The sequence below is a fragment of the Merops nubicus genome, unplaced genomic scaffold (genome assembly GCF_000691845.1).
Source record: "Merops nubicus isolate BGI_N331 unplaced genomic scaffold, ASM69184v1 scaffold27266, whole genome shotgun sequence".
NCBI lineage: Eukaryota > Metazoa > Chordata > Aves > Coraciiformes > Meropidae > Merops > Merops nubicus.
The window spans coordinates 1-72,089 of record NW_008617365.1 but is presented as its reverse complement, the minus strand read 5'-3'; the positions used below and the strand labels follow the sequence as shown (position 1 = coordinate 72,089).

Genomic DNA, 72,089 nt, shown 5'->3' with positions numbered 1-72,089 from the left:
GTTTGTACCTTCCCTCCCCTTCCATGCACCATTAAGTACTATAGCCTCAGCTTCTGAAGTAGTCTTAAATCTGTAGATACACCAGCATTCTGGTGCCGTGTCATAGTTCTGTTTGAAATTGTACATAATTTGCCACCGGATGCCTGAAGTGAAAGCTGTGTAACTTTGTGTATCTTTCTGGCAGACTCAATTAGTCTGTCTCTTTCGTAAAGGGGAAAAAAAAAAAGCTTGCAGCATGCCTTCTGCACAGACCTCAGGGGGAAGAGGAGCTGGCAGAGACACTCGTGCGTGAGCGAGGGGCAGTCTCTGCATGCAGAATGTCGTGGGAGAAGGTCATCCAGGCCCATTTCTCCAAGAAAAAGCTGTAACCGAATCTCTGCTTCTACTGTTTCTCCCTTGATACTTCTCTCCCTCACCTTTCGAAATTGTTTGGAAGCACTGTAGATATGAGTGCCCTATGGTTATAAGGGGAACAGAGAGAGATGAAGTTGAGTAACTTCTGTGAAGCACAGTTTTGTACGTGCTGATTAATGGTGCTGTGTCAGTAGCTGGAGACACTGCGGTGCCTGCAGGTTTTTCCAGCAGCTTTAGTCTCTTTGTGTCATGGAAGGATTAATGCTGTGAGACACATGACATAATGGTATAAGCTGACCTCATATGCCTCATGATGACTTTTGAAATTGTAGATAAGATTGTTCTCCAACTTCCTTGTTTTTAACGAGCTCTTATCTTCCTGCAGAATCCTGCAAATAATGCGGTGACTTCTCAGTAATGCGTAGGGGCTAAAAAGATGTCCTTTCATGGTAATCTCTTAGATGTGATAAGTTTTCAATGAGGAATTAATGCTGGAAGGTTATTGCTTCTGGTACAGTGGATCACGCGGGCAAGTTTCCTTTTCTGTCTTTGGCTATAAAATCTAGAAGGAGAGCAAAAAACCTTGAAGTTCCTGGTGACATAAACACCTACATGGCCTACTAATGACAGGGCAAATGGAGTATCAGCCTGTTCTTCCAGCCAGAGGGAAGTGAATCTAGCAGCTGTAATGGACTTTTTTACTCATATTTTCAGTAAGCCTGAGCCAGACCAAACCCTTCAGAGCTGGAGCCCTGGAGCTTTGGTTGTTCGCCCTTGACGAGAAGTCAAGGAAGAAGGACTTCTTCATTTGAAGGCCCTCTTGTTATTTTAATAAAATCCTTCTGCAGGTGACACACCATCAGTCATTTTCTCTGTCTCCTTCTGCTTCCATTTGAGGGGGTGTTTTTAGAGATGCGTGAGTGACTTCTTTAAGAGTAAGGACTCTGAAAATTAAGGGATTATTTTCAGGGAGCCTTATCTATTGATCTTCAATGCAAATCCATAACTCTGTTTGTTATCTAAGAGAATAAATGGAAAGGAAAGAGTTCGGAGTGTACTAGTCACAAACCTTACCATGTTTTAAATGGTCCTAGAATGGCTTTCCCCAGCAGAACTATTTACAGTCTGTGGCTTAACAGATGACAGTATAAATTACTTCTTTTTTCCAGAAGGAGAAACTACCAGTTACAGCTCTAGTTGCTATAGTATGCAGCAGGTTCTGCTTATAAAGACCTGTAAAACTAGGGAAAGTTTCAGTATGAGGGGACTGAATGTTGAAAAATAGTTCTCATTTCAGAGCACACTTCTGTCTTGTTTAAACCCATATCTTTTTGGATTATTCATTCTTTTGGCTTGAACAAATTCAGCCTGAAGGGAGCAGACAATGACTTAGCAATGCAGGCTTCGGTTCTCCCTTGCTTTCCAGACTCAGCTGTTGTGTGTCTTTCTAACACTGGGTGGAAAAAAATGAGATGAGATAGATCATAACTGTTTAGTTCCCACTCTCCCATTTTATCTGTTGTGTGTATTTTTTCCTCACCAGTATGAAAGACCACTGTCCTACTGTCATGATGTAAATGGTTCTTATTAGTAGAGTGAACAGGCAGCAAAGCTATGACCTGCCTGGCAGCAAATAAAAGTTTGTTTTAAAGTCACATGTTCTTTCCATAATAATTTTATCTACAGTCCTGCTGGAGGCAACTATTTCTGCACTGGCTGAAATATACCTATTGCTCCAATTGTTGTTAAATAGACTAAACTGGAAGCTTTCCTACTTGATGGAGCTCTTGGCTTGGATGTCAGTGCATGCCTTACTTAAATAAGAGGACCTTACTTTGTCTGAATCAAACCAAATTAAACGTTTCAGCTGATGGTAAAATCGCTCCCTAGTGCTTCTGGCTTTTGCTTCTCACTTGCGTTATTAGAGTGTTTCGGTTTTGTTTGAACAATCTGGATCTAGTCTATTGTCCTGAAGATACCATGTTTCCAGCCTAACAACGTTGTCAGAAATGCTGGGCAGAGGAAGGTTTCTGAATAATCCACCATGAGAAAGACATTGGTAAGATATGAGAATAATCTTGTGTCATGTGATATGTAGGGGGTCAGTGGAGTTGGAAAAGAGAAGGCATAGTGCAGAGTTGGAAGTTAGGAGAAAGCTTGTAGCAGACTCTGTAGGTGTGCATATATTTACAGGTATAAAATTACCTGCAGTGTTGCTAGGGGCATTTAAAATTGGTATGGTATAAAATTCATTTGAGTTCTGACAGTCATATCTTTCTTTTCAGCAAGTCTGACAGTGAAGCTTGTGGGGACATATTCTGATGCCTCTCATTTAGGCCAGGAGAATTGCTGCTACAGTTTAAGTTAGGAGACATTGTTATTGACCCAGTCCTCCTGTTCAGCTCCACACTGGCAGATAAGGTTTATCAGGAGTTGAGGGCCTCAGTGTCATTGAGAGGGCAATTCATCCCTGAGGGAACTCCACAGAAGTCGGTGGGTTACAACAGCCCACAGGAATATTCAGCACCAAATTAATTTGTGTAACTAAAATTTTTTTTTTTTTTTAAAGAGGTAGATTAATGAGGTTTAGTTTTTAAATCTTGTCAATTATCTTCTTGTCTTCTCAGCCTTGTTTACTTCAACAAGAGCTACCCTTTTGGCCAATGGTAAATAGTAGTTCTCTGGCAACTTTCAATAGGAGAATGATTTGTTTCTACACACACTTATTTTTACCTCATTTATAACTTCAGGGATATATCTGAAACACAGCAAATATAAAGATTTATAGTACTATCTTTCAAATAAACCAAACTACCCTATTTCAGGCCCACAAAGGGAAGATACAAAGTGATTGAGACTTATGCACAGAATAGGAACCTGTGATGTGCTGTAGGAATGTTAGATCTGGAGGGGGTGATAGACAGTAATCCTTTACTGAACACCTGTAAGTTCAGAGGCATCAAACTGTGAACTTTCTGTTCCTTTTGAATCTTTGGAATTTGAGGAGCAGTTCTCAAGCTGAACTAACTGCAGGTGGAATTTGTAAGATCAGCTCCACTGGCTTTCAGAAAGTATTAGTTATAATTTCTATTTCTTGTTGCTGTTTAAGTGTGTACAATCATAAGCTTGTTCCATGTCAGAATACATGGTATAAAACTGAATTACTTCAAAGCTTCTCCTGGAGTGCAAAATGCATGTTTCATATCTATATATTTGCATTTTATTCAATTATGGTTATGCTAAACCTGCTTTTTAATGTATTCCATTCCTTCTGAGTGATTCTAATATTTGTATAAGTTCATTGGGCCTAAAACAACTCCTGGTTTTATTTGTGTAATTCTGTAGCTAGCTGCTATTTTCTGTGGTTAAGCTAAAGGTAGAAGGCAGCTCCACAAATTAGACTAGGCTTGCATTGGGGAAAAATTTACCTTAACAAACTTACTGTAAGTTAATATATCTGCCAATGTATGGAAAATGTTAGTGTTTAAGATCTTTGGTTGCATAGTATTACTGAAGTAGAAGGCTGTAACTGAAATGAATCAAGAATAACAGCTGTGTATAGTATATTAACCAGAAAAGCAGGGAAACTATTAAATTCATTTCTTTTTTTTTTTAACTTTGGTGGGTTCATAGAACTTTTATGAATAAGCTTATTTCTGTGAGGGAATTAAATACCATAGCATTCACTTTATAGAGATGAATAATGCATGGCAGGGTTACCTAAACCTATGCCATGAGTCTGAATGTACTGTCACATAACATGATGGACCTTGGTGATGTGCATTTAAAACTTGCAGTAATGCTTAGTCTACATTAAAAACAAAAAAAAAAAGTCTTTGTGCTGTTAGGTACTTCAGTCCTATACCAGATTTTGTTATGGGTGGGATATGCTAGAAAGAAGTGCTTTCTGAGGCTGCCAGTACTTATTATTGCTAAAGAGCTCTCCTCTGCCTATAGATATTGTTGCTAAATAGTTTTTGTAATAAAAATCCCCAGTAGGTCATGTCAGATTTGTTTATTATCATTACTTCTAAAATTTCTTTGGTGTTATTTTTATGAAAGCCAAGCAGTGTCACAAAAAAAGCTGTGTAGTCCTATGATGCTAAGAAACTCTGAAAGCGAGTCAGCCTTCAATAATTTGTAACAGACAACGATTGCTCTGTTTTCCAAATATGTGAAAACTATTAGCAGTTGCTACACAAGTTAATGTGACATTTAATTGCATGGTATTTGTCTGAGCCAGCAAATATATAGAGCAAGCTTTGTTTGTTGTCACGTTATGCACCAAAAGCTTCTGTGTATCGGCTTACCCCTAGGATAAAAAACAACTTCTCCAGCAATGATTTTTCACTTGGAAGCCTTATTTTGTGGTAGAACTGCAACTATTAAGAAATTTTTTATGCTTAGGAAATGACATGTGACCTGTCTTACTTATAGTTGGCAGGACATGAGGAAAAGGACGTACGAGTTGAAGTAAATTTTGCATTGTGTTATTTTTGTCCTGTGGATACATTTCCTAGGCATCTGTGGTGCTGTGTCATTAGGAGAGAGAAGGCACTGTGTTTGTCTGTCTTGCACATCAGCATAAAGCAACAGATACTTTAAGACCTGTTTTAAAAGCAGTTCAAGTTGAAGTTACTGCTTCTTCTCCTGGTCTAGCCATGTCAGTTATACCCTACAAGAGCTTGTGATGGCAACTGATTTCAAGAACAGGATTACTGCTAGTGCTTCTTTTTCTGGGGGCAGTGGAACCACTCTGCTGCTCAATTCAGCCCCCCATAGTTCGATTGTCTTCATGTCTGCATACAAGTCTTATTTATTCAGAAGGGAGTGGTCTTTTCGTTTTACAGGTTATAGTTTTTTTATGTGCTTCAGATTTGCTTGCCAGGTCTGAGGCTTGAAATTCTTTGCCCATGTATAGCAATACAGTTTCTTTCTGTATTTCTAAACCCTTTAAACATTTTAATCTGGTGACTTGGGAACAGTTAACATTTTGGTGATGGTTTGGTTACCATTTTAACACTGGTAAATAAATTTTATAGGTATTTGACAAGAAAAGTGCTATTTATAGGGGTTGTGTTGCATAGCCCATAGTAAACCTTGCTTAAATAGAAGGCTAAGGCTTTTTTCTTAGAGAATGCAGTCTAATATTACTAGGATGGGGAAAGAAAAGCTTTCTTCTAGAATTCTAATTAAAAAAATAGAATAATAAACACCATTTCAGCAACAGCTAATGAATAATTTTCATCTGCTTGTTACCGTGACTATATCCCAATAACCTGTGCTTCTGTAATCTTGGAGACATTTTTCTGGGAGTTTATATATGCTTTTTCTTTAGCTCAAGTAAGATTATGAGAGGAGTCCATTTGTTTTCTCAGAGAAAAGGGCTGTCATTGCTGTCAGAATAAGTAAGATGGGGTGTATGATTCCTTAAAAATATTCAGAAAAGATAGTCGCATTTGTCTGCTAAAGCCTGTACTGTAATTGACAGAAGCATCAAATAAGCTGCAGTTGTTGTTCAACTACCTCAAGTGAAAAGCTAACAGCACAAGTTTGCTATTTTAAGATGATATAGCGTGCGAAATATAGCTGCATTTACCATGAAGCTAGAGTAGCTAAGGTTTCAGTTTAAATGTTCAGAAATGAATTTGCTGTGTTCTTGAATTGATGCCGAATCTATCTGTTGAAAAGATATTTTTAAAATTCATAGTATTTAAGCAAAGCTGATCTAAACAGAACAAAGTCAAATTCTTCAGAGTTAATAAAAAAGCATAACCATCATGAACTGTTGCAAGCTCTGCTCATCTGCTGGGTATATTAGGCTGCAAAACACAGCTGCTAAGCTGTTAGTGGCTCACAGAACAACCCCTCCACCCCTGCTTTCATTCCTGGTATCAAACTTCTGCTGAACAGAAACAATCCTGGAATGCATATATTGTTTGAAGTTCTTTCTCATGTGTTGTTTTTTTTTTTTTTTTTTTTTTTTTTTTTTTTTTCTTTTCTTTTTCTGGTATTTATTCTTATATTCTTTGAAATTATTCATTCAAATGTATAGTTATTTGTCTGTGTTACTTGGGAGTACTTGTTCTCAGAAGATCTGTCTGCAAACAGTGCTTGTCTATGCATCCAGCCTTTCCAAGGGAGCTGATGCTGGGGAAAGTAAAATTTGGTGGATCAGTTTGGATGCAATTTCATATAAAATATGAATCTATCATACCATAATTGAGACTCATAATTAAAGATTCTAACTGATGAAGAGCAGAGGTGAAGATTCCAGAAAGCAGTTGACCCTATTGAAGATCTGAATCTTTAACGCTGGTCTGGTGGTGCCTTTTTCTAACTGCAGGAGAAGTCTGAATCGCAGAATGTTAGGGGTTGGAAGGGACCTTCAGAGATCATCAAGTCCAACCCCCCTGCCAGAGCAGGACCATCTAGTCTAGGGCAGGTCACACAGGAACGCATCCAGACAGGTCTTAAAAGTCTCCAAGGCAGGAGACTCCACAGCCTCCCTGGGGAGCCTGTTCCAGTGCTCTGGAACCCTTACAGTAAAGAAGTTCTTCCTCATGTTGAGGTGGAACTTCCTGTGCTCCAGTTTGTGTCCATTGCCCCGTGTCCTATCGCAGGGCACAAGTGAAAAGAGGTTGCCTCTTGCTTCTTGACACCCAGCCCTCATATATTTATACACATTAATTAGATCCCTGTAAGTCTTCTGTTCTCCAGACTAAACAGCCCCAGGTCTCTCAGCCTCTCCTCATAAGGTCAATGTTCCAGGCCCTTAATCATCCTCATAGCCCTTTGCTGGACTCTCACGAGTAGAGAGAAATGGGGCTCCCTCTTGAAATGGGGAGCCCAGAAGTGGACACAATACTCCAGGTGAGGTCTCACCAGGGCAGAGTAGAGGGGGATGAGGACCTCCCTTGTTCTGCTGCATACACTTTTCTTAATGCACCCCAGGATACCATTCGTCCTCCTGGGCAGCAGGGCACACTGTTGTCCCATGGACAACTTGTTGTCCACCAGGACTCCAAGGTCCCTCTCCACTGGACTACTCTCTAGCAGATCACCTCCTAACTTATACTGGTGCATTTTATTACTCCTCCCCAGGTGCAGGACTCTGTACTTGTTCTTGTTGAACCTCATGAGGTTCCTCTTGGCCCAGTTCTTCAGTCTGTCTAGATCTCACTGAGTGCCTGCACAGCCTTCAGGTCTGTCAGCCAAACCTCCCAGTTTCATGTCATCAGCAAACTTGCTGAGAAGACACTCTATACCATCATCTAGGTCACTAATGAAGATGTTGAAGAGGACTGGACCCAGCACTGATCCCTGGGGGACTCCACTAGTTACAGGTCTCCAGCTGGACTTGGCACCATTGATCACCACTCTTTGGGTTCTGTTGTGTAGCCAATTCTCACCTCACCTCACTGCCTGTTCCTCTATCTCATGTTTTCTGAGCTTGCTCAAGAGGATGTTACAGGGGGCTCCATCATGAGCTGCTCCATCATTTTTCAAGGGATGGAGGTGAGGCTGACTGGTCTGTAGTTTCCTGGATCTTCCTTCTTGCCCTTTTTGAAAGCTGGAGTGATTATATATACATTAGTATCTAAATTTAGATCAGGATGATGCTTTTAACACACATTTCCTATTTGTGTCTCCTCATGTTTTGGCTGACATGGAGCACTATCAGAGCAATCTTCAGTGCACATTACTTTCTGTGGTGGTGTCTACAGAAGGTCATGATTATGCCATTTTCAGTAATGTGTTAGATATTTGCCTTTTCCTATGACTTCAAAGTAATATGTGACAAAAAAATGAAGACAAGGTGGTCATCTAAGCTTGTAACTGCAGTTTTACCAAGATGCATCATTGCATAGCATCCTAAATTGTTAGGTAAGAGTTTAATATTTGCCAGAGGCAGAATGGAAATCAGCCCTTCAGGAGCTTCTGTCAGAGCAAAACCACTTTGAATTGTAGTAGGGACAGGATTGGAATGAAGTGTGTCCCGAGAACACACTCGGGAACAGCGGCTGAAGTGTTTTTTATGAAGTTCTTTTTGTAGAAGTCCTCTTGTAAAGAAGCTTTCTATAAATTGGCATGTTATGTTGCTTGACATCAGGCTATTCTGTTGTATTTTGTATAAACATGTGTAAAATATATTAATGATAAATATATAGAGAAAAAAAAAAAAACAACACAGCAAGACCTTTGGCCTCAGGACTTCTTTTGTTTTCTTGACTATGTAACTACCTTAAATTTGGGATGGTATTTAATGGTCAATATTTAGAAATCATGGAAAGGGCTTTTTTGGACAAGAATTAAAATAGTGTGCTTGCACGTACTTTCTCCTGCTAGATGCTGACAGGCTTTTATACAGCTTGAAAACATTCAGCTAAGATCAGATACAAGTTTTTGAGAAGGGTAGCTTTCAGATCAGCAACCAGACAGTTAATGTTTTGTGAATTAGATTAGAGTTGAAATTGTCTGAATGAGTTTGATAGCAGACAGATAACCAAATTTTTTTTTTCCTCTTGAATTGGATTAAACTGTTGTACTCACTGCAATTATGCTGTGGTTCATGGGCAGTTTACTGACTTGTATTATTTGAATAAATTTTAAGGAATTTTGTAGGTTTGACCTTTTGTAACTTCAGAAAGCAGCAGGAGTTTGGAAGAAAACAAACTAGCTGAAGAACTTTTGAATAGCCAGATTTTTTCAAGCATATAGTAATTATTGAAGGTGGACTATGTTAAAACTGCAGACGATCTTTGAAACCTGTTGAATAATTCTAAGGTATATTTCTTTATTGCTATATTGGAAATGAAGCCTTGGAAATTAAGAAATACTATTCCAAATACTTTGATACCCTCCTCATGCTTTTCTTCTAGCTAGGTAATAACTACTTATCCTGCTTGTATACATAAACTCTTTCACATACTCCAGAAATAAAGAAAATCACTGGGAATGTATGAGAAGCTCTGTGGAACTCTTTATTTCTCCTTCTGACTCGAAATAGAAACAAAACAGGTAGAGATTTAAGTAAGAATGATGCAAAACTGGATTGTGAGTACAGAGTCATTTCACACCCAACACAAGTAGCAGAAAAGTCAGTGAAGTTAACAGCAATAAATTCATAGTGATTTTATGTCGACGGGAGCAAAATCTGGGGCAGTGTTTTGTATGTGCAGTCTAATAAAAATCTTTACAAGTCATTTCATATTTGGCCCAGAAATGGGAATGTGGCATGAGTTAAAGGAACTTGTGATTCAGTCAAAGTAATTTTACTTTATCATCTGTACTTATTCTGTATAACATACTGTGATCTTATTAAATATATGAGCAAAAGTTAACTATCCAATAGATATTAAAGGACTATTTTTGCTGAAATTGTAGCAAAATGTTATGTAGAACAAAACAGTAAATGATCTCTCCCCTGCTTTGGAAAGAAAAACATTCTGAAACTAAATTTTGGGAGAACTACCTTATTTTCTCAACAGAAGCTTTAACTTCTTGCCTAACAAATTATAGTTATTTTACAAAGTATGTGGCTCATAAGCAGTTTTTGTCACAATGAGACCCTCATTTGATCAAGTCAAATTGTAATCTTATGGAGACTGAGGTTGCTAACAAAATAATGTAAATTCTAGTGTAGCTGCAGGATATGTAGCTGGGTTGAAGACAGTCCTGTCAATTGAGCTGATATTGCTGTTAAACAGGTGCTAATGACAGCTAATGAAAACTAGCAGTGCTAACTCATTTGTTACAGACTAGAACTCAAAACCCAGGGAAGAATGAAATAAATCTCTTAAAAATATGAAACTGAAATATCTCAGAAGTCTTTGGGGCAGGCCTGAAAAGATATTTCAAGGGCTGTTACTTAAAGCAAAACATCTAGAAGGGGTGGCAAGGTGTCTTTGAAGTTTTGTCATATGTGGGACTCTTATGTCTGGAGCACCCCTCCTCGCCCCCCCAAACCCATCCACAGAAAGGAGCCTGAAGTGAACTCTTTCTGACCTGAACTTGCTTGCTATCCTCATTTGTATTGTGAGGAATGTCAGAGCTGATAAGTCTCCAACAGGGCTCTGCACGGAAGGGGTGAATGGGAACAGAAAGGGTTGATCATTATTCTTTTTTTCTTTTTAGTTGCTTAATTTTATCTTAGCTTTGTATACAGTGACTTTTCCGTGCTGCCTCTTCTTGATGACAACAGCCTCATGTACTTAAAGGGTAATGTCGTTTGGGCTTCAGAAAGCATTGAAAAGTCAGTGGAAAATGTGAACTAGTGAACTGGCATATTGCAAGGACAAAAACATCAAAGCAAATGAGTAGAAAACAGCTCATTCTGTTCTTGGATAACAAAGAATATTCTGCATGCCTAGGAGGGACATTCATATATCAGGTTTAATTTTTAAATAAAATGGATTTAAAAAGAACAAAATAGTTCAAGGGATTCGGGGTCAGTTCAGTAGGTGCGTTCAATTATTTGCTCTGTGACAAGCTTAACAAAAACCAAAAGAGTAAAATAGTGATTTAAATACAGAGTTTAAAATTGCTGGGCTCCTTAAGTGTTTCTAACTAGAGCAAGGCTGATGTGGCCTTTCTAGGTAGGTTCCCTGGCACTCAATCAGCACCTAAACTTTCCTTGCCTTTCTTTTGGGTGAGACAACTAGAAATTGAAAAAGTTTGATTCCCCAGTTTTGGAAAAGAACAGTCTTATACAGTCGGTGTTCAGCCTTATTTACCATCCCATTAGGAATGGGGCCATTGAAACTCCTTGAAGCAGGAAGCCCAATGGGGTATTTGCATAATAAAATAAAATAGTCTCTTTCTAACATTCAAACTTCATAGTTTTCAAATGCAGATCCTTATCTATGTTTTCTTAGATTATGGAATATTTTACAAAAATTTAGGGCTTCTTTCTGTTTGAAAGGGATGGCAGGTTACCTTTGTCTTCTACCGCTGCTTTATTACTTGTTCTGGAGCAAACAAACTACACATGGTTTGAGTCCTTTGGAGTGAGGAGGGTTAGGAAAGCCATGCACAGGTTGCATGTCTGGCAACCCTGAGATGGCAGGGCAGGCGAGGCAGTGACCTGTGACACGGTGAGGTGCAGCTGGGGCCAGTACTAGTGCCAGCTGGCAGAGCTGACGCTGGTCAGTGTGTGCCACAGTCTTGCTCCTTAGTGCTGGGTGTTTGTTTAGGGGGCTCTCCTTTCACCTCGTGAAACTCCTGGTGATCTGTGCCTTTTGCCATGCGGCTCTTTGATGCCTTTGTTCCCTTCAGAATTTTCGTTACTGATGGTGAGAGCTTAGTGAGAGAAGAAATAAAACCAGCTGATCCTGTCAGGTGGCTTCTCTCTTCCAGTTCATGGGCTCTTCTGCTTATCATCATGGAGCAGCTTGGCCAAAACGGTAGTCTTATGTCCAGGTCTCTTGCCTGCTCTTGGGTTGAAATGCCAGTGTAAGTTTTTTGTTGAGCTTCTTAGTTAACAATTGACTTAGAAGGGATTAATGGTCATAGTGACATGCCTGGACCCTTTGACCTTGGAGAGATGTCTTTGTCTTTGTTTTCTGAACAACTGTATGTACATGTGTATGTGTTGATGTGCACTGGGCAATGGATGCAATTGTCTTGGAAGACGGTTGCTAACTTCCACTTTATCTTACTGACTTGAAACATCCTTTGCAAAAAGCATGTTTTCTTGTCAAATTTTTTCATCCAGCAAAGAAGAAAATCATTATTTGTAGGAAAAAAACCCACTGATTTTCAGGAAAAAAAAAAAAAATATCGTCAAAACTCTACTACATATATACCCAGACAATCCCTGCTAGAACTTCTGTGGCAAAAAATCAGAAGTAACACACCCAGAGTTGTTTTGGTCAAGCTCAGAAGGATGTAGCTGATGGTCTTCCTAGTTGTAATGTTTTATTTGTTTTAAGATAGCTGTGTTCATATTTTAAGGTGGCCTGTTGTTCATAGGCAACAGATGCTCATCTGCAGGTGCTAATGAGAAGGCAGATACTTTGGAATGAAAAAAGTGCTGTTGGTACATAAACTGCAGATTGGGTGCTTCAGGTACTCTAGCAGAGGTTTTATATGCAGACAAACTGAGTAATAAGCAATTGATGCTCAACATGGTAAGCAGCAGTCAGCCTTGCCTGTGGAGGTGAGCTGCTTCAGGCCTTTTAAAAGACTGTGCAAATGTGTGGATTTTTGTTGTTTATTATTAGAACTTCCTTGACATTTCTGTTCTTTTAATAGGCATGCTATGTGTAATCATTGTATGTGGGTTGCTTCTGACTGAGGTTGTATTGATGGCAAGTAACACCATATGGCTTGCAGTATTTCATAAAATTGTCTCTTGTGGCTCTGATGCTAGAAATAGTTTAGTGGGGCATCCAGGATGCTTCCATCAGAGGGGAAAGGAGAATTTTGACAGTACTAGCGCAGGAGTGTGTGGCTCCTGCTCTCTTAAATGCTCATCAATATTGTAAAGAATAATAGTACATGACTTCCTTAGCTATAAAGTTCTTACTGTATGGAATATTACACTTCAGAACTAAAGGTTCTTCCAGCCATAAGATGTCCTAGTAAAGTTTAGGTAGGTGTAGAATTTTTACTTAAGGCTGTATGAGAGAAGAGAAGGAACTAGTGAGACAGGGTTAAATTTAGTCCTGCGTTTTGTCATATACCTTTTGAATCCTTGGGAAATTACCTCCATGCTGAACGATGGTATCTGAACCTTGCTGCAGAAGTTTTCAGATGGGCAGCTCTTGCTATGGGAGTCAGTACTATCAGAGAAATCTGCTATTGCAGAATTAGAGATTACAGCAAACACCTTTTTTTTTTTTTTTTTGGTTTGAAGTTTTTCTTGTTTGTGATTTTTTTTTTTTCACTTTTCCAAATGGAAAAAAAATGGTTGAAAATATGCAGTAGTGATTATGAACCTTTCAATTTTGCAATTGAATAGCTCTGTGATTGTTTCCAGTTGTGTTCAATGTCAAAATGTACAAATCTCTCAAAAGATTCACTTTCATGGGCACCACAGAATGAAGTGCCAAGTATCCGTTCTTTGAAAGGTAGTAGTATCATTCCTCTGCCAGAAATTATAGCTTTTTAAAAAAAAAAAAAAAAATAAAATTTTGGTATCGACATGTGCTTCATTTCTCCTGTAGCTATCTGGCAAAGTTTAGGTAAAAGAGTAATGAAACCCAAAATTCAATGGAAGTATTTTGGTGTAGGTGAAACTTTCAAATGGAATGGGATTTCAAGTCAATGTTAGACAGGTGACAGTAAGTGGTAACAAGAAAACTGAAACTGAATAGTCACTGCCAGATTCAGAACAAGGTTAGGAACAACTCATTGTAATATTTGGGCTGAAAGCCAGCCTGTGGCACTCACTCAGAAGGGATAATGTTATGCGGATAGACTAACCACTTAAGAGTGAGATTAAAAGCAGGTCTGTTTGGATTAGGACAGGATTTGGACCTAGATCTCTTGCATTCTGTACAAGTACCTACCTATTAACTGGCTACAGGGAGCAAAGAATACACTAGCCTCTGCATGTGTTCAGAGTGTGAACATGCATGAAAAACGGAAAACAAGACATTTTTCTAGAATAGTGTTCTTGCTTTTCATTGAATTCTGTTCCATAACGTACAGAAATGTTGACTATATAGGTAATGACTAACACCAATTCAATGTGTTGTCTCAGTGTTTCCTTAAATATGTGATATGTGCTCTTTTCATATCACTTCACCTAATCTTTGGGTTTATGGTATTTGGAAAGGTCAGTGGGAAGCACATTACTAACTTTGCGTAGGCGACAATTCTGTTCCGGCAATTAAACTCCCAGAAACTTAATTGATCATTTGGCAAATAGGATTGTCACTTTTTAGACTGTTGTTTTTTTCGTAAAAGTTCTGCTGCAGCATAATACAAGCAACTTCAGAAGCAATCTGTTGCAGTCAGATTACTACATGTGGTTTATATCTGATGAGATTTCAAAACTGCTTATTATGTCTTCAGAGAATAAGCTTGTTTGAAAGCTACTCATTGCATCTATATGATGAACTATTATGGATAGCTGAGAAAAATATGGGATTTTCTTATTTTAACAGTGGTTATTGTGGCTGGTCACTATAGTGAATATGTAGATGTCACACACATTTTGTAATAAGGGAATGATTTATGTATATCACGAATGTCCAAATAATCATTCTTTGAAAGTAACACAGAACAAGCTGTTAAGAATCCTCCTTTAGACACCTTCCTTTTTTCTTTGGCCAGTTTATACAATAAACAAAGCAGTGACACAAATTGGATTTTTTTCTTTAAAAGACAAGTAGTTAGTCAGGCTTTTGCAAGCTTACTTCTGTATGAAAATCAATCTTTTTAAAATACAAATATTACAAGAACAAACACTTGCACGAACTGGGTTGGAATTACTGCGTTTGAAGCATTTAGGTTGGAAATATTTCTTCCTTCTGACTTATAAATTCAGTCTGTGGTCTTTTTTTCTCTTTACCAAAATAATTACATAGCATTAAAAAGGCAACCTGTTTAAACATGTCATCACTCTATTCTTAATCTTTCAAGTTGCAGAATTGGGAACCAAGAGGTCAAATGGGGCTTTATTTCCACCTGCCTTATGATCACTGAGGCTAGCCAGTCTAAGAGGAAAAGGTGTAAACAAGATCCAGGGACTAGTGAATCTTTGTATGAGCTAGGCTAGTGTAACTGATCCTTCACCATTCACAGTGTCACAAGCCTTGAAAATAAAAGACTGATCACAGACCAGTTAATGCTGGTCACCAAAAGACCCTAGTCCTTGTTTGAATTCACACAATTAAGGCTCCGTAGGGATGCACTCTGAAAGCTTCCATGATCCTTCTGTGTTGCTCAAGAGTCCACAATCAGTGAATTGCAAAAGTGACTTTACAGCAGAACTGGCTGAGTTCCGCGTATTTGTTTTGGCAGGGCACAAAGTCATTTAATATTGAAAGGTATTCTGTATGTGAGAATAGCGGAGCACGTAATGAGACGATTTCAGGAGTGGTTTTTAGGTGCAGATGAATGTCATGTGGCAGTTCCCGAGGGACTAGAACACTCCTCTACAGCACTGGCAATGTGACATCAGCTGTGCAAATTCATGAGGACCAAAAAGCAGCCTCTGAAACTGAGTCATCGAGTGTTGTACTCCAAGCTGTCTGACTTGCAAAGGCTCAGCTGGGCAAATTGTTTTGCCAATGACCAGGCCAAACAGGAACGACACAACCAGCAGGAAGAGAATCCAATACGCAGACTGTATTGTAGACACAAACGTTATGATATGAATGACTGCCGGGAGTACAAACAGATCAACCAGCTCATACATGATCAATGCCACCCCCAACGATCCCACAAAGGATGCAACTTGGCCCACAACAGGTGGTACAAACAGTGAACCAAGGTTTCCCATAGTTGGCATGGGAAACAGCCAGACCAGCAAGTTAAATGCATAAGAGAAAGGTGCCCACATGGGGACTCTTACCCGATCGGCCGGCGTTCACAAAGGCCTAAACAGACTGGGGCCCAGCTCCAGGGAGAGTCAGGAGGTCTGCCCTGAACCAGGAAGCTCTGTGGAGTGCACTCCACAGACAGACACTCCTGACTCCCTGCAAGTGGTCCCAGCTTTTATCCCCAAGCAGGGACACCTGACCTTTGTCAACTCAGTGCGGGACCCCTGGGGCTCATTTCCCTTCTGGCTCTCCCTGCAGGGCCGGCCGCACTCTGGGGGGAAGCTATAAGGCAAACTCACCACCTCTGTATGAAGGGCTGTGGGAATCACCCATATGTCAGCCTTAATTCAGGGCTCGGGGTTCAGACCCCAGTATTTCAGCAAATATTTCCCAAAATTGCCCTTGAATAATGACTTGGACCAAATTGTTCTGTTTGTGAACTGTGATGTTCACATTTGTTAATATTATTGAAAATAATTGCTTGCAGAACTGTATGCAGAATCAATAATTATATTGTTAGTATTTGTGGAAAGGCAGCACTTTTTTTGATAAAACTGAAAACTTAATTCTGAGCCTCAATCTCGTTAATTTATCAGAAGCTATATTGTGTGTCGATTATTTAAGACAACTTGAGCTTCAACCTGTTTTCCATTGACTGGGTTGTAAAGTATGTGATCAGGAATTCAGGGATTTAGAAGAGTAGTATTGACCACTAACGTTCCCTGCTTGATTGTTTTTTGGCTTTTCAGGAAGAAAGGAAATTACAAGAAATGGATTTTAATTTTAAAATGTTTGTGTCATGTAAGTACCTTAAATTATGTTTGGTGTTTTTTTTTTTTTTTTCTCCCCTCAGTGACTATAATGAAACTTCAACATTGATGACTTCTGAAAATGTATGCAGTGTCATACATTTTGGCTAAATTTAATTTCTGTCCATGTAGTTTGGGAACTAAATCTTTACTCTAAAGGAAATCAATGGCTTGAGCATACACTTCTGCCTGAAATGACAGTAAACTGTACAATTTGCTTTTAACAAGACACTGAAGAGAGTTGAATTAATGGGTGGCTGAACTTTTAGTCTGCTTATGCGTATAAAGAGAAATTAAGACCAGTAGATACTGGGGTTTATCTTTCCAGTTTGGTTCAATGATGGTAATTTGCAAAACACAGAACAACTGGTAATTAAAATGTGCACATGTTTACACAGGCACTGCATAGACATCTAAGAAAATTGTAACCTTTTGATTCTTCATTGCAAGCCATCAGAAAGGCAGGATTGAAATTTCTCCCTTATTGAACTGAAGGATCTCCCTTACCTTGCACAAGTGCTACCTAGTCCAAAGTGGTTTATAGGAGCAGAGGCTCATTTTCTTCAACTACTTTTCTGTGTCTACATCAAGTCAAACCATTCAGCCCATATATCTTTCCAGTGACTTGAGTTGTTACCTTAAATATAGTTTTGAGGAAATCCTTATTTAAACACTTCATACTTCTTGGAGGGGATAGTTCTGTGATTAGTGTTACCATACTTGAATTTGGAGTAACCTACTCTAGTTGTCCTTTGGAGGCGATATTGCCATGGAAGCTTGAAGGGAAAGATGACAACTGTAGATGGGTATTAAAGGAGTGAATTGTTCAGCAAATCTTTCAAAGAATTTCCTTTCATGTCACTGCAGAGACAGCAAAAGTGCAACGAGCACCAAATAGCAGTGCTTGTTTGTGTAAGTAACCCAGGCCATCCCAGGAAGTCATAAACTTCATCTGACTGCGATTTGAAGATCAGAAGAACAAGTTTGTTTCCTTTAGGGTAACTCCTGCGTCAGAGGAAGAAAGGAATCGTAGAACGATTTGTGCTGAAAGGGACCTTAAAGATCATGTAGTTCCAACCCCCCTGCCGTGAGCAGGGACACCTCTCACTAGACAGGGTTGCTCAAAGCCCCATCCAACTGGGCCTTGAACACTTGCAAGGAGGGGGCATCCACAACCAATCTGGGCAGCCTGTTCCAGTGTCTTGCTACCCTTGCAGTGAAGAACATCCTCCTTACATCTAATCTAAGTCTACCCTCCTTCAGTTTAAAACTGTTACTCCTTGTCCTGTCACTGCGTGCCCTTGTAAATGCCCTCCTTAGCTTTCTCATGTGTCCCCTTGAAATGCTGGGGTCTGAACCCCGAGCCCTGAATTAAGGTTGACATATGGGTGATTCCCACAGCCCTTCATAAAGAGGTGGTGAGTTTGCCTTATAGCTTCCCCCCAAGGTGCAGCCGGCCCTGCAGGGAGAGCCAGAAGGGAAATGAGCCCCAGGGGTCCTGCATTGAGTTGACAAAGGTCAGGTGTCCCTGCTTGGGGATAAAAGCTGGGACCACTTGCAGGGAGTCAGGAGTGTCTGTCTGTGGAGTGCACTCCACAGAGCTTCCTGGTTCAGGGCAGCCCTCCTGACTCTCCCTGGAGCTGGGCCCCGGTCTGTTTAGGGCTTTGCGAACGCGGGTCGATCGGGTGAGAGTTGCCATGTGGGCACCTTTTTCTCGTGTGTTAAACTGTCTGGTCGGGCTGTTTCCCATGCCAACTGTGGGCAACCTCGGGTCACTGTTTGTACCACCTGTTGTGGGCTGGGTCATGTCGTTTGTGGGATCGTTGGGGGTGGCGTCAATCATGCACGAGCTTGTTGACCTGTTTGTACCCCCGGCGGTCATTCATATAGTAACATTTCTGTCTACAATACAGTCTGCCTATTGGTTCATCTCCCTGCTGGTGTTATCATTTTTGTTGGGCCTGGTCATTGGCAAAACACCCCTTTAGGACCAAGAGGAGGGTAGAGATGCCTGTGTGAGTTAAAATTATTCTGTGCTGCAGTTAGAATAGGTAGGAAATGCAGTTCATACACAAGTCAGTTTACATGGGGAAGTTTGCTAGCTGTTTTAGTACATGGGGTTAGAATTCGACCAATTGTCTGTACTAGGAAAAAAAAGTTGTGAACAATAGATGCCTTTTGTTCCTCTAGGGAAACTGCCAGTTAGGTGATTGAAATTTGAAGTACAAAGCTTTTCTGTAATGTAATGAGCAATACAGTCATGTAACATAAAGTTCATTTAACCTAAAATACATAGAAATAAATTAGTTTTTATTATGTATTCCAACTGAACCATTTTAATATTTTTATTGAAAAACAATAAAAAGGCCAAAGAACAGTTTATCTGCAAAGACTTTCAAAGAATTGATTTTTATCAAGAAAAATAAAGCAGGAATTCTTGAAGACTAAAGGTGTATGTAATTTACCTCTTTTCCTCTGACCAGTGATTCCCTTCCCCCCTCCTGTTATTGGCTAACTTAAGTTTTGAATGTCAAGTGGCTTTGGATCTATTTGGCTGAATTTCTGCCCAAGCCAGTGTGGACTGGCATTGTGTAAGATGTAATGATCTGAAAAAGATCAGACGGTGTTATCAAAATCTAAACAGGTACAGTAAGGATAATAGGATAATATATATCTTTTACAGAGTGCTTTTCATCCGCTGGTTTTGAAGTGCTTTACAAGAGATCAAGTCCCTTACCCTGAGTAGCCATTCTGTTGAAATGTGAATTGGTAGCATATATGCCTGTGAATAATGGTTACTTGTGATTCATGTTATTCTGGTGTCTTACACTTTTATTTTTGAAAACTTATCTGCTCTTAACCTTTGTTTCATTTGCAAGGTGTATCAAGCTTCTTAATTGCTGAAATGTTTGATAAGGAGATACCCTGACATAACCATTCATGTTTTCACATATACAGTTCTTCAGGGTAGGTTATGAGCTCTCAGCTATAGAATCAGTCTGCTCTTTGAAAATTGAAGCTATTTTTAGTGAGTTCAGTTCTGCAAGAACTTCTGTAGAATGTCTCTATATTCTCTAGAATATCTCAGTTGTTACCTGTTGTTTTGGTTTCATAAGAAGCTGTGCTTTTTGGTTATTTCACTCCCATGAATGAGGTGAGGGCAGAGCAGTGCATGTCTTCAGCCTTGTGAAAGCTGGACCGGTGGCTTTCAGAGTGGCTAGTGCCTACAGACTGATCTAGATTTGTTTGATGGTCAGACATAAAACCTGCTTTATTTTTTGTATTTAGTCTATTTTTAATTTGACTAAATAAAAGGAAAACCTATTTAGTTCTTAAATGCTGAATATTTTGGTTGTGTTCTTTTCTGGTTTGTTCTTTCACCTCTGCTTGTGATGCAAGGCAATCGAGCTGGAAATTGGATGTTGTAGATTTAATTTTTGGTTTTGAAACAATATTCATTTTCCCATAGAAATGCATGGGTTTAACTTCAGTTTTCTATAGTTTCTGCTTTGCCTTCAGTGGTATGAGTACACAATTTTGTTCTTCTAGGATGGAGCACTTCCATATTTTATACCTCATCTTTCCTTTGGCTTCATATTTCAAGCCTTTTCAGTGACAATGCCTGAATATGAGACTTTTTATTTTTAAGACGTTTAAAACTTAAACACCAAGTCAGAAGAAAATATTCCCTAGTAAGATTACCCTGCAAAAGTAATTCTGAAAATAATCTAGCATGATGATTTATTTAGTCATGGCCCAGCTGTGTAGAATTCTGTCACATCTCATCACGCTCTGTTTGTACATCTGCCCACAACTGATGTTTTCCAGTTTGAAGTAAAAGCAGCCATGCAGATTATGCTTGGATTGGACATAACAGGGGGTTTAGCTGTCCACTTCTTGCAGCTCTAGAATGTGACAATATATTTTGAATGTGCAAGTGGAAGACATGATGGATGTTCCATTCAGCAACTGAGTTCTGTGTTTATGTAAATGACTCCTCCTTTAACTGTGTCCATACTGCCTCCAGATTTTAATTGTTGGCTGAGGTGGATAATCAAATCTAGTGAGCTTCTTATAAGACCAGAAGATTGATTCCTTGTCCTGTTATCATGAAATTTAAGAGAACTGTGCTGCAGAATGTTCATGTTCAACATAATCTGATATCTAGAATAATTCAGTGGACAATACTCAGTGTTTAGATGTATGTCCTGCCTAGGCCTCTAAACTTGTGATGTGCTGTTATTTCTGTATTCTGATGGAACATTGTGGGCACTGACATCTTAGGCCATGCCAAAGAATTATGTATGTGGTAGCGAGAGTATAAAGATGACATTATAGGAAATGGATAGACAATAAATTTTGATAGCATAGCGAGAGATAATATTGATGTAAGAAGAAAGCTGTAGTAATCGCTCTAAATGTGACTTATTCTCTAAATTCAGTTTCATCTTTTATATTCACAGCACTTCAAATGTGTAAGTGGAGAGCTGTTCCAATTTTGCACGTCTCTTAACTTGCATCTCTTCTAGATGCCTGGTGAGAACCAGCAGAACACAGCTTGACAGCTTCAGCGGTACACTAGCTGAAGGGCGTGACTGGGCATTTTTAGTCTTGTCTCTATTACACAGTGATTTTGCGAGTCTGACACTGGCCTTGAGAGAGAAAAGATGTAACTTAAGATCCTGCTTTTAGAGTAAATTATGGGAATATCAGAAGATGTAGCTTTCCAAAAGCAGACAGAAACTTATTTCTATATTTCCAGGAGGACAAAATTCCTTCATTATTTTAATTAGGCCTGCCTAGTTTTTACTTTCATTATCATATGCTAATGCTACTCTGGAATACTTACCAGTTGACTGAAACTTGGTGAAAACAGTAAATGGGAGAATAAAGAATAGTGAAAAAAGAAAATTCTGTAAAATGCTTTTGCCAAACAGCAAAACAGATTAAAAGAGACTTCTGTGAAATGCTTGAAGTGCTCAGAAAGTAACTGTGAATTATTTTAATACTTATTTGTGGGTTTAGGTGTTTTACGTTATTAAACTGACATATAAAAATTTAGTCAGTTTTTCAGCAATTGTAAATCATTTAAATCCTGTTTTTCTTGCTTGAAGGCAGTAGTAGAGTAATATAAACAATTGAAGGCTGTACCTTAACAATATTGAGATCTGCTTAGAAAAAAGGCACCGAATGAAGTAGATTAGTCTCTGTACATGCCAAGTATGAAATTTATGTGTAGATAATTGAGGTTGCCTAACAAAATATGCCATCTGAAATAGTGCTTCTTACCATTATGTGATGTTCCATGTAGACAGATAAGAATGTGCCTTAAACTTTAGTAAAAAAAAAAAAAGCTATTGTTCTTCATGTCAGATGAGGAGTCTTTTCCTGGCTGATCTGTGTATCAAGAATAATGCTATTACTGCTGTTACTACTTATGGCAAAGTTAATGAAACAAAAGGAATTGCTTGTAAAAAGGAAAATAATTTAGCCTTAGGGAATTACAGCTTTTGTGCTGTTTGTTTTGATTCATGTTCCTAAAAGGTCAAGATTATTTCCTTTTAATGTGGTTGTGAAAGCTTCATTGCATTACTGTAATTACATTCCTGAAAGGAGTTCAAATGTAGAAATGAGTCTGTTCACTGCATCCACTGGACACTGAAAGGTGGTGGGAACTCTCATGCAGCTTGAGAGCTATATAGGGTTCCTGCTCTTTGGAATAGCATTGACACAAAGCAAAACTTTCATTTCAGCTTTTAATTGACTGTCATAAGTAAATTCTTGGTACATAAGACGTTTCTTTCTACTCTTTATGTGCATATTTGTCAGATTTTATTTAAATAATTTTATACACAATATTGGAATAATCTGTTACATTAATGCACAAGTTTAAACAGTTCTTATTTACACTAATCACAGAGAGACAGAGGAATGAGGACAAATACTTCACATTCACCATCTTTATCAGCATTTTAAGTATAGTTAACCAGCACACGTCACACACATCCATATTTATAAGAAATGTAGCTGTTTTTAATCACACATATGGGCATGTAGGTGTCTCCCTTTCAACAACAAAAATCCAACCAAAACAAACAAAAAATTAAAATGCCATTTCCCCCAGATAACCAAAGACTTAGGAAAAAAGGCAAATGGATCTGCAGATTGCACAATTAATGGAATCTGGCATGGAAACGTGGTGACTGTGTTTGAACACTTTTGGTCACTGAGGCACTTTGGAGGCTTTTTTTTTTTTTTAACTAGTGATGAGTTTTGAACTCCTATGAAAACTTATTCCTGAAAACTGCAATGTGATCTCTTGCTTTGGAAGTGGACCTACCTACTGGACAGTAACACGTTTAGTTTAATGCTAATTTGTCTAACAATGCAACATTACAGCCAAAGGATGCTCTGGATTTTTTGGTTTCTTTAGAATAAAATTAAAAACACATTACTTCCTTTTATGAGATTAAGGCAGCAATGGAGAATATTGTGCTACAATGTACATTAGCTATAATATTCTATTCTCCTTTATCACATTTTTACATTTATGATTGAAGGCCAACGTATTATTGAACTAGACTGGCTGTGACTACAAAAATCTTATAATGGAGAAATAGGTCTTGTGTGATAACCTTGTTACATCAAAGTTGAATTTCTCGCCTTACAATATACACTTATATTCTATGAAAATTAAAAAAACTGGTAAAAATATGAAAATATTTCCTATACAGAGGTACCCTTATCTTAGGTAAAGTCTAGTCACTGCTATAAAAAGGCAGTAAAAATTAAGTAAAACACTGGTGTAAACCAAGTAAATGCTCACTATAAAGCTTTTATTTGTAAGGCAAATCTTCATCAGACCTATTAGAAGTTATTTTCAAAATATACTATTTGGAACTGATATTACCCATAGCAAACAAAAGCTAGGTCTTGTAGGTAAGTTCAGAGTGCAACGTAAATTACTACCTGCAAGTTCGAGGCCTCTTGGCAATGACCAAGAAACAACATGATACCTTAAAAAGAGAGACAGCTTAAGGCTTAGGAGTGTTCTTACTTTACTGGTTTATTTTTTTGTTCCCTTGTTAAAGAACTAAGTCAGTCATACAGTGGTAGCAATTTGTCTAAACATACTCTGTGTTTAAATAGTGAAGGAAAACTGATCAAATTCTCTAAGTAAACGCAGCTATGTTGTACTGTTAGGTTTTCCTGCTGGTTAAGATGTCTTTATCAGCCATCTAGTTCCCTCTAGCAGTCTGCACGTAGATGCATCTGAATTCAGTCTCGGGCAGTGAACAGTGCAAATTACTCACTAGCTGAGGTTCTTGGTCCTGTGCTCATCCTGAGCAGGCAAACCCAAGTAACTGTACATCTCATCACAGCTAAGGAACACGTGCATGCCTGCTTGGTCACTCTGCGTGGTCTTGGCTGATTGCCAGCAAAAAATGACAGGGAACATGGATTAGCAGGCGACAAGTGCTTGGTGAAAGGTTCCTAATGGAGTCTGAGTTATAACAGACTGAAATGGCTGAACAAAAAACTGTTTTCCACAGCATGGAAACACTGAAACATCTGTGCTTGAGATACAGCTGTTCCCTGTATACGATCCTCTCTGAAATGATGCAAGGTCACAGATGTAACAGGGCTTAACTGAAGGCCTAACTTAAGTTCTAAATTTTTTTTTTTTCTGGACTGTTTTGCAGTATCCTGTACTAGTGTAATGCTGTCCTAAAGGAAGCTGGAATGTGGCTGGCTTTCTCATACACTAGCTAATATTAGATTAGTAAATGAAGATCTATAATAATTCAGGTGTCCAAGCAGCTCTCAAAAATTTAGTCCTATGTGGTGATTTTTGGCCAGCTTTGCTTAAAATATGCTACTTTCAGCTTGTATATAGAGATGAACCTAGTAAAGTCACTTCAAGGTCATGTTTCTGACTTCTGTGATGTATTATATAAACAGTTAAGTTGCATGTTCTAACAGCTTAACTTTTCCACTGATGAGCTGGATCAGCCTGCAGTCACCAGCAGGAACATGGGTATGAGTCAGAGGAAGGTAGACTGAAAGTGTTTTCCTTTGGAGGAGACTTTCTGGAGGTGTTTCCAGAAGATCCGTCTCCCTGTACTATAGCCAAAAGACTCGAAAGTTGTTCAAGGGTCTAATCTGAAACATCATGTTGGCCTTTAAATTAAGGAGATTGAGTTCTTGGATGTGAGCTGATCTGTGGACCATAAATATTCTTAACCCTGTGAAAATAAAGTGTATTAGAACAACCATATCCTACTTTACTGCTGAGAGTGCCCACATTTTCTGTAGGTACTGTCATTTGTTGAGCTGTAATAACTGTCTTATGTCTGAGTCCTTCAGACCCATTTTAAAATGTTGTAACAGGGCACTGCAAATAAAAAGTTTGTAAATATGATCTCTTTTGAAACTGATGATCTGCAGTTTAAATTTGGTTCTGAGGAAATAAATTCATCAATGTTTACCAGTGCCTCATAAAACTTAGCTTTCCTTCACATCCTGGACTAATTCACTATCTACTTCACTAAAAGCAAGTATCTGCTAATTAATGCTCTGTGATTTGGAAGAGCAAAAGAGACATTAAAAGCAAAAGAACTTTCTACGTGGCCTCCTGCAACCTAACAGTACAAAATGAACTCAATTAATGTCAAAACAATAGCATAAGAAGTAGATGTATATACAAAATGTTTGGGCTTGACCTTTTTAAATAATAACATTTAAATGGTATTTTGCTGAGAAGAAATGACCAATTATAGGAAATTTCCTCTGGGAAAATTACATGCAACATACATTGCACGTGCAGTTAGAGAACATGTATAATAGTGACAGCCAAGTATTTCTCCTACTTTCTATATTTAAAAATATCATGTTTGACTGTGGTTTTCCTGCAAAATCCCTCACTATGGTCAGATGTCTTTCAAGTGTTGCCAAGGTGTGTGCCTCAGGACATGACAGAACACAAGAAGGACTGACAAAAAAGATATGGTTCAAACAGGGGCTGAACACTAAATAGCACTAGTGCTTTTTGGGCTGTTGCCCATGAAAGACCTGCTGTTTCTACTAGAAATCTAAATCTCTGGAGGCTGAGTAAAGTAGCTGTAGAACAGTGGCAGCTTGTCCTGCCATCTTGTCCTGCTGAATGACAGCAGGAGAGATAGCAAGCAAATGAGGGATTTCTTTTCTTGGTGCTCACCGACTTTCTGTGGCTTGATGAAACAATATGGATCACAGGCAGGTCTTTTTCACTGGCAGGAAGGAGGGTCAGAAGAGAGATGCTAATGTCTGACAGCTGCTTCCTTTATCATATTTTTAAAAAGGCTTTCAAGCAAATATTTTCTAGAACTCTCACATGAACTATTTAATTCTTTCACTGAATTCTTCCCACTGGCTTGTTACCAAAACAGCCAACATAATTAGCAAGCAGATGAAACTGCATCTTGAATAAGCTTGTATCAAAAATTTTCTGTGTTTGGAAGTGGGCTGCCTTTTCCATCAGCATCCCAGGGGGCTGTCTGGGAGAGCATGGTTCCCCAGAGCGCTTCTGTTCCCACAATAGATACAGCTGAGGGAAGGAGTGAGCTGCTTGGCTGAGAAGTCAAGACTGACTTAGAGGAAGACTTGCAGTTAAACCAAATGGGTGATGAGGACCTGACTGGGTGGGTTTTAAATATTTTTTTCTTTTAAAACTGCAAGTGGTGGAAATAAAGGGAGACAAGTATCTTAGTGGCATTTTATGTTTTCCATATTATATAAAGCAGGTGCCTAATAGTAGCTGGCTGCCAGAACTGTGGCTTCTTACTGGACTGTCTGCACCATGTCACAGAGAGGAGGAAAAGAATATAACCTGGTCTTGGTCTTTACAAAGGTGTTTGTCATTTGAATGGACACTAGTTTTTGTCTAATGGCATTGCTTGCTGTCCAAGAGGCATGAGGTAGTTGAACATCTTATTCTGTGGAGACATTTTTGTTCATCTCTGGGACAGAAGTTGTATTATTTTGGGGGAGACTTCCTTTGGGCAACATCTTGCACTTAAAACTTGCCTGTGCAGTCATGCAATGTGTATTCTCTTTTTTCTTTAGGGCTATTCCTGGTGATAAGATTCTTGCTTTCTATAATTTGTCTGTTGTCTTCTGTATAGATTGCAAGTTCTTTGTTTATAAAACCTCTGAACAAGATGGCAGTAGTGCAACCAAGTCCTGAGCTAGAAATACTACACAAAGCCTAAGAACTTATACTGTAATAGAAATAATGTGGTAGGTAATTGCCTTGGGAGTTGGTATTAAAATACAGTCAAACCCTCCCATGCTGGGTGAAGCTGATTTCACTCCCATTTTAAGATAGCCTTGCTCCTAGCTCAGAATGGTGATGAAATGTGACTTTACCTGGGTGCTCCTCTACAGACGGTGGTGCTGGGATAGTGGCAGTGGTGGCAATGTCACAAGCGAACAGTGCTGCACGCTGCTAGCCTTTGCAGTTGTGAGCAAACCAAAGTACAAAGTGATGAGCTATTAAAGCTCCATGTTAAAAAGCCCCCAAGAGTTTCAAGACGTGGTAATTATATCTACGCTAAGAAGCTTTTGAGTCATGCCAAGCTAGTGACCGAAGCGGCTGTATTATTGAAAAGTAAGCTTTATAACAATGAAAAGTCTCATGTAGTTTAGCAGACAATAAAAATGGGATTAACTATGAAGTTGGTGGGATGGCTTTTTTGAAGCCCTCAACATATTTTCACTCTTTGGCCTTTTGTGTAATTACAGAACTAGAACTGCAACATTTGAAACTCCTTTATTATTGAAATGTATTTAATAACTGGATTTAAATAGCTATCAGTCATCAGCTGGTCCAAAAAAATACTACTTCCTTTATAGTTAGAAGGAAATATTCTTTGGGTTTACAAGCCTGTTTAAATAAAACTACTATTTATCACAGAAACTTTTTAAGGAATGGACAGTATTTGATACATTCCAAAATATTGAGGATGTTGGAGGAAAAGGATAAATAAGGAGTGAAATTTTCCTTACATTATTTTGACCAGATGGCCATGTTAAATGGAAAAGGCCAAAATCACCTGGGACTTTTAAACTGAGCTGTTTTAAAGGGAAAAGCAAAACAAAACGAACCTCAACAAAAGTTGTTTTAGAAATAAAAAAAGCCCTATCATTTAAATGGTCTTTTTAAAAAGAGAAAGCGCTATGTACAGTTAAAAGACAAGCTGAATTGAATGTGTAGAGGCAGAAAAATTCAGAGGTAAGGTCCGGAGATAAACTCTAAGCTGGATTCAGCTGAGAAGCTACTGCCTCTGAAAATTACTGTGGATCTAGTGGCAAATAAGTACAAGAAATAACTTGAATCTACTGAATTTAGTGATCACTGGGAAGATGATACAGTGCTAAGTGATCACAGAATAGGAACAGCAGCCAAATGCAGAGTTTGTTCTGTATCTTCTACCTTGCATAATATTACCAGAGAGAAGAGCTGGAATTGGCTTAAGAGAGCTGAATATGCCTAAAATATTATTTTAAAATTTTCAACACAATCCTAGTATGTTTTGGTAGATGAATCCAAGTTAAATTACAAAAATATCATGTCCACAGCAGGATAATAAAGCCAGAGTTTGTATTTTGGTGCCTCTGGGTAGATGATGAAATTCTAAAAATTATTCTGTCTTCCTATGTACTTTTCATATGAAGTATGGGTCATACGGTAAAGCCAGGGAATATGTTTTTCCTTAAGTACAGTGCAGTGTTAAACTATATTCTGTACTTAGTAGCTGTAACAGGAATTCTGTTCGTGCCTCTCTTCAGCTTGTATAATTACACTGGACAGAAAATGGCATGGACACACATAGCAAAGACAACCTTCTTCACCAAGAGAAGAAACTAATAACAAACCACTGAAAATGAAGCACTGAGTCTTCACTTCAGAAGGATGCAAACTCATATCCCAAAGGATAGTATGGCAAGAAAGCTAATGACATTAGTACATAGTTAAAATTGCTCTTTCCTCGTAACTGCAATGTATTCTTTCCTTAGATCTAGGAAGGTTCAGGTGTTGTTGGTTTAAAATAGGTCATGGCATGAATATCTGAAGTAATTTTTACTGTCAGAAAAGCTTAAATTGCTTCTTCACAGTAAAAGAGCATTTAACTTATGTTGATTGCTTTTTTTTTTTTTTTCCTGCTCCCCCCTCCTCCACTTCTACCAATAGCAAAACTCACAAGTTTTGGTCATGTAGGGCTCTCATGGCACCAAAGGATGTCAGAAAAATTAAACGGAGTCTTTAAAGATTGTTTGAAGCCAAGTAATAGAAGGGAGGCATTGAGAACAGAGAGCAGATGTTTTCCCTCAAAGAGTCAGTAAATGAGCTCTGAGCCAGCCTGGTCCAAGTATAATCGAGGGAGCTTTGAATTTGACTTTTCTGTATTCTCAGTTTAGCTTATCATTGGCTTCTTCCTCAGCCTGTTGGTTGTCATATTGTTAGCCAGTGTTGAAGCTGCAAGGGAACAGAAGTAGTTAAGAATGTTATTAATTCAAATGATAGTAATGAAAGATGTTTAAAATACGCTGGTTGACAAACCTGGGGTTACAAAGAGGTTTCAAAATAAGGGATAGATTATAACAGTTTTTGTAGATTCCTCTTTGTAGTGAGAAATGTGCTGAATATAAAAGCTATTTAGTCAGCTCTCAGTTCACTTTTAAAAATCAGAACTGCCAAATATATGAGAAGAAAATTACTTGTTTGGTTACAGCAGGCAATGTTTTATTTACAAATTTAAACATCATGAACAAAGTACTAACTATGCTTTGGCAGTAGTGAAACCGTTTGTTGGCGAGAGCAACAAATTAATATGCTTTAGTGTTTGGCGTGATTTGAGGTATCAATAGGAATTTATTTCCAAGTAAAATCTTCTAATTTACATTTAATTTATTTGTTTCCTTTTTGCAGTTATAGATTTGAATTCAGAAGACCAATACTGTGGCTGTTTATAGCCTGTTCGCACGGGAATATCTGCCTCTAGAAAAATCAGGTTATTACTAACAGCTGAAACATTAAATTTTCAGACAACTGAGGACAGGAATAGGGGAAAGAGAAGGCAGGAAGAGGTGCTGTGCTACTGCGTATTCTTGGCCACGTCAAATAAATTATGGTCATGAAACAGGAAGCCTTTTCTTCCTGCTTCTATTCTGTATCCCATAAATTGACACTCAGATTGTTTCCTTTAAAATTCAAAATTACACTTCAAACAGCATCTTTCAGAGTAAGCAAAAGGCAAATTTATTTTTTCAATACCAACATACAAACCACCACTATAAAATCTGGGTCATGTTTTGAGGTGGTGTGCATAATTCTAGTTGCTTTCAACTTTGAAGATAGAAAGTGATCCAGCATGAATGCTGATAAGTGTAACAAGCTTCATATTTGCATTCTTTTTATCTTCCACAAAAAGGACTTTATTTCAATAAGCTCATTTTATTTGCTAAAAGGAAAGCAGTATTTGGAAACCTATAACATATTTTTCATGGGTGCTTAAGAAGTCTCCAGCAGTGTTTTCAATCAACTGGAGGCCTGTGGGGAAAGCCTCTCCCACATAACCTAGCACATTATTTCATCATGGCCATTATGTCTAGGCTCTGACACTGGATTTTGCTGTTTACCCTATGTCGTGGTACGGAATTTGAGTTCAGGAAACAGGACTTCAGATGTCTGTGCAATAGCTGAGAGAGAGGATACCACTTGTTCAAATGCACATGATAGTTAGGAAATATGTTTGTCTCTTGGTAAGATCTTACTGTATTCAAATGGAAGTTAAAATACGGGATTCAGGTGATCTGTAAAACTGCGGCTTCTGCTTAGTCAAAGGAGGAAGGTGCCAAAACCCTTCCACGAGGTGATGCATATAGTACTAAGCCTCCTGAAGATTAAGTCTTTTTGTGCTGGCAAAAATAAAGAACCACAGACCTGCAAAGGTATCCACTGTGAGGAGATTGGTGCAGACCTCTAGCTGTTGCTGGAAACAGGGAAGGGTTTATATCAGGAGAGGAAGCGTGGTGAAAAGAGTACAAACCTTAAACTGCCTGACATTTCCTTGGGCCACGAGTTGGTGCTCGTTTTCAGGTGTGATGCAGTAAGCTAGTCTCTAAACCAGATGGGAAGAAGAGCAAAAAGTCAGCCATAGGAAGTGGCATTATGTCTGTAATCCCCACTCTATAACGGGGAAGTAGCATGAACTTTATTTAAAACAGTAACATAAATCTTTAATATCACTGTATCATGTGCCTTTAACTTAGCCACTGAGAGAACAAGCTTATTATAAGCCCCTTGGTATTAGTCTTTCATATAAGAAGCAACAGTGGAAAGTTTATGCAAATACTAAGTCCAAATATTTAGCAAGTGCATATGGAAAAGAACATCAGGAACGAGTTGGCATCACAGGCCTTACATCCCCTAAATTCACACTGTTCTCCTAGTGCTGTAATGAGGTTGGCCCATCCCAGTGTCAGGAAAGAGGTACTGACTGCTTGGCAGCTCATCTCCCTTGCTGTCCCCTGTGTTGTGATATTTGGGATCACACGTAGATTTTGGTTTATTATGAACTTTAAACCAGTTTACAGAGTTCCCATTAGACTAAGAGCATACCTTCCTCCATGCATTTAAGTGCCACAATTTAGGGGATCCTATCTTATCATAGTCATTCGGCTGTAATACACCAGCCTTTTGCTATATTTCTTGTGAGGAAAGAGGAGAGTTGCTGTCTACAGGAACTGTAAAATGCAAACCAGAACTTGCCAACAATACAAAATGAATGAGAGAATGTGGGTTTGGTCGAAGGCTTCTACAGCCCAATATTGGTAAACTCATGCAAGCTGGCAAAAGTCTGCTGGGCCAGCACGAATTATTCGTTGACACTTAGATGCTACTAGAAAATGGGTGAGAAGAAAACAAAGGGCTTATAAAATTGCTGGAAATGAGAACTAGAAACTGTGTACAACATTGGGATGTTAGAGCTGATGAAAATGGGGCAGGTGAAGAGGAGTTCCTGCTCTGGGGTGCCCTTCTGAGGTGAACATGAAAGGAGGTGACTGTAGTGTTTCGTTTATCCCTCTGGGTCTGCCAGGTCTACACAAGGGGTTGTGCCCTATCTAGGTAATGGGTGAGAGCCTGTTCTCTGCTAAATTCTCTGTGGTGGTGGTGCAGTGATTTGCCGAAGAGGGTTAGTGTCTTGCTACACCACTGTGTAACTGTAGCTGTAGGGAAGGGAAGCAATAGAGCTAGGTGTAGGTCTGAGAGTCTAGATTAGGTTATAAAATTATGACATGCGACGGGACAAAAAGTGATGCTGTATAATGTTGAGGGGTCTTACTTCTGAGCACCATTACAGGTTTTAAGACTGTGGATAATTTACTATGACTGTGGTTGTAAAATAAATGTGATCAGTGAACCATAATTCTGTGCCATTTTGAACTGCTAAATAAAGCAGAGGGGGGAGAACTGTAAGAAAATACGGATGCATTTTTTTCCATAGAAACAGATTATTTTAAATAGAATTTATGCATTAATATTAAACATAAACATATAAATAAAGTTAAAAGATCACCACCAAGATTTCAATGTTAAACTTCTTGCTGTTAGGCAAGTCATTAGAATGGGATAGTCAAATTGTTATGCCCTTGGTTTCTGCTCTGTTCAGTGCACAGTTCAGGCATATTATACATTGAGTTGCTCTATGTAGTGCAAGATGCTTCTGTCTAGTACCCTGCTTCTTTTACTGAAGTAGTTGAAAAGCAAGAGGCTAGATGAGATGATAAGCAGTGCCTGTATCAGAATTTTCTTTGATTTCCAGGTCTGTTTCAGCACCTTGGTCTATCTTGAATATTAAGTTTCTTCAAGCATTCTAATATTAGTGATGAACACGACAGAAAGATCTGCATTAATTCTAGCCATGGCAGAAATAATTCCAAGAAATAGAAGGATAAGAATATGAAGTGGCTGCTGTTAAAGACAGAATACTGGAGAAAATGATCTGCTGCTGTAAGGCAGTAAAACATTCCTTCTGTCCTTACTAGATGTTCATCAAATGAACACAGGGCAACTCTGGGGGCACATCGGGAGAGGTCTGAGTCAGCTCTGTGTGTATGACAGTCTACAACACTCCAGTCCAGAGTGATACAGGATACCTTGGACTGAGCTCTGCTTGGGCAGAACTGTGTGGAGGCCATACCTCAGAGCTGAATAGGAAGATAACATAATTTGTAATTTTTTTTTTTTTTTTGCTAATAAGGAAAAAAATCTCATTCATTAAATTAATTGCATGCACCAAAAATAATTTTTCAGTATTATGGTGCTGCCTGGGAAGCTACTTTCTGTCTAGAAACTTACCAGCTTGCAGTAATCCTACCTCAAAACTCCAGTCCTTCTGATGGTTGGATCCAAAAGGTCACTCATAAGTAATAAGTTTTGGGAGTAAGAGGAACAAACTGCCAACCTATATCCAGCCATTTTGTTTCACAGCAACATTTCACGACTTTTTATTAGCAGTCCACTTACTTCTTTGAAGGTCCCACGCACATTCATAAATTTATAGATAATATAGGCAGGCACAAGTATCATTGAAGATAATGCTATTCCCCAGCCGATGCGGTTCGCCCAGAGAGGGAAGGTGTAGTCATCGTAGGTCAGAGGCTTGAAATTTATTATGCTGACTATCACAACAAACTAGGAAAGAAAGAATAAAATGAACCACCATTTGGAGATGAAGAAACTTGGTGGAAAACTGATTTTATGTGTTTAATTGGGCAGCCACTCTTAAGGTGTATTTCAGCCTAGCTTCACCATTTACTTCTGCCCTCTTTACTTTGTGGCTCTTACTACTTAAACTGTTGAAGTTCTTGATGCATTTACTAGTATTAACAGTTCATTTTAGCTACTCTGGACACAGGTTGCTTGAAATTTTGGTAGGAAGATCAGGTGATTGTCAATAAGTTAAACTGTTTTGATCAATTTAACATAATTTACTTTATTAATGTACTGAATGACAAACCCAAAAGATAGGCTGTAAGAAGGTGAATCATATTTACTTATCCCCTATAAACCAAGATTGTATTGTCCATAGTGCCTTTTAGAAAACTGAGGAAATATACAGGCATAACAAAACTGCACAGTGTCCCCTACTCAGTGAGATATCATTCCCATGGGGTTTAAAATATATTGGTACTCAATAATTAAGTTGATATAGTCCAAGTTTAGCACTTCCACATGGAAAAAATATTTGTGCATTGCGATGGCTGAAGGGTGCAGTTAACTACAGATTCTTTTTGTTCCTTACGCTCCCTCGCAAGCTACCTGACACATAGACTGACAGTCAGCTCAACTTTCTCTGCCTAGCTGGGTAGAACTCTCTCTTTGTAAGATTTACATTTACAATAGTCTCCCAGTGTGCAAAACCTAAAGATGCTTGGTGCAGCATTTTTCCATTTTACCATAGGGTGCAGCAGTTTTCCCTTGGACTCGAGTCAGCCTGTTTGAAGTGCTGCAGGATGTAGTTCCCTACCAGCTTCTTTAGAGAACAGTGTTTAAATGAATACATGCTTGGTAGGCGCTTACTGATTAATGGGGGCCAGAAGCTTTTATATTTAAAAAAAGAGTGGACCTGAATGCTGTCAGAAAAGCCTACCCAGTGTATCTTTGGAATAGCACTACTGCTTTAAGAACGCACAGCTTCAATGCACTTAGGAGACTCCTAAAATCATAGTGAGGGCAAATTTCCCTATTATTCTTCCTGACCTTTTGATTTACAAATATACATAGGAAAAGTTCCCAATATAAAACTGTAGTTTAGTTCTGAATCTGACCTTTACATAAAGCAACCAAATTCACACTGGGATTTTTTTTTTTCCCCCAGTGTAATGAAGCACTTTTTTTTTTTTTTTCACAGAAGACAGCTTACAAGGTATATTTAATACATCACTTCAGTGTTTCATGTAGCTAATTACTGGGTCTAGTTGTGTGTTAGGTTTTTTAGGGTGTCATTCCACAATTCAGGGATCTTGGTATCCTTCAAGGCAAACCAAATTTTTGCTAACATGATCTTTTATCCCTGGTTAGGTTATTTTCCCAACAGAATAATTAGTGTTTAATATGCATAGATAGTGGTGGAACAGGGAGAACACTGCCTAAATGTGCAGTGTTCCCTAAGAAAAGCTGCCTTCTTAAATCTTGCTGAAGTGAAGGGACAGAAGATGACCACAGCCAGAGTTAGCTTCTCTTTCACAACTGAAATGTATTATACAAAGCGTGACCACTGCAATTGAGGAGAAATAAGAATTAAATTGGAAATTCTTTTCATCCTGACATCAGGCATAGTAATGAATATCTTGCTCTTAATACCTACCTATTGTATATTCTAGAAAGCAACATACTAGCATTCTCTCCATGAGGAAATAATTGTCAATACTTACCAATAAAAAAGCAGGGCTAACAAATTTCCAGCACAGTCTCCAGTAGAGGCCTGGCTTGAAGCCCATCATTTGTTGGATATCTTCACTGAATCTGTCCACACCTAGAAGGGATGTGAACATCAGAGTGACATAAATCTTAACTGAAGAGATGTCAGAATACCCCGAACATCTTTTTCAGAAAGCAGATGTGAATGACTTCCAAATCAGAACATATACAACCACATTGAGCTCCATTCAATGACTAGAGGTGTTTCTGACAGCACTTTATCCAAGGCTTAAATGCCTGTAAGCACTTAAGGCCTGTTGCAAATAGCATGACTATTGAAAAGTGTCACTTCACAGATATCCAGAAGTCAGGTTGGAATGCACGTGGGTTTTTTTTAATAGCTGTGGGCTACTGTAAACTATTTACTCAGTACTATTAAGTGTACACTGAAGGAAAATTCAGGCCCTTACTAACACCAGCTGCTTACTGATAATCATGTAGATTCCTATGATCCTGATTTATCAAAGGAGGCTTATTTGATCCACTTAATGGCATACTTAACTTACCATCCAGTGTTTCACTGAATACCACAGAATGTTCATTGTAACTATGACAAATATTTATCTTTTATTGCTTTCCAAGGAATTGGAGGGATGCTTCTTCTGGTCAGTGTAAATGTGTACAAAACTATATCAGCTAGAAACAGGTGGCCTTTTTTACAGTACTGTGCCTGTATGTCAAATAACTTTCAAATATTTTTAAAGCTTGTAATACCAACTAGAATTTTCTAAAATTGTTATCTCTGTATGCATCTGAATATCTAATAAAGTAGCTGTTGTAGATACCTTAGAAGATACATGATCTGTTCATGTGAGTAAAAACTAAGAGTAGTCAGAAATTTTACCTGCTGCAGTAATTCAGATAGCAGAGGATAACAAGAAAATTGTTAAACTCACATAGATTAAAGGTACATCCTCCTAATTGTACCAGGAATATTGAATATGGGTTTAGAAACATGGATGGCTTGTTCACTTAATTATTACCAAAACATTGATAGTAACATACAGTATTTCACTGTAAGACTTGTAATTGCTTCTTGAATTGTAATACAAAGTTTTCTGTTGCCAGAACTAACTAACAGTATCCCATTTGAAATCACTCCATCATTAACTACCTGCAGTGGGAGTTGCTGCAGTGCAGAGAAATGGAGGCACCAGAACAAAGCTCGTGAAATAATGGCCAGACACGTCATCACATCACAGGCACTGACTTAATGGCCAGAGGGGAGAAGAGCTGCAAATACTCAGCTCTCAGTCTTTAATATCCCTTGAGTCCATCTAGTCTGAGATTTTGTATGTGTGTGTCGCTGCATGTGTGTATTTGGTACTTATGTCAGTTGAAGTATTAATAGTTATAAATATAGTGTAAATAGTTGCAATAGAAATCTTTTCCCACAGCCAATGCAGAAAGGGAGACCCTCTGACCTTGTTGACTCCCCTTCGGAAACACTATCTAGACCAGGACTTCAGAACAGATCACGCTGTGCAGGCTGAGGTGAAAACAAAAACTCTGCTGTCCTGGATTCCTCAGGACATACCAAATTCTTTAACAGTGAATAAGAAAGAAATGGCATTTCAGTCACTGTCTTTTAATTTCTTCTGGGTTTTGCACAGTTAAGTGTTATAAATTCTGAGTCTGAATACCTTAGGAAGCACTGCACAAGTATCATGTGCTTTCTCTGAGTGGCTTTACCCTGATTGAGCTAAAGATTTTGAATCATCTACAAGGGTATCAAGCTGTCTGGATGTAAGAAATGTATCTTTTTACTCTAGTAATATTTTAATTCACATCAACTCACATGCTTTGGACTTCCTGAAAATAGTCTTCAGTGGAACATTTTCCATCTTCAGTATTTATTGGAACACTTTTTTGGCATGAAGTAATACTATAATTTATGCAAGCAAGCATGCATTTTATAGCAACTGTAAAATGTCTGTTTAAACAGTAGCTTCTTCCTAGTTTTGGTTTGTTGGCTGGTTGTTTTTTTTTTTTTTTTTTTTTAAATTGCTTCTACTTTGGTTAGACTTGCCAGTATGAGGTATCTTGTAAAAGCTTAATCTAAGCTCATGCTATTTTCCACACTATATTTTAGAAAGGGATGATTATCACTGATATAAAAATGAGGAAAAAAAATGTCCTTCTCAGTTTTCTTTAAAAAAAAATAATCTCTGACTTCATGCCCTAGAGGCATTGGCTCACAGAGAACTAGTTCTTTAGTGCCATCTGTCACGTCAGACTACTTGTTTGTAATTTATTATACGTAGTGTGTTCAGGAAGCTTACTTTTAATGGTGAACCCCTTTAAGTAAACAGCAGAAAGGCAGCTTTTTTGACATGAAGTTTTTTTGTTAGAGAGGATGTATATTGTTTCATAATTGTTTCTTTATATGTGGATCAGTTCAGTAGGATTTATTTAATGTATTTAACGTAAATAACTAGGACAGCTTGAGTTAGTCCTTTACACACAGCGAGTACGTAGTGTATTTACAAGGTCTGGCCATTTTTTGAGTGTAAACTTCTCTTTGATTTCCAAACCCCTCCCCACTCCCCCCAATATTATGTACAAGTAAAGTACCCAAAAGGATCTGTGCTCTTTAAATTTAATCTATTTCTGTTTGCAGTGCCTTCTGTGAACTTTAAAGTGACTGAATTTCAACTGCTGTGAATACTGAGTGAAACTTATCATTGTGCAGAAGGTGAAAGACAAGTACTAGATATCTCCAAAACTTTTATTCCTGGGTTTCCAGACAGACATAACAAGAGCTCAAATAGTGATTGGTTTTCAACTTCTAGTGACTCTCTTGTTAACTTCCTTGCAGGTATTGGATGGCTACTATTGGGTCCTCCGTAAGCCTCCTCCAGGCTAAGCTCAGTTCTCTCAGACTTTCTTTAGTGGGCATGTGCTCCAGCTCCTGAATGACTTGGTGGCCCACCACTGGATTCTTGCCAGTTTAACAACACCTGATTTTACTGAGGGTAAAAACCAGGACACAGTATTCCAGGTACAGTCTAACAAGTGCCAAGTAGAGGGTGATCACTTCCTGTAATCTCCTGGTTTTGCTTCTCTTAGCACTCAGTATGCTGTTGGCCTTCAGTTGCTGGCAAGTTCATAAAGCTGTGACTTGCTTAGCTTTATGCTCACATCCCTGACCACCTCATCTTTGAGTGCAGGTAGCAGATCCGGAAGAGTCAGTTTGGATTTGCCCACCTAGCATCTATGCTGAGAAGTTGCTCTAGATACCTTCATCTGTAAGAACCAGGTTCTTATCTGGACACTCCTCTAAGTTGCCTACAGAAGGCTTCTCCCACTTCCTGACCCTGACCAGGTATTCTGTAACAACACTGGTCGCAATATCATTCTTGCTGGCCTTTACCCTGGCCCACAAGCACTCAGCCATCCTATCATCCGTTCACCACACTGGAGGTGCTCTTCTGCACGTAAAGACAACACCTGGGCCCTGCTTCTGTCCTAACAAGCGTGCGTGTACCAAATGCAGAACCCTAGCTATACCAGCTCTCATCCACGAGAAGCTGAGGAAAGATTTTTCCATACAGTTCAGTGATCATTGTTGTTGGGAACATCAGAGAAGGATAAAAAGACTGTAAAAGTCATTGTCTGGCAGTCATTTGTGGGGTTTTCCCCACTTCATTAGTGTTCTGTGGCAATGTGTGCATTCATCCTTTGTCTCTTATGCTAGGCACGTGGCTGTACAAAAGCATCTGCACTCAGTACTTGGTTCACTTCTTTCCCTTTTGCAAAATCAGCCAACTCAGATTTTTTCTTTATAATAAATGCACTTTTTGGTCTGAAATTTCAGTCCAAGGGATTTTTTTTTTTCAAAATTATTTAAGTAAATAAAAGCAATGAGATTATAGGTGAGGATGAAGATAATTGCTAGCTCATACTGAGGTTATTCTAGTCATTCAGGGGGGTGTTCACAGTGAAGTCTGACTGAGCAGAGGTTTTCCTGCAAGTGAAACGGCAGAGCAGTTTTGTGTCCGTGGGAGAGCTACCTGGCTTTTCTTAGGGTACCCATCAGAGGCATGGCACCAGGGTTGCACAAAAAGGGAAGTGGTAACAAGCTAGCAGTCAGAAGTAAATACATTTGTATAGTAAAACAAACCAGCTCTCCCTTGTCTTACACATACAATTGGTCTTTGCAAGAAGAAACTTCCCAGCAAGTGGTCATAGGTATAATTTGAGCTAAATTTCCATGGTTTTGGTCTGTGCCAAAATGTCAGTGCTTGCCTTTAGGCTGGCTTAATATTCAGCTGGGTCATTAAGGCAACTGGGGTCTATCAGAAAAAAAAAGAGACAGACAAGACCATGTCAGATTTAATCAGTTTAAATAGCCCTCAGGACTGTAATAAGTTCTTCATGAAGCAACAGGTCATGCTGTAAAAATGTCTGTCACCTGCTTAAGACAGGTGAACAGATAATTTCCCAGGACAGAAAGTGCAACAAATAAATAAAATTTGACTAACCCTGGCTTAGTCTGTGAACCACATACAAAGCCTAGCACTTGTAAAGTGCACTAGATCCTATTTTAATAGTAATAAAGAATAACTTACCCTAAGAATATTTTTATCCCTATGCTTCTAAACTAAGCTGTGATTGTTGTTCTGCATGTGGCTGTTTTACAGGGACTAAAGACAGTTGTTAGTGAAATCGGTGGCTGCACTGTTTGGAGAGAGAACAACATATGAGCTACTAACTCCCTACTGATGTTGGGTGACAGAGTTTGTATATTAAAGCTAATAACTATTTCTTTAGTAGGGTGAACATGTTTATGGAGAATGCCATTCTTCCACCTCATTCAGTCATCAACGGTTTTTAACTGTAAGAGAGTTTGGCTAGAAGAATATGGTGGTGCAGAACAGATGGATAAAGTGGTTGAGGGAGGTAAATGACAGTACGAATGATGACGTCTAAGAACGTACTGAATCATACATTAACTCTAAACACTATCTCCAAATAGAAATGAAGATGACTTTCAGACGTAGAACGACCTCACTGGAAATCAGGGCAGCTAGGTCAGTACAGACTTCAGTAGGAAGATCTGCAGGCTGCTAAGACACTGAAACCTGGTAGTAATGAAAAGAGTTTTGATCAGCTAGCAAGTATGATATGAGATCAGGAAGACAAACAAGAGCTCAAGAAACTTGATTAATCTAGCAGCCAGCAAGTTCAGATATAATTGATAGTTTGGACTGTTGCAGTGAGGTGACTTGTGTAAGACCGAAGATGTAGAATCCTATTGCTTTATTTGGAAACAATGAGATACTTATTTTGGGGTCCTTACAATTTTACGTACTCTGTGGCAAGATAAAGAACTGCTAGCATTCTCCCCAAAAGAAAAAAAATAATTTTCACTGTTTCTTTAGCAAGATATGCCTAAATCAGATTAAATTATGTGTGGTAGTTAGGGTCTGGCGGCCGGAAGATATCGCGCTGTACGGAAAGACAGTGTCCCTCTCCTGACAACCAATAGTGTTTAGTTTATGACGTAAGCAGATGGGAGTGATGCTGTAAACCCAAGCTATATAATGCTGTGTTACAGACCAGTAAACTCCATTTTGCCATCCACCGCATTGGTGTCTGTGTGCAGATGGACTGAGCGGCCTGGGGTTGGCCGCCGTGCGGTTCCTGAGCCAGGTCGCCACGCTTTTCGATAGGCAACAATTATGACTTTTTTTTTTTTTTTCCCTCCCTGCTTGATATAGTGATTTAACAGCTCTTTGAAATTTCTGCTCTTCCAGAGAAGGCATCTTCTCCAGTGAATTAAGCTTGAGGCTATGAATTGCCTTACCTTCCTATATGATAGGGGACATTTTGAATTCCGGGTCAGTGCTAGATTGTAAAAAGAATGCCTCTATGTTGGGGGCATAGGGGAAAAAGAGAAATGTTTGAAACACTAACTTCAGCTACTTAAAAAAATCTCATTCGTTAAATGCTGAATTGGGAATGGGCCAGATATTCTCTCATAACTTTATAATCAGAAGTTTAGCATGCCAATATTCAAATATTTCTAGCATAAGCAATATTCTGTTTAGCCTTTTTACTTCTTTGAGAGTAGCAGTAGTAGGGTTTCATTCATCTTTGTCACTTCTAGTAGCAGATTGTTTCTTTTTCCTTGGTGAAATTAGACAACATAGGAGTGCAGGCAGACTGATTGTCCTGCTGTGTTGCCACAGTCAGTGTTGTGGTGGAAAGCACAACTTCAGTTTGTTGGGTTTTTCCCAGTTAAAGTTATCCAAGTGCATTCATATGGTTTAAAGTAGTGAATGTGGCTGTCTGCCATCGTGATCGTTTACACAGGGGAAATAATAAAAAAAAAGCTCTTTTTTTTCCTATGAAACTTGTGTATCAAGTGTCTTGCTTCTCATTTATATTACTTTAGGGAGGAGAAAAGTATTAAAGACCAGATAAGGGCAGGGAAGATATTTCATAAGCAGGGCACGCCATCTGAGACCTGACTTAAGCTGTGAGATGCAGTTTTTCATGGTGCTGTAGCACATGGCTGCGCTCTGGATGGCACACAGCGATTCCAGCCTAGTGCCACAATCTACTCAGTACTCCTAAAGCCTGCTGTATTTGGGATAAAGCAAATTACTGTGCCCTTTTTTTTTTTTTTTTTTTTTTGTGGCATAAATTAGTTTGAAATAGTAAAAATGTATTATTTCTGCTGTCTAGGATGTTTGGTATTCCATACCATGAAACAAGGTAAATTTTAGATGACTAATGTTCTACAATTAAGTAGACTTGTCTCAAACACAAGAGACTAACATAGGAATTATAACTCTCTGAAGACAAACTACTTTTATTTGTATTGCATGGGTGGGGGGCTTGAGATTGGCCCTGGGGAAATCATGGAGAGGAGGAATAGGAGAGTCTGTATTTAGGCTCATCTACTTGCTTTGAAAGTACCAGGTATAAGCCTGCTACTGCAACCCATCAGCTACTGGCAAAAGTAGTAATGTTTCCATGCCACTGCAGTCTCCTTCACAGGGTAGTTTTCTTTGGCTTTGTGTAGGGTTTCAAAGCTTGGCTCACTGAACATCAGCATTCCTGTTACTGTTCATAAATCAGATGAAAGTCATTGTATGAAATATGACTTGCCGTGGTTTCATGTATACAAGGCTGTGCCGTTTTTCCTTCAAACAAAGCATTTAAGCCTGTCATGAGCTCTTAAAATTTTAGACAAGATTTTGCAGGTGCAAGATGAAGTGCTTACCATAAAACCAGGAAACTCCAATTGCCTCCATTAGAACAGCAAACAATATTGAAGTCCCAGCTGCAAACGTGTCCAGAAGTGTAAGCACATAAATTCCACCCTAGCATTGGGGAGTTAAAAGATGCAACAAAACACCAGTTACAAATAGAATCATCTTGGTAGTTTAGTTACTTAGTTAACAGAATGTACTTCACTTGAAACTTTCTCTTAACTCATCTCATGTAACTTTAGATACATAGTAAGTGTCTTACTATGGAGCTGATGCTGCAGAATTGCAACTCTCCTAAAGAGGCTTCCTTGCACTGGTGTCCTCACTTAGCTGGGAAGCAGAGGCCATGGCTGAGGGTGATTCATGAGTGCTCTTGGCACTCTGCAGTCAGGGGAAGCTGAAGGCATTGGCTGCTGGGGGAAATGCTCAGCAGCTTGTAGGACAGGGCCTGTCTACAGTAGTTAATGAAGATCTTCCTAAATTTTTGTCGGGAACAGAGCACTATGAGAGTTTCCACAAGCCATTATCACTCAGTTGGTTCCTAAGGCCAGTCAATCTGCAGCCATGGACTGATGTCTCCTTTTCCCAGACCACCTGCATCTCTTTTCCAATGTTCCTGCAAAGGGGGCAGTTGAATGCTAAGTCTCTGTTACCAGCCCAGTTTTGCTCAGGGGAGGGTGCAAACCAGATCATCTTCCTTCACCACAGCAATTTCTGTTCTTCAGTGGCTCATGAGTAGAAACTGGAAGTGCATTTACTGAAGTCTTGTTTCTGGTATTTCTTAGCTACAATTTGAACTACTTTTTGCTTCATTTTACAACGTGGTATGAATTTGTTTAAATTACTGCTTTTTTTTTTTTGTTGTTTGGGCTACAAGGAATGTAAGGCCATGGTATGTTTACTTGTTTCAAAGTGAACCTGAATGAACTGTTTCGGGACATTCTTTGTCACATGTAAACAGCTGAAATGTTTGCAGTTGCAGTAGATTTTTCATAACTTTTTTTTTTTACAACCAAACTTAATCTGACTATGCCTGTTCAGAAGGGGAGGAACAAAGGGATGATTTTTCATGGTTTTGCCAATGGTTTAAATAGCACTTCTACTACTTAGATCTCTAGGTGATTTTAATCTCTATGATGAATTGGTTTTCTTTTTTCTTACAAAATGTTGTTTTCTGAGACAGAAATGCATATTTAAAAAAAGCCAAAGGGAATAGTACTTAGGCCTCGTCTAGTTTTTGAATTCTGTGGGGACTTGTGCAAAAACTGGATGAACTTTGGTTGTTGTGCTAAAAGACAATGTTGCTCATTGAATGACATTTGAGTTTGACCTCTTGTTTTTGCTTTACACCTGCTCTAAATGAATGCCTTTGCTGTCAGACTTAGCAAGGTGAATGATCAATATGCTTGTGCAAGAAACATGTTTTGAAAATAGATCCTTAAAATTTCAGAGGACAAAATCAAATTGATTTGATTTAATATGATGGATTGGATTTAATATGATGGGATCATAGGAGTTTTTATTTGTATTTTGTACACATTAGAAATGCTCTTCTTCAGGTATGTGAACCAAGACATTTGGGCAAGTCTGGGCAGTTTTGTGGATTCCAGCTGGTGAGGTGAACTGAACTCTAAACAGGTGCCATTAAGCACTGAACAGTTTTCCATTTAATGTGATTGAAAAAACCCAAAACACACAAACCCAAACCAAACCAAGAAGTATCACAGATAATACTTTTTAACAAAGACTTGTAGGTTTGATAGCTAATGAATCCTGTACAGAAGAGCAAAGAGGCTTCATGTAGATAAGACTAAAACTAATGTTCTGACCATAAAGTTATTAAAATAGACAACAAAACCAGTCACCTGAGCCTGTTCACATTTCTGTCTGATGAGTTTAACTGCATTTTTTAAGGTACCTTGTTAATGGAAAGTTCTGTTGCACTTACATTGGTGATGCAAAAAAGAGCAAGTAGGAAAGTGCCAAAAGAAACGCCAAAGGTGAAGAGCTTTCTGTGCTGCTTCAGAATTTGGAAATCATCTGCCAGGCCAGTGATGACAGCCTCCATTCCGCCCATCTGAGGAAGGGAAGAGCTCTGGTTATTACACTGCTGACTATTGTAAGCACAGATCAAAGTGTCAAATGGCTTGTGTAACTAATTCCCTAGCACTCTATGATTTCTGATATTCCAGCTGTAAATCACTGGTGTTCTGAGGTATGATGTAATTTCTCAGGGTGGAGAACTGAGTCAGGGAACTGGACATCGAGTGCCATGGTTGTTGGCTTTGTAGCCTTATCCTCTGCAGAACCTTTGCTGACTCACCAGGGTAGTAAGTAGACAGCACTCTGGGAAAAATAAGATTTTGATATATTTTAGGGAAAAAGCTGGTAGCTTAAGTAACCAAACTCCTCAAGAGATTTCTAATATAAAGACAGACACAACAAGCACCTAGGGGAAAGGTACTAAACAAAGATTCAGTTTAGCCATCGATTAACCAAATCCATTTGACAAATATCTTTACAGACCTGGAAGAATCACTAGGTAGGAATCTTGATGTAGTTATTTTTGTTGACAACATGAGAGAATTTTACTTTGTCTTCTAGAAGCTGATGCTGAACAGTAGCCATTGCTTTGGAATATTGGGAAGGTACTTCCCAAGTTTTCTTGTCATGATAATTAAACTTATTTTCTATTTTGGGGAGGCTGGATTCCATGTTTTTCTGATGCTGAAAGATCATGGCAAGACCAGGAGTGCTTGGTGCAAAATGATAGTTGGTGAGCAGGTGCTGACGTAGCCTGTTCCTTTCCTGTAACAATTTGATGAAACCATCATCTCTGGTTGAAGTCAGTAGCAGAGAATTATCTCTTCAGAATTTGAGTGATTCCTCTCTAGAGAAAAATTGCTAGGGCAGGGCATCTTTTATTTTATTTTTATTTTTTTTTTTTTTAGTTGTGAGTATTTTTTACCTCTGTAATATCCCAATATAGTGTCTGGAGGGGAGAGAAAGGGCATCAATGAGTGCCCTGCAGTTAAGATGGGATAATATTTGATGTTCTCAGAAGTTGCTACCGTGTTGGCACTTAAATGGTCTTGGGGAAGTTGAAAATGGAAAGAGACGTTTTGGGTGGTTTTGGCTAAGGGTAACTTCTTAATGTGTCATGATTTATTCCCCCTGTTAATTCCTTGTGCCAAGTTAGGTACCTATTCAAAAAAATGTTTGCAAACATTAGTTCCTTTTCTGTCCTTTTAATTGTTGCTAGCTTGAACTTGCATGATCAGACTTCTCTTTGCTTAAACATTTTGACAGTTCCATTTTTGTACAGATGTCTGTATTTTTATGGCAGCACAGGCTTATATGCATGAATAAAAGTACTCATATATAATTATTCCTCTTTAGCTTTGGGGTTTATTTGATCTTTAGCTTTAAAATTTTTCATTTTTCCTTCAGGGACTTAATCAGTTGGATATAAGGGGGAGAGTTGAGAAGACCATTAAAAAAAATACTGCATGACCTCAGTTTCCTGAGGTAAATGATGACAATTCTGACCAAAACATGAACAAGCAAATTCCTCCCCTTTCAGAAAGAAAAAGCTAAATTTAGCCACAGTTTATCAGTTCACAGTATTTTAATTAGCTCCCTGAGAATGAGTTTTCTACCCTTGTAGGAAAAGTGTGTTTTGCGATCTAAACCGCTGCGTGACTGTCACTCAATCATTTCTTTGCATTGTCTTAAATTTACTGCTGTTGCAAAGTTGGTAACTGTTTTGGATTGAAACATTTCCAAGCATACGTTTTCTTCTTACTTCTGCCCTGTTCCCACTGGTCTTCGTGCCTTTGTACTGTGCTGCACCCTTGCTTTCCATCCTTCATATTTGCTTACATGAAAAATGACCAAACTACAAACCCGGATATAATCTTGCGTCAGACTTTTGAATAAAGACCCAAATAGTAGTGTATGAAGATTAACTTGATTGAACCTGATCTGGAATCCAAAATACCAAACACTTTGGAAGCACTTAGACCTGAATCTGACCTTTACAGCACAGACCTCAAGCCACATTCAGCTATTTGCCAATACCAATGACTATCAAAGCTTCCTGTTGCAACCTCATTTTTCTTAGTTTTGCTCTCTTCCATGTCAATTGATTCTTTTTCCTTGTCCTTGAAAATTGAATGAGTTTTTCTGATGTTGTAAATAATAGAAACACTGTTTTTTGCCATTTCCAGACAGAAATGCCTAGATCAGCTCTATATGTTCAGGACTACAAAAGAGACTTCTCTGCTTTGGAATAGTAAGAAACCCCTACCTTACTAAAAATGACGAATGTTAGTTCATAGTTCACTATTCCTTAAAGACCCTGTTTGGTTTTCCCAGAAATTAATCAACATTTTTTGGCTAAATATAACAGGATGTCTTGATGCCTCTTTGGCAAGAAGGAAGCAGTACAGAAGTTGTTAGGGGACTTGGGTTATTTTCTGGGCTGAAATTCCTGTTATCCAAAATATCGTAGTACAGCAGAAGTCATCACATTATGAAAAGAGCAAATAGACTTGTTAGACTAGACATTTTGCAGTAAGATAGTAGTAAAAGGAAACCATTATGGAAATATTCTAGTGTGATTTTAAAATTGTGGCTAAATTTACAGGAAATTCTGTATCACTGATTGTAGGAAAAAAAAATCAGACTACCTTCAGACACTGTCTATATTGAGCAGATTAATGAATTTCAGCACACTTCAAAATCTCTTCTAAAAACTACTCTACTCAATATCTTATTGTAGCTTGTGTCTTGCAAATAGGGTTTCAAAACCTTTTTGCACATTCATAGTGGAGACAGTTGATACCAGTGATGCTGGGTCATACCTTTAGACAGTAATAATTGCTGTTGAACAATCCCTCTGTAAGGTCATAAAAAAGCAGCAGCAAGTAATTATTTTCTAGCTTGTCAAAGATTTTATCTCTTCCTAGACCTCTTAGATATCGTGAGTCTTTAAATATGCTGCCAGGAGTCATGGTATTGGTGTGTTGGCTGTGACTATGAAAACAGATGCAGGTAATGTACAGATTGTGTATCTGAAATGCAATAAACGCCCTGTTTATTTCAACCTTAAGGTTGATACCTCCCTGGTAACAGAATATAACAGTAAAGGAAAAAATGTCAAGGCTAGAAGGAAAAAAAAAATACTCACAGAACTGTCAATGCCAAGAGTAAGAAGCATGATGAAGAATACAACAGCCCAAAATGTGGATCCTGAAAGAGTTGAAATTGCCTCTGGATACAGGATGAAAACTAAACCGGCTCCTGAAATAGAAGAAAAAAAAAAAAAACATAGTAGTATTACTAAATGATGTTTCTTAGCTTCAAAAAAGTTCATTTTAATAGGATAAATTATGACTTAAGCTGGTGTTTACATCAGTCCATATCACACTTCTGAGTAGCTGTTAAAACAAAATTTGCATTATACCAAAAATATATCCAAAATATTTTAATAATGAGCCCATGACAGTTTTGTATTTAAAAAAAAGTCTGGCCCATTCCTTTCCACTTCTAATAATCTTCATTGGTATTTGCAGCCTTACTAGCTGTTTTTCAGCTAGTAGTTGAGAGGGAACTGTGTGTGTGTGGACTCCACTGTTTGGCAGGAGAATTCTCAGATGTGGTGAGAGGTACAGGAACTTAAATCATGAAGGACCTGTTACCAGAGGAAGGACTACAGCTTGCCAAAACCATCCAAACCAGTAACCTGAGGCACCTGAACAGCAATACTTCTGCAAGATACTATGCAGTGGTTAATGCCCATTTGTTGTGCAGGCTAAACTTTTAAGGGGCAGGATGTTGGAGAATTCAGTAGAGGTGAGATGAATCAATATCATTTAGAGTTCACATTTCAGCAAGGCATTTACACACAGAGTTTTAGTTCCAAGTGAATTAATTCAGGTCACTTCCACAGGATTTCACATGATTGTTTGAAATAAAGACATTTGCAAAGACATGGTGGACAAAAAGGGGTAAAACTAGTATAAAATTAGCTTCCTACCTTCAGTGGCTACATCCTCAATTTTAACTTTGTGCTCATGAGCCATGTATCCCAAGATGGAGAAAATTGCGAATCCTGAGATGAAGCTTGTGACACAGTTAATGGTGCTAGTCAGCAAAGCATCCCTAGTGGTGGAGAGAACAGCCCAGTGGAAAAAAAAAATAAGAACTAGATAGCGATTGTCTTACAGCCACAAGAAGATTTTTGTGAAAATTCTACTTGTGCAGTTATGATCAATGGCTCAAATGGACATACTATGCTAGGAAATGACCTACTTCTGTTTTACTATTTTGATTTAAAACTGCTTTCTGTTAAAAAAAAAAAAAATCAACAAAGCTGTACTAAATACTAAAATTTTAAAGAGTAATGTCATTATCCTAGCTGGTAGCCCCAACACAGCAGCAGAGTGGCCTGAAGTGATAGAGCTTTACTATTAATCCATCTGTGTGAGCAGATATTCAGTAGCATTTTCAGATAACTCCAGGAGTGCATTTTTAGCAAACTGTGGTGCCATTCAGATGCACTGGGTAACCATCCTTGGTCTGTAATGAGGTCCCTTCATCTCTGAAAAAAATGGAAAAACTACAGCTCCTCTTCAGCTGATAATTATCATAGTAAGTCTGGATTAAAGGTTAAATATTATCTACTGTTCATAATATACTAATGATTGTACAAAGCTGGGCTTTTATTCATTCTGCCATATTATTAAGATAGATATGAGTTTTCCTGGGTATTAATAAGCCCTGTTACCAAAACTGGCTTGCAGAGAAGTAGACCATACATCTTCAGATGTCCACCTAATCTGCACAGTGTCTTCTGTGTAATCTTTCATTGCATATGACCTTCAGAACTGAGAACATGGATCTGTGAACATCAGTAATGCCAAACAGTGCTTCAATAAGTGGAAAGTAAATAAGATTTCCTTTTATCAGTTACGCTACCATAAAACATAGGTGCTATACACCAAACTTTATCCTCTTCCTTATATTGCTTTATTTTAATAATGTTGAATTTATGTCCTGCAATTATTGAAGTGTTTTCCTGCAGGAAAGCTGTAGGATCAAGAGAGACTAGATTGGACCCATCAACTCAAATTCTTTTCAGTTATTAAAGAAGAAAATTGCTAGGTATTTGTCACTGACAAAATGGCAACAGTATTTCTTTTTTTCGCACAATTCAAACACATTCTTATGCAAGTGAGTAATGCTTCTTTCTGTTTAGTCAATAACTGGATTACGTGATGCTTATCTCCCTCTAAATTGAGCTGACGTAGCTCTCAGTGTTTGACATGTAAAACTAGATTATAATTTAACAGATTTTCATATTTTTTTTGGCCCTGATTATCAGTATTGTTAGCCTACCTCCCATTACCCAAAATACTCCTCTCAAGGAGGGTGTGTTGAGGCATAGATAGGACAGTATAGTGCTGACCCATGGCCTTCCTTTGGAAACAATACTTTTTTCAATTGGTTCTCTTTCAAGAAAACATTTTGAATAAAATGTCAGCACATGGAGGTTTTTTTGTTCAAATAGAAGGATATTTGTAAGTGTTGTAAATACTCCGGAATTGAAGCTTGCTTTTATAGTTAGAACAAAACCATGGTATTTAATAAAACTATAGTTTACTCTTACAGGGAAGGCAAGGCTTATGGACCAAATATAATAACCTAAGAACTAGGTAATATGATTTCACCTATAGTATGAAGTGTTCTCTTAGTTTCAAGTGGATTTTTTTCTGTTTCACAGCAAAATTAGAATACAGAAGAAAAACAGTTATGTAGGGAGCTGTTATGAGATTAATGTAGAATTATTTGCAGATGATAAATGTTAGATTGGAAGCCTGCTATGACTAGCACTCTTAACTGATGGATTCTCAAACCTGGTAATATTTCCTACTGCAATAAAATCAGCTGGAAACCTTAAATTGTTCTGGGCTAAGTACAAAGCTCCCTGAAGGTAGTAGAAGTATTCTATGATTTTGGCTTTCGAAGGCAGTTTAAGTCTATATATTTTCTTGTACCTTTTAATTTGCTATCCTTCAATTCACAATACATTTTTAATACATGTACTTTCCATATTTATAATTCATGGGAAAATTTAAAGTGATGCTTGTTTTCATTCCAAAAATGGAATGTTAATAAACCTTGAGCATTCTGGTTGAATTTCCATGGCGGTGATTCAGCAAAACACTTACAAACTTTCTTGATTTAAAGTGCATTCCTAAATTGGAGCTCAACATAAAATATCAGAAATGTAATCCCAAAGCACAGAAACACTTCTGGAAGCTGGAATCCTTCAACTTGTAGTTCCTGAACCAATAACATTTCATTTCGTGTTCACTGTTGCACTTAATAGTACTTTTGAAAGACAAACACAAGCACAGTTTACACAGCTGTCTAAAGTCCAAGCCTAATCCCATTCTGTTTTGCTGTACAGCAGATATCTTGGCAGGTTCCTGTTACTAAAATTTCAGTAAGAAAGACAGTGGTTCAAGATTTGGGTTGGTTGCTATGTCTACACAAGACTGACCATCATTAATAAATGACTGAAGATAAAAAGATAGCTTAGTACTTATTCCAGCTGCAGCTAGAGTAAAATAGTATCATTCTGAAGCAGTAATGGAACACTAAGCTGTCTTACCTGTAACAGTTGTTGTCAAACTTGTTGTAACTGGCAAATGCAATTAAAACGCCAAACCCGGCTCCTAAGGAGTAAAATATCTGAGTAGCTGCATCGATCCATACCTGCATAATGACACCAGCATTGTCAGTGCCAGTTCAGCCCAAAAGAGACATGCAAGAAGCATACAAGACAACTGGCTTTTGAAAAATTGTTGGCTTTCATGCTTATGGGAGTGTAAGTGCTTCTCAGCACCCCCACCCCGAGATGTCACAGGGAGCACAGTCATTACCTGGAATGGCTTAACCTGCAATGGTCAGAGCTGAAGCAGTGGACGTGCTCTCTGTGCTTCCAGTAGTTGTTGTTCTAACTTCGTTTGGAATGTACAACCAGAAAACTAAAAATACTTAATGGGTCAAAAGTTACAGGCCTTTTTTTTTTCCCATAAGAGAGCTTACTTCATGGGACGCTTAGTACACTTCATATGATGCTTTCTTCATTCAGAAGTGAAAGCATGACTGACATGCTGCAGACAGAACCGTGCAGGTTATCTGTCAACTTTCCCACTTAGAGGAGGAGCTATTCTTGTGATAGTCATTACATTTTAGTTTAGAAGTGGCTTGGTCATTTTAAGAATGGTCCACTAGGAACAACATGTTTTTGAAGTAGTAACATTTTCTAAAGTGACCCTCCAAACCAACATCCACTCAAGATGCGCAGACAGCAGTTGGGAACGCTGTGGGCTAATCTCCTGAATCAGAAACCTGAAAATAGCCTACCCTGGTTAATGAGGCTTTCTTTCACTTACTCACTTGTTTCACTGAGATATTTAAACAAGCATCTTCAACAAAGGCGATGAAGTCAACGGAGTGAATAATACTTAACATTTCTCAAAATGTGATCTTCAATGTTCAATTCAATCTGCTAAGTGCTCAAGACTATGAAAAGCACTGGATTTCATTTCAATAGATCTCTACAAAATCAGATCCAATGTGTCTATTCAGCAGTGGCTTTCTAGAAGTTCTAAGGAGCTTATGAGCTCCATCTGCACTGGGATTCTAATGCTAAGGCTTTGCATTGGGCCCAGTGGAGAGAGAGTGGGAACTTTATCCCATCCTAACAAGGTGTATGGAAGCATTTAGACTAGTGATCTACTTTTTTTCTTGACATAGGTGACAGATGCTTTCAACTATTGCCTGCTGAAGACTGAATCATTTATTGAACTTGGGATTTTTAGAGAAACTTAATTTTATGAACTGTTGAGAGTTAATTACTTGAAAGATAATACAAAGAGCAATTTATCATATGTTTATTGCAAACGACTGCAAAGGTCCATATGACTTTTCTCAAACAGCAGTTCATACAGGGCTTTTGGGTATCATGGATTTCTTTTACTAAATAGCAAAAAAAAAAAATACTGTGAAATTTAATTCCTTGCTCATTCTTTTTATATACCCAGTTGCATCATATCTGCACACAAAGGTTGAGATCAAATAAGGTTGTACTCCCTGAAGACCAGGCTGTTGATGTAGATGAGAGTACACAAAGAGGTATTCAAAGCCTCCTGTAATCTTTCTTGTTGTTGTATTTTTTTTTAAAGAATTTCCCATAACTGGTTTTACTAATGAAGTTCCTGAAATTTTCTTAGAATAAATTTTGCTTAAACTATAACTAGATCTACATGCTGCCACTGTAAGACACTTGTTTTTAGTGGTTCTCTAGCTCTTCTGTGTCTTGTCAGTGAAGTTGCACTCATTATACTTCCCTAATTCTCTAAGTACTGTTAAGCATGTGCTTAAATTCTGTTGAGTCAAAATAGAGGTTAGTACCTGCTGATAACAAAGCAGTTAAGCACATGCCTGAGAATCTGTTGAGTAAGAGTCCTGGCTCATAGTAGCTGGTCAGGAAACAAATTGAGACGATCAAGGTGAAGGGAAAAAAAGAACAGAACCAGAAATTCTTGTAGAACTAAGATTAAATGCTAAACATTCAATTTGTCATAACAAAGCAGGATGTGAAAGAGGTAGTGGGGCTGGTTCTTCTGCAGTTTATGCTGGTGTTCTCTGCTCACTTCAGCTGAATGGCTTATGATTGATGCATCATCTAATGTATTTTATGGTTGGATATTGGTTTTAGATATGTTAAAATGAAAAAAAAGAAACATTTTGTAGGAGGCACTCATCAATCTCTCTAGCTTTCTTCATGGTTTTTTATGCCATTTTAACTTCTGTGCATATTCTTGTGTATGCGGATTTAAAGAATTACTGTGCTGGGTGGAGAGGAAACCTTGTGTGCACCCCCAGATGTTGTATGATCTTCAGGAAACTTGTTAAAGTGTATGAAAGAGCGAGTGTTTCCCTCATGTCTGATTTAACTCTGTATTTAATGCTGATTCCTTTTGCAGAACAGAAGTGTAGCTGCTCTTTTAAATAGGTGTTTAATGCATCTGTTTGTGCAGTGAGGATGAGTGTGTGGCTTTGTAGCTCCTGGACAAGTGTTGCTAGGCACTGGTCTAGTTAAGAGGCCGCAGGTGAAAATCTTTAGACATGCTTTGTGGATTCTGTATCCCTGAGAACTGAGGAGTCCGAGGTGTCTGCTTGCTGCTGTGCAGTATGTGGCCCATAAAACGAGACAGACCTTGACATTGATTAGGGTGTTTAAGGTCTTTTAGAAGAGCACTGACAGAGACACTGGCAGGTCATTACTGTTGGTGACTTACAATGGTTATTTTGTTAGATTCTTTGTTTGGGAGGGGAAAAAAAGCATAAATCAGAAAGACTGATGAATGCATTGATGTGGAATTGAAGCTGGAGTCTGTTCTTTGGAGCCTGACGACAGAGATGAAATGCACACACCTACTGCAGCAGCAGGTATCCCAGTCTCTGAGCAGGAGAAAGGCTGACATGACAAAGCAGTTTGTGAAACTTCTTAGAACTGACCTTCAGTCTTTTATTGGTCTAGAGCAACTTTTTTCATTGTCTGAAATATTTAGTCTTAGAAACAAATAACTTCAGGGTGATCCAAACAGCAGCTGCAGAAATACTAAGCCAAGAAAGAGCAGTGCACAGGATATTCTAAAAGCAGAAGGCAGCTGTGAGTATGGAGGCCTAGATTCTGAGCTGATGCAAGCTGGCACAGCTCCATAGACGTCTAGTTGAACTTGTCATGTTTTGTTCCAAACAGCACTTAAAATACGTAAGAAAAATATAAGTATCTTCTTTGTTCATCCTTGCATCTTTGTATTCATGCAATTGCATAAATGGGAACTAGTGGGGTGGCTACTGCCTTGGTGACAAAGGTGGATGAAAGTCCTGTGTTTGAAATTCCGCTTGCCTGTTCCAAAATAGTGAGGTGGGGTCTTACTGGTGGTAATTTCCGGTGCTGAACAAGTGCCGGTTTCCAAGTTTAGTATTACAAAACCAAGGAAGGATTGTTTTGCTAAGAGTAAAAATAGGTCCGTATTCTAACATTCAAGGTATTTTTAATTATTCAGGAAAACTCAAGGCAGGATGCATAGGAGAAGTACAGTGCAACTAAGTACAGACTACAGGCATCTCTGAAAGCTGCAAATTTTTAAGACAGTCCACTTCTAGTAGAGCTAAGTACTCACTTTTCAGTTTTGTGACCATTTGAGGGATCTCACGACCCATCCACAGAGATAGAGCTGTCTTCTAAATTATTTATGTTGGCTTTAGAATCATGCAGTGGTAAGGTCTCTCTGTAGTCACCACATCACTGTTGTTTGTAGGTGTGAAATGCTGGTCATTTCAGGAGTTAGTGACTATACTCATAGATGTTGCTTTCCAATGGATGAAATAATTCTTAGTTCCAAGGTACTTCACAAATTGAGTTGGTGTGGATCTATGAAAATCTCATTTGTATGAAGGACTATGATTAGGTGAGTTAGTCCTGATTTAGTTTGTTTAGCAAGGTTTTCATAGGCCAGGATTTTTGTTTACGAGGTTAATATTTAACCTCGTAAAAAAAAAAAAAAGTGATTCAAAAAGCAGAAGTTTCTTCTTGAGGGAGTTCCTAGCCTTTGATGACTACACTTCATATAGTCATAATTTTCATTTATAAAGGATACTACGATTTACAGGGTGCAGAGTCAAAGCATGGGCTTTTTTAAGGGACTACCACACCTGAAACTGCCCTTGTGCAGGTTCTTTTTTAGAGATCAGAACAGGTTGGGTTGAGCCTGAGATAGTCTAACTTTGCAACACTCTCCATAACAGGACTATCAGGGATAAGTGCAAAAGTGGAAGTGTGGCTATATAATTTCAGAAATCAGCTCTAATATTTTCAGTTTTAATAAGAGTGGCAACAGAATTAATAATAAGGGGATGAGAGCAGAAAAGTACACTTACTGTGGCTTCTTTTAATCTTCTGAAATCTATGTGCAAGTACGCGTTTATTCCATTGTATGCACCAGGCAGGGTCATCCCATGTATTAACAAGACAAATAATACAACATAAGGCAAAGTGGCTGTTATCCAAACAACCTGCAGACAACAGAGATCCCAAAGGTTAATCGCCTGTAACAGAAGATTTAAGAATGTGTGAAAAATACAACATGCACTTTCTTGGTTTTGCCCAGTTTGATGGAAAAGCTTTATGGGCTGTCTTGGGGGAAAATGCTGTTACGTGTCATGAGTCTTTATGTAGGTTTATAGATACCAATAGGAAACAGTTTTGACAAACAGAAGACCTGGGGTGCTTGCACATTACCAGGGTGTGTGAGACTGCTGCTTAACTGTTTAGCTGTATATTCATTTGCTAAAGTACAGTCATTGCCTGATGGTAGGTGGTACTTCTATGAAAATGTGCAAAAAGCTCTGGGATGTCTCCAGCCCTAGAATTTCTGTTGAGGTCTTTTCTGAGGGATGTCAAGGGGTAATTTCAAGTTGTTTTCATCAGATATTTCTCTAGTCATGGCATTTTACATAATAAAACCAAAGTATGTTAAAACATTGAAACATTACATTTGGCAAAGAATAGGAGGCACATGTAAGACAATTTAAAATTAGTATCTTCTGGATGACACCACTAAAATTGAATTGAAAATCATATGGTAGTAAAACTTACAGCTGGAACATCACACAAGCAAAATTTGTAAATAAAATAAAGGCTGAATTGGGATTATATATTTCCACTGTACATCTGTGAAGGCCTCTCATATGGTTTGGTCCCTAAGGATCCCTCAGAAGCAATGATTTAGTCTCTTGCTTTTTAAAATAATGAGGCTTTGTAAAGGAGACAAAGAATGTAGTTGAGATAGAAGGACAATATTAGCTCTACCTTTCCTGAAGTCTTCACGCCTTTCCAGAGACTAAAGAAAAGAATGATTACCACCACCAAGAGGCAGAGGGAAAGTTGCCAGCGAGGCAAGCCAAGGTCGTGGATTCCACGGCTTTCGTGCAGGTGCAGAACTCCTCGCCTACGTACCAGATACACAGAAACAAAGCCAAGTCACTGGGGGAAAAAGGCTTGTACATATATCATCCTGTGGGCAGCAGAATGGTTGCTGTGCTGCAGCAGTAGCTGTCCTTCTGATGGGGGTAGCAGTTGGTGAAATCTGTTTTGTGAAGCCTTAAAATTCTCACAAGTGCCTTTATGGTCTCACTGGCCCATCAGTGTCTGTTTAGCACCATAGTGCCACAGTGAGAGGACTGTCCTTCACTGGAAATGTCTGGGGAATTTGGAGGTGTCAGTCGATTCTTACTTGAACACTGAACAGGTACCTGGAGAGGCTGTAGAATCTCTGACCTTGGAAATTTTAAAACTTGGCCAGTAAAGGCCTTGAGCAGTCTGATTTACTTTTGAAGTTCACCTTGCTTTTGGGTAAGGAGTTATATTAGATGACTCTGAGAGACATATTTAAATCTAAATTATTTTGCGATTCTAGGTAAGTGAACAGTTGGCTTCCTGCAACTCGAGCAATTCCAAAGTTATTTTCAATTTCTTTTTGAATAGCCTATTCTTTTTGAATAGGCTATTGTGAGGCTGAAAAAAAGTGGTTAGATAGGAAAAGCGACAGTTGGCAAATTTAAACTGGATATACGGTGCTTTGTGCGGTACAGTGGAATGATGGCAGAGGAAATTCTGTTGCCTACCAGGACAGCCTAATTCTTTGAGATCTACACAGTGAAATGGACTGAAGTGTAGAAAAGAGTGTTTGTCCTCATGACTGGTGATACCTACAATGAGACTTTTCAAAACACATTGTGTGCAACAGGCACAGGGATACCAGAGAGATGTTAGAGTGGATCTCCTTTCCATTAGCTCAGTTCTATGCTACTGAGGTGTCTCCTGCAGCTTTTACAAATCTAAAGATTGCGGAAATCTTTTGCCTTACTGTAAGCTGTATTTGCAGAGAGGAGTGGCACTGCAGCTGGAGCCCTGCACTAGAGGGAATCGCAGAGCTAACTTCTGGTTCTCATACAGATCTACAGGGATTTGATTCCTTCATGTTTCAGTGCCCATCCAGATAAAATTGTCACAATCTTCCTTGTCTCCTTCCCTTTATCACCTTTTATTTTTTGTGCACTGCTTGGATAAAATAGGAAGTTGACCTCCTTTGGCTTCTCATAGCACCATGATAGTACAAACAAATAAAAAAAGCCCTTTTCACTCAAGGACCTTGACTTGTTTTATGAAGATAAGTACATTTTAGAGAAACTGAGGCACTGAGTGGTTTGCCCTGCATGACTGCAGACAGGTAAAGACTAAAGCCTAAGGAGTCTAATTCCAGCCCCATTGGCTGTCCTCATAAAATCTCTTACTAGAGAAACAGTACTTCAGAATTAAGTTAAGCACTTGTCTTACCAAGTCAGAGTGAGTCAAGATGAGTGAGGTGGTTGACTAAGTTCCAAGATAGGGCAAACTTGTGTCACCTTCAATGGGGAAAGCTGAAAAACAGTTGTCTCTGTACTACTTAAACTGTAGAAACATGCTGGGAAAATTAAGGGCCATTAGAACAATCCATCTAGTAACATGAAAGACTTGCGTACAATTCCCTTTTGAGCCCTAAAGCATCAAGATATGATCAGCTAAGGACTGTAATAGTTGTGCTTCTGTGGTTTCTCATTTTTAGTAAGCAATGCTGGTTTTTTTGAACTGCTTCTATGATTAATCCCAGGTTGGATAAAAGATACATGTAGAAAGCAACCTCAAATTAAGCAGATGATTTGTTTCTGATGCATTGTAAGGCTAATAACAAGTGAGGCGTTAAAGGGTAGTGACCATGTGTTTGTGGCATATAATCAAGAATGTTCCTATTTAGGAAGTATGAAGTGAGTTTAACTCTTATACAACAGTATACCTCTTACCTGTGGAGAAAGTAAAACAGAGGCACGCTTCTTGATATCTCATCTAAAACCCTGTTCTCCTTGATTACATGTAAATAAATAGGTAGGTTTTATTCTACGTTTGCTTAGAGGGTGAATGAAAGCTACTTGTATTTCTGCTTAATGAAGTATAATTTGCCAGAGGATCCATGGCTGTAAGTGAATTCTGGGCAGGGATACCTGACTCTATTCTAAGCCTACCAGCTTGGGCAGTGATACATATAGCTGGGAAAAGCTTCACAAGTTTCTCATTTGAACATTTGTCCAGGATCTTAGGACAGTTTTGGCAACTTGTGCTATCACACTTACACTGCTATCAGATCTGGATGTTGTAAAGAAAGTCTTTTGGATCATGATCTGTAGAGTCTGCTTGGAAAAGCTAAAATCTGAACTTGCATTTTTTGTGCCCATTTAACCTTTTATTCTTCTTGCCCAGATAGATTTCTGGACTTGTAAAGACTTGTGTGTTTGCTTTCCAGAAGCAGCTAGCAATCTGTCTTACTGTTTGTGACACTTGCCAGAACTGCCATTTCAAATGTGGGATTCCCAAGATTTTCAGAATGTTCATTCCAACAGTTCTTTTCCCCTAATCACATAAGGGATCATAAAATTGTAAGAATAAAATACTTCTGTAACCAGTCAAAATAGCTGTGTAACTGGTCACCTAAGCAAGGAGATCTTCATAGACAGCAGCTGTTTCTGAGTTGTAATTCTGGCAGGTTTTGCTTTTCTTTCCTTTTTCTGGTTGCGTTTTTTTTTTTTTATGTGACCTCTGAAGGTAAGTCAGAGCTTCCCAAAAGATGCCAGATGCCATTTTGGAGGGTTGCTGGGAAGTAGTCCATGAATGTTTGCTTACTAGAAGCAGCAGCCAAAGTATTAGACTAAATCTTCTTGGTTTGAAGGATATAGCTCTTTAATGTTCTTTAGAAAACAGGCAGCATTTTTTGGGGGAAGTGCAAATTTGAAAAGACATTTGCATTCACCATGGTCATCCAAGTTAGCATACATCAGTGAAAATCCAGTTAGCTCAGTTAATGCCATAATTATTTATATTTCACATCAAGGAGTACTTCAGGAACAGCTGAGGCTGTTATTAGCCTGTATATATTAAGGTAAGTTGAGTGATAAATCCCTGACTGGCTACTTTAGATTATACTCAGTCACTTCTCTTATTACACTGGACACAAAGAGAAAAATCTGAAGTAAGGGATACTGCAGGATTTCTCACTTGGGAAGCTCCAAGGTCAAAACACCTGAAGTTATAGCCTTTTGATATTACAGCAGAATAAGGCAGTGTGGCACATATCTGTTCCTGAATTGAAGTTGCATTCACGAGCTGCAGGATTGCCCAGTTTCCCAATGCTATATAGACACACACAAGTTGTAGGCAAAATGACAAAAAACAGTCTCTCATAAGTCCCTAAGCTAGGGAACCAGAGGAGATATAGTATCAACTAGTATGAGCCTCTGTTGTCTGCAACTTCTTTGTATTATGTCCAAAGCTACTGAGAATGTCATTAGTAAAAGCTTCTGAAAGTGATTCTTTTTTCCTCAGAATAGAGTTATTTGTCCAGTTCTGCTAAAAAAATAAACTCTTATAATTCAGAACTTCGAGACAAAGAAAAAGGACAAATCAGAGGCAGTAAGAATTAGTCTTTTGCCTGCAGATTGTTGTTATTGGGAAGAGAATTAAATTAAATAAATGAGAATCACTGTGTGAAAGACAGGAGGGGCAGCTGCTCAGTGGGATTCAGTAAACGAAATATCCTGTCTTAGTTCTAATAATAGGTAATGTTGGAACCAGTAAATCCTTCTCTGTCTCTTAGTGTTCCCATCTATAAAATCAGGATTATTATAAACCTTTGCTTTGTTTCCAGTCTGAGCAATTCAGAACATATTCTTTATGGAAGTGGCTGAGTATTTGAGTACAAAGAGGCAACCAAACCAAAGGCAGAAGAAATGCCAAGGGTCATGATCTGAAAATTACTCTTTATCTTGTTCACTCCAAAACATTTAATCCATAGCCAGTAAATAGGATGTAAGAGGTTTAGGTGTAGAATACTCTTACATATTTTTGTCAGACTGGTTCTTTCTAAGGAGCTTTTTGTATTATTCACTCCTAGAAAGATTTACATGATTGTACTTGGGAAATTTAGAAGGTTTTGTACGAACAGGTCAAGTTAAAGGTCTTGGTGTAGGCCTAATTTTTCAAGTCTCAGATCAGTTATGACTTTAGGTTTCAATCTAAATATGATTACAGACTCATTCTTTCTCTTAAAGGCAAAAGTAATTTGCCTAAATTTGATGTGATCAATAGAAGGGTGTTATTCATCTAAGTGATTTCTACGTGCATTGTATGAGATTTGTTCAGATTGCCACACTGTCATCAACTTGTCAGCAAATTAGTAGGTTAAATAACAAATGAATTTGTTAGTTAACGTATTGAGTACTTCTGAAAGCTTAAGTACTTCTAACTCCCAAATATTTCTAAAAGTTAGTAGTCACTTTTATGGGATCAAACCCAAATGGCTTAGATAGGGTAAGTGTCAGCAAATGGATTGAGATATAAATAGATACAGTGCTGGTCTCCTCAGCAATATTCCCTGTTCTGGTAGTTAGACTATTTTTTTTATTTAAAACTTAATGCAAACTCTGGATTGAAGATGCTAAAGGACTGTCAGTGTATACAGTATGCAATCTATAGAAATTAAATTACATACTCAATTTAGAAGGCAATTAGACACAAGATAATTGTGCTCAATTAGAAGACTCTCCTACATGTATCTCTCCTGTTATATATTTGGGCAACTATAGTTCAGTCATGATCGCTGCCAATATCCTTCTGTCTCTGAAGTACAGCTGGTTCTTTTACCTGTGGAAGCTTGGGCTATCTGCAGTAAGCAGGCGTGGGGAGAGTTCTTTTTGCATAGTTTGCCAGGTTCCAGATATTTTTACTTCAGGTACAGCACTGCTTAAATTCAGCTGTGCTGTTTCTGTGGCAGTGTCCACAACATGTATGTCCACAGCTGTGTGGGGCAGAGCTTGTGGTACAGCCCCTGCAGACCTGAGCTGGCTCCATGTAGGTTGAACACCATCATCTCCTCACTGTAATTCTGGGGCTAGGGGTAGCGGAGTGGCTCCAGATGAAGTCAGCAAAGGGCAACAGGGTTAGCCCGGCTCAGACCCAGCTCTGCCATATATGCAGTTGCTGTTTGAGCTACTGGATGTCTCTGGGTGCATTGTAGAGAGCTCTGGGTTTGGCAGCACTGTGGTGAAGAGGGGTAGCCTGGCTCCGGTAGAATGCTGTCCCACAGCCAGGAGCACAGGAGAGTGGTGCCAAGCCATCTGAGGTGCTGTGCTACATCCCCAGCACTGGGTACACTTCAGATGCATGCCAGGGGCTCTGCAGCAGCCAGCTTGAGCTCAGCTGGGCATACTCCATCTCTGTTGGATTTTGCATTGTCTTTTGCCAACACCTTTGTTGTCTGGGTTTTTCTGTTCTCAAGATATTTCAGCTCCCTCTTGTGTTGGAGAATGGAGCTGTGTAACGGACTTCAAGCTAGATTTTGGGAATCACTTACCAAAAGGTAATTTACCAGTGGCATCCTGGCTGTCATGTAATCAGTTATTGTTTGTACTGAATTATATGGTGTTTCTTTGAATCCTGAGAATCCTGAAGTTATATGTGGCCACTAGGACTAAACTATTAATTCACTGAGCATGTTTACCTCAACTCACCGAAGTCTTTACCCAGTTTAATTCTCCCATTAACTTAATTCTGACCTCCCTTGCTAGCTGCACCACACTTCAGCACATTCAAGTCTGCACAGCTCTCTGAAAAAAGAGACTTAAAAATCTCCTTTTAAATCCACTGTGTTGAGATTTGCAGATAGAATGGAAATGCTTGGATTTCACCCCTCTGTAGATCTAAACTGAACTACTGAAGAATTTATGGTTTGAGGATACACAGCAAAGCAGTTGGTGCACATGTGCTCCCAAGTGCCCCAGCCCTTAGTTAGCAAGTTACATAGTGCTTCAGTCAGCATTGTCCACAGGCCGTGCGCTGCCCAAACAGGAGGGTCATGAAAGAGCCCTGGCCTCTCAGAGAAGGAGCTGCTGAGCTTTCATGAAGGTTTACTGATTTCAGAAGAGCAGCGTACAGGGAACAACACATAAAACACTAGTTTTATGATACTGTGCCAGTACTGTGTTGTAGAGAACATTTAATGAGAAACAGGTGAATACAAATAAATGGGTGTTTAGTTGTGTGTGACACCTTTATTGGCTTTGTCTTAAGCAATACATGCAGGAGGAGATGTTCCACAGAGAAAGGCTCTGCTTCTGCTTGCCAGGATTTCAAATGCAAGGTGCTAGAGGGGAGGTGTGGCTGTAATTAGTGCTCAGAGCCTGGTACCACTCCCATACAATTGCACGCAGCATAATGGGCAGCTCCTGACATTTGCAATATTTCCTAACCCCCGCTGCAAACTTAAATTGGCAAAGTGGTCATTCTTCCAGTCCTCTGGACTTGCTGTGCAAGGGCGTGGTGGTGTTTAGGAATCATTTCCATAAAGCCTGAGAACATGTGGACATACTTGTATGGATTAACTTGCACTCCACTCACATTTAATTTCTTTTCTTTTTGTGTAAGTAAACAGTCAGCAATTCTGAAGATGTGAACATATGCGAAAAACAAATTTAAAAGCCGCACATGTAAATATTTGTGGAATAGCTGTTTTTATTATAGGCACAGAAATAATTGTACCAGAAATTTCTTTGTGCTGAGCCAAAAAGAGAGAGATTGAGTTACCTCCTTCAGTTTGAAAAAATAAACACACTCAAAAAGTTAACATGTAATGTGTAGGGATGCAAATATGTTTGTTTCAGAATCTGGATGTGTAAACAATGCACCAAAACACTTCCTAAATTATTGCTTTTTCAGCAACATGGCCATTAACTTTCCACATAAAGTATTTAATAATGTGTCATCTTTTAAGCTCTGTGAAATCAAAAGAGTTCTGTTACATTCAGGGGATTTTCTAGGAGTGAAGGTACAGGACCGGGCTGGAGTTATTGTTAGTCTTTGCTAGTGTCATCTCTATGAAGGTAAACAGATGACTGCTACACGACTTCAAACCTGTCAGAAACGTCTGAGAGCTTTCCTTTCAATTAAGGTGTAAGAGATGACTATGCCTAGATGTCTAGAGAGGTTCTTAATTTCTCATTGCTTTCAAACTCTTCAGTTACTTTACAGGGTAGAATATAGGCCTATCCACTCAGATTAGTTCTTGTTGTCTGATTCAGTTTCTATAAGCATTTATAGGCAGAATTGCTTGTGCTTACTTCTGAAGTGGTGTTTTCCCTCTTTTGGGGGAGGTTGCTTCACAGTTGTTTTATGGGGATAGATTCCTGCAGTCTTCCTTTGAAGCACAGCGTTGTTCACTCCATTTGGTGTGCTACTGAACTATGCAGACCCTTTGGTCTATGGTGGCATTTTTGGTGAGGTCTCTATACCCCAAAGCACAAATTTACTAGTCTATAGAAGTAACTTTTGCTGTATAGGGTAAGGATTTTTCCAGTCTGTTCTTGGTTTGCATGCTTGTCATAAACTTATGTTCACAAATATGATAGATATAAGCTGCTGTGACTAAACATAATTTTCTTAGGTAGCTTTTTGCACTTAATCACAGCTAAGCAGACTTAAAATTCTGTGAATTTCCCTTACTGTACCTGGCACAAAAATTTCTCTGTATAACTATGGTTTGTTTCTTACGCAGAAAAGGAAGGATTACAGCCCTGAGAAAAAAGTACTATCAGAGGAAAATAGCCATAGCTCAGTATGTTTGTTGACAATTTCACTGTTTTGTTTAAAAATTGCTAGGCTTTGTTCCTGCAACAGATCATGATGTTTTACAGGCACAGTACCTCGTGAGAAGAACAGTGCTTTTGTTCCTCCAAACTTGTATTTTTTAATTGTCATTGTAAATGAAAGCAAGATGGTAACAAACTTTTCCCAGACACAAGAATGGAGAGAACAAATATAAAGTTTGCCTGTATTCCAGTAAAATGTTTAAGTAGGAGTGATACGGAGTAGACAGGGGAACGTTTTTTGCAGTGATGCACTTGCGTTCTTTAAAAAAATTATTTTAACATATGTTGAAAGGGTAGAAGGTGCTTGCATTTTTTGTGATTAATTCCAAACCACTGTAGAGGGAAGTAATTAACGTGCATTTCCATAGAAACGTGGAATTGACATTTTATTCCTAACTGGATTTCTTTTATGATTGACCATTACTAGCATAAGGGCACCAGTTATCAGTTTTTGGAGGGCTAGCTTTGCTAAGTTTTCAGTGTAAAAACACACTATAATTGATTTTAACCATCTCTAATGAGGTATTTATTGTAGAGGTCCCATCCTTTTATATCCCTCCCTTCCTGTTATAAGTAACTGTGCCATTGACATCAGTGGCACCTTGGCCTAAATAAGCCTGAACAACTGAAACGAGACTTAGTAAAATGAAACATTCTAGGAAGCTTAAGTGTAGAACCACTTCAACCTGAATTATTGCCCAACTCTTAAGGCTTGAAAACAAGCCACATATGTTGGTCAAAGTCTGACTGTCACTACCTTGGCATTGTAATTGCAATTTCAAGTGGTTTCTTCCATGTCTGAGGCTTAGAGGCTTCTCTCTGCTTTCTCTCCCCACCAAATGAAAGATTTAGCCTAGATTCTTAGCAAGTTTTCCCCTCTCTCACTCAGCATATGCGGTGAGAATCAGTGTATTTCTGTTGCACTTAGGGCTGCCCTTCTTGAAGTGTTAGATTACCTATCACATCGCAGTACTCTCACCTCTTCCTGCAGTTTATTCCTGTTCTGGTAGAGACACAGACAGCTCTGGCAGCTGTCTTAGGAAATAATCTACTCCAAATGCATGGCCACGCCAGCTTTGTCTGAAGGAACCATGTCTCAAAAACAAGGAGTGTGTGTTTCTCTTAAGGGTAAACACAACAGCTTTCTGCTTGTGAGCTGTTTTGGAAGTACCTCGTTTCAGTCATTCTCCAGCTGCAAAACAGATGTTTGGTGTTTCTGGTGTCCCTGCCCACCAGAAGGCAAAACCTTGCATATGTTCTTGATGCAGATGCACAACCTAGAGAACCATGTTCAAGCTTTGCCACTTTACATGTAGTCTTGAGGCTAAAGGCTGAAGTGCTTGGGCACATTTAGCATCCTTAACATGTTTTCCATAATCTGCGCTGCATCCCAGTAACACAGAGCAGCAAGTTCTTTTTGCACTAGCTACTGTGGTTGAAAACATGGCCCCAGATACTCCAAACTGTGTGGTCTCTTGTATGCCTTGGTAGTACTGAAGAGAATAATGGAACTTTTCACCTCTACTGACAAAATCCCTCCCTTTCTATGACATTTTTACAGTGGGCATCAGTCCTAATGCTGTTTACAATCCCTGTTTTAATAATACTAATTATCATACCTTGTTATGTTAGTGCATAAGCTGGGCTTCCATAGTTATCCTGTGGAAGTCTAAGAGGCATAGTTTAATTTCCCTCTGGTATAAAGTAGCTGCTCTATTGCTTGTTTCACTATACAGCTGATCAAAACTCAAAATCTGAAATCAGTCATATGAAATTTATTGCCCAAAAAAGTTTTGTTGCTGTTTTTGCTAATATCCTACACCACTGGATAGCAGTACGGACCTTAGAAAGTAAACATGGTCATAGAATTTGGAAACCAGTGTCTTCATGATGCTGTTACTTAAAAACTTTTATTCATCCACAGTATTACTGAGGAAGGATTGATTACTTATGCAGTCTATAATTAGGGATTTCTGGCTCTTAGGAACAGACTAACCTAAAGTGAACTATTCCATCAGGAACTGTAGTTCTCCTCTGGTAAAGGTTTGTTTATTGAGAGGTGACTAATGGCTGTCTACTAGGAAGAATTAGGTGTGAGTCCTACACAAACACTTGGGCCAAGTTCAGCAGTTGTTCAAGCAGTAGTGCAATATGGCATAAGGACACATGATATTCTTAGAGGAGTATTCAGCCTCTACTTGCAGAGGTTTTCAGAGGACATGTAGCCAATCAAGACCCTTGTCTGAACTGTTACCTAGCAATTCTGCATCCAAAAAAGGTGCATCATTTTGTAAACCCACTATATTGATGCAAATTTAATTTTGTCACTTCTATTTCCTGACCCTGTTGCACATTGCATGAAACTTTATAATCAGAAGATTCAGCTCTCCTTGTTGTAAAAAGACCATGGGAACAAGTGAGGTTATTCAATGTAAGAGAAGAAACACTGTTTCCTGAATTGGGCTGTCTTTATTAGGTTGGATCTGAATACGCTAAAACTTTGCGCAAGTTTGGGTCCACACCTGAGCTGTCCAGATGGACTTGGTGAGCTAATCCAAATACTGGATACATGACCATAATGCCCCTTGTGATTCCCTGTTTTTACAGCTGGGAAAGCAGATTTTACAGACTCTGTTATGTGAGTGGTTATTCTTCTCATTTTTGCAATATAATCTAGTTGTTAATAAGTACAAGGCCTCTGAAGTTAATTATGGCCCCAAAATTCAGGGATCCGAAGTATAATGAAATGTTCAATTCCCTTTTTATTCTTACCTTATGAAAACTGCACCTTGAATCTATTTCATGGTGAGGAAAGAACCAAAATATTTCAAATTTTGGTGTACAGACAATCACAACTTGAGCTTTGGAAATAAATCACAACATTGTGAAACAACTTCACCCCCTACAAAGTCACAATCATACCCCAAGCATGGTGTGATAACAGGAAATGCATAGAACCACTTGAAATCATAAAGAAGCAAAGCAACAATATAGGGGTTCCATTTTGCTTTACAAAGGCTTAAACACAAGGAAGTTGTAAAGAAAACCTTTCTTTTTTTTTTAAATTCTATTCATATGGAAGTTCTCTAACAACAGAGTTCTTTGTTTGAAGATGCTGAACGCAAAACTTCTTACCGTTCACTTCGAAGTCAGGTTCTGTCACTGACTGCATGTGTATCTAGCTTTTTGCTGTAAATGATCTAGCTTTACACTGGAGTTCTGAACACAGCATATATTGTCTTTGTAAGGGCAGCAGGTTTCCTAGCTGTCATCATTTGCCATTGTAATCAGTTCCTTTGAACTCAACTCCCCTTCTTGTTCTCAAAGCACTGAGTTTAGTTTAGCCAAACCCTTGCCAACGGTTTGTGCATCACTACTGATATTTCACTGTGTTGTCTTCAGAGGAGAAATAGCAGCTATGAATGTTTCAGAGCTATAAACACAGACCTCAAGATCCCTACTGTAGCCAGGCATGGTGTTAACACACAAGGGTATTTGTGGTAACAGTGGTGTCCCTTGGTTTCCACAGGGCTGGATTCACTGCTCAGCAGGTGTGTGCCCTGATATCCTTCTATTCCTAACACAGAAATATTGATTATTTGGATTAATTCAATAGCAGATTCAATTAGCCTGATGCCAATTCTCCTTTCTTTATCCTAATCAAATCCCATTTTCCCCTGGAGGTCTGTAATGCAGTTATTTATACACAGATCAATACTTTTGCCTTATAGTTTCGTTGTTACTTTATATACCTTTGGAGTTTTGATTCCAAGTGTCTGACTTGAGTGTGCCCTTGTCTGTTTTGGCACATATAGCAGAATTCTTTTTTGCTTAGGAATGAGAAAAAGCCTGTCTTTCTACAACTGTGGTGCTCTCCTGCTCAGTGCTTCATCTTACTTCATTGAACTGTTGAAGCAGCTGAGCAAACAGGTCTGCTCTGAGGTATTTTATGAGTAGAGAAACAGGCTAAGTCTGCGGAACAAATGATTATTTTAAAGCCTTAAAGTCAGCTCAGTTTGGTGGGCAGTTGTCCGTTAGAATATTGCTGTGTTTATGAAACCTAGTAAAGCTGGTGCAAGCCAGTTTGTGTCTTTTGTCCAATTCCATTTTGCACAGTGGCAAGTGTTGTATTTGCACAGGAGAAATCAAAGCTTGTAGAGGTAAGAGTCTTAACCACACAGGAACAGAGATCAACATTACAACTGCATTTTAACATTAGTCTTGTAATGCATATTCTAGGGGCTGGGTGCTAAGCTATTTTACTTTCCAGAGGAAACACTCTTAAACATAGAATTGTGAATAAATAGCAAAGTCAACACTTACTCATAAAATTCAGCTGCAGGAGTGAGCTTGTACTTTGAGTATTTGGTACCATTGCCAAGCACTGATGCATTGAAGAGTTTGGGATCCGTACAGTTTGGACTGTTCCAACTGTTGTCACAGTTTGTCCATGGAAGCTCAAATGTGAATGATGAAAACAGATAATACAGAGACCAAGCTATGATAACGTTGTAGTAGAAACCCACATAAAGGGCTATGAGTATCACTGCGTAGCCTACACCTAAAGACAAAGGAGAACTAGATTATACATTGCGTTTCACATGCAACAGTACATGCAAACATGGTAGTTAAACTCAGTGCTATATGGCTGCAAATTCATCTTAGAGCTTCAGCCTAGTAAAAGGAACTTTTCACGCTTGCATACACACATGTGGACACAGTGTCACTGACCTGAAAACAAAAAAAATGCATTAGTGATTTTGGAAAATGACTGACTTTTAGCAAATCCAGTTGTTTGCCAGAAAAAGAACTTCAGCAGTGCAATGTCAATATTTGCTCTTGTACAACTCTGTTGCTGATTTGTTTCCAGTGCAGAAGGATGCAAGCCCATGTTAGGAGTGAAATTCACTTCATCTTCAGAATGTCGGAGTCCTTGGCAACTCTTCTTGGAAAAGTAAAGCTCCAGACTTAAGAGAATTTTCCCTATGTTTTACATTCCCACCCTTACTTAGTTTGGGACACCGATCCCTCTCCTGTTTCTTACCCATTGTTGTTCTCCAGATTGGCTTTCATCAGTGTGTAACTAGGTCCAAGACATGCATGAAACAGCCTGTGCTGTTCCACTGAGGGGTTCCCAGTGGTTCTTAGGCATGCCAGTAAATCTTGGTGAATATCAAGCTTAGGGCTAAACTGTGTGTGGACCTTCAAACCTTTTTATTATTTCCCCAGGATTACAAAATCCCCACTGTAAGCATTCTCTTTTGACTTTTAACATTTGGTTTGTGTTTTTGCGTACTGTGAAGTGTGCTCAGATGGTCCCTTTAGCGAGAGATCCCCAGAGTCCATGCTCTGCTTATGAAAACGGACATTTTCCAGTGGTTTGGGAGGAAGCTTTGATACTAATGTCAGAGCAGAACAAAAGTTTGTTGCCAGAATTGGTCAGGAAGCTTGCTGTACCTTGGCTTCTATCATTCTTCCTTTACTCTGTGCTTAGCATTCTTCTCTGAACCCTACCCCAAAGTTGTACATGTTACATATGACAGGTAAAGACTACAGCTGGATTGTGACTGTCATCACTGTACTGTGACAGCACCTAAGTTTAAACCTTTAGTTCCGATTTTCTTCAGTTTTGGTTTTTTGGAGGCCTAGCAGTTGGAGATTGTTAGGCTTTCCTATTTCTTAAGCAAGGAAGTAGAACATGCTCTGTGTGTTAATCCTTTGTGTAAGGAACAGATGCTGACCCTCAAGGAGCTGTCAGTGCAAGACTGCTGCATATACCCACCTTACTCTTTGCTCTTTGGGAGGTTTTTACTGTGTTGACAAGTTTGCTCATTTGTAACATTGGGGAAAAGATTTGAAAGTAAAGATGAAACTGTATCTTCAAATCCTTGGTACTTACAAATGAGTCCAGTACATTAACACTCTAATGATACGTTATGATAAGTAGAATGCAGCAGAGGGAGTCACCCAAAGGGATAATTCTTAAATACGAGTATTATTTGTACTTAGTAGTTTAACATTGATATATGTTACACTGAAATTGGATGGTTTATGTTAAAAAAAAAAAAACTGTTCCTGAAATTCTTCTAGGAGGACAATGATAGGTATTTTATACCAAGATTGAAAAATCCTGGATTAGTTGTATCTTAAATGTCACTCCTCTGAGATCATAAGAATGTTCAGGAATTAATTTGTTCTCCTGTTTACAGGACTAGCTTTTCTTAAAAGTAATGCTGCACCACCCACGCACTAAAATAGACCCAGGAAAAGGCAGAGATGAAAACAGACTGTTCTGCAAAGGTTACAGGGTATATTTTTAATTTCATGCATTGAGAGCATCTCATTAGAGCTCTTAGAATTCCTAGCAATAATATTTGTAGCTAAAGTTAGTACTATTGTGCTGTTTGTTTAGAGAAGCTGTTATAAATTTATGTAGACTCTCTACTTCTCATTTGAGTGAGGGACTTGAGTCATCCCAGAAACAACTCAAAAGCATTAGCAGTAAAATATCTATGTATGTTATCAGATTTGGTCAAAACTTTAAAAGTGCTGAGTTTATACTAGTGCTGAGATGCAAATACAGCTCCACACTTATTACTTTTTGAGAATCAAATAACTTATGCTATTCTATATGCTAATAATAAGAACACTTAGAAAAGAACAGTAATGTGTGTTTAGTTCACCTGGAAAATGTCAGCTCAAAGCTGCAGCTGGAGTGTTAACAAGACTATACATGAAATAAGTTCTGTTTTCCTTTCTCATCATCTTTTCAATCAGTGGAGCACAGTGGTATTTGGCTCAGACACATGGAGCTCCTTAAATTCTAGTTTTTGCAGTTATATTTTTAAAATCCTCATTGCCATCCAAAGTTATTAACTGATACCGGCAGGAATTTTGATTGAGCAAGGGTCTTCAGGTTCCTGGGTGCTGGGATGAACTTTGTCTCCCACGTAGGGATTATAGAAGAGCTAGGTAAATCTATATGAATTAAATTTAAAATTTTGGGCCACATTTTTTTTAGCTCACTTATGTTTTTTATTATATCTCCAATTTTGCTGTGAGTTTTGGGTTTGATAAAAATTAAATTATCAAATGTTTGGTTTGATAAAAAAAAACTGCTGTCACTAGACTCCTCGAAGAGAAAAACTATTTTGAGAAAGAAGAGTAACATTTACTCAGTGTAACCTATATCCAAGCACCAGATCCACCAACTTTGGATTGCTGTTAAGCTCCTCAGCTTTTGTCAGTCATGACATGAACATGATCTGAATTTTAAGCTTCTAAGACCAGCTGAGTTTCACTTCAGAGAGCTCTATGTTGAAAATACTTTAATGTTAAGTTTTTAGATACAATCTGGTATAGATATAAGGGAACTTAAAGATTTTGCTGATGAGAAAATTCTTGAGGATTGTTAATATGAATATTTGTTTCATGTACAGGAAGCATATGGCTTCTTTCACTCAGGGAGATCCCTTTATCCCTGATCAATGCCAAATGCCCTGATCATTATCCAAAGCTGTAACCTCAGCTATTCCTTCCTGGCAGGATGATTGCAACTCAGTGCAAAAGACAATGCTCCACAGCCTCTATTCAGTGATGCTGGAGGGTTAACTGTCGTGGGAAACACTCAATAATGATAATGATGTTCAGGTTTTAATAAATGCTCTTCATTTATTAAATTCATTTATTCTCTTCTTAAAAGAGATTTCAGGATCCTAGGACAATGGCTGAAGGGATCAGGACCTCAAGTTGTGTTGTCCTCTATTCCTCTAACGTCAGTGTTGGACAAGGGAATAATTAGGAGGAG

At 38.6% G+C, this 72,089-nt stretch overlaps 1 protein-coding gene across 1 annotated transcript; it reads right to left on the bottom strand.

The window, feature by feature from the left end:
• Positions 1 to 28,415: 28,415 nt before the first annotated feature.
• SLC6A2 (solute carrier family 6 (neurotransmitter transporter), member 2) lies at positions 28,416 to 68,839 on the bottom strand. The gene is made up of 12 exons (XM_008943128.1): positions 68,606 to 68,839; positions 56,364 to 56,502; positions 55,433 to 55,567; positions 51,087 to 51,190; positions 48,447 to 48,571; positions 47,598 to 47,710; positions 44,355 to 44,483; positions 42,418 to 42,517; positions 35,138 to 35,238; positions 33,228 to 33,395; positions 30,748 to 30,819; positions 28,416 to 29,174 (listed from the first exon to the last, which is right to left on the bottom strand). Exons 3-12 carry the CDS (start codon positions 55,505 to 55,507, stop codon positions 29,151 to 29,153), a joined length of 1,011 nt encoding a protein of 336 aa, XP_008941376.1. The 5' UTR covers positions 55,508 to 55,567; positions 56,364 to 56,502; positions 68,606 to 68,839; the 3' UTR covers positions 28,416 to 29,150.
• Positions 68,840 to 72,089: the final 3,250 nt, after the last annotated feature.

Coding starts and splice junctions, on each gene's coding strand:
- SLC6A2 (XM_008943128.1), bottom strand. CDS start 55,507: ATGACCCTGCCTGGTGCATACAATGGAATAAACGCGTACTTGCACATA. Junction 42,518..44,354: donor CTCTTTTTTGCATCACCAAT/GTAAGTGCAACA, acceptor CCCCAATGCTAG/GGTGGAATTTATGTGCTTAC. Junction 35,239..42,417: donor TGGAGTTTCCTGGTTTTATG/GTAAGCACTTCA, acceptor CATCCCTTCTAG/GTGTGGACAGATTCAGTGAA.